Below are 72,089 nucleotides of genomic sequence, written 5' to 3' on the forward strand. Positions count from 1 at the left end.
TCCGACTACAAATGGCCCAACTGATTTATGGGCCGTCAACAGGCTAAAAGACACACCGGGCAGGAAATTATCCCAATATTTAAATGGGTTGCTAAAATGCCGAAAGATGTACATCGTGAAAATTGGCCCATCCACTGAATGGGCCGTTAACATGCCAAAATCTCATCGGGCCGATATTGAGCCCAAATATATAGCGGGCTGTTAACGGGCTCGAACTTACGATGGGATGCAATGGTGTCAAATCTTTAACGGGCCGAATTGGCACATCTCGTATGGGTCGTGGGCTTAAATGGACCTGACACAAGTATGCCTTATATGGGCCGGCCTGCTATTTTTTACTGGGCCGGCCTTTTTCACCGGAATGGGCCACTATTAGGTCGTGCCACGTGTCGACCTATCATAGGCGCCTCCTGTCCAATGAGTGGATGACATATGTCCCAACGGTGAGGCAACCTGTGTTTCCTTCGGCCAATGATGATTTTACACGTGGAAAATCCCCATTGGTCCGGGCTGTTAACGGGTTATCGGATCCAAAACCGGACCCGATAGCTTAACGGCATTCCGTTACGGTGCATGCCATGTGTCGGTCACCCTTGACGAAAGCACTTCTATGACGCACGATTTATCCTCATGGAAGTGGACACTTCCGTGATGATAATGTTGGTAATGTCATGGAACACTTCTACGACATCACATGTATGACTATCTTGATTTTGTCATAAATTTTTCATGGATGTACATGCATGACAGAAAACGTGACCTACTGTGACAAACACGTATCATCACGGGAGTGCATTTGTTTTGTAGTGCATGTTGATCGCATCTACTATACGACTCATGTTCGACCTTTCGGTCTCTTGTGTTCCAAGCCCATGTCTGTACATGTCAGGCTCGTCAAGTCAACCTAAGTGTTTCACATGTGTAAATCTGGCTTACACCCGTTGTATGGGAACGTTAGAATCTATCACACCCGATCATCACGTGGTGCTTCGAAACAATGGTCCTTTGCAATGGTGCACAGTTAGGAGAAACACTTCCTTGAAATTTTGTGAGGGATCATCTTATTTATGCTACCGTCGTTCTAACCAAATAAGATGCAAACATGATAAACATCACATGCAGATCATAAAGTGACATGATATGGCCAATATCATCTTGCGCCTTTTGATCTCCATCTTCGAGGCGTGGCATGATCACCTTCGTTACCGGCATGACACCATGATTTCCATCATCATGATCTCCATCATCGTGTCTTCATGAAGTTGTCTCGCGAACTATTACTTCTACTACTATGGCTAATAGTTAGCAATAAAGTAAAGTAATTACATGGTGTTTTTCATTGAGACGCAGGTCATACAATAAATTAAGACAACTCCTATGGCTCCTGCCGGTTGTCATACTCATCGACATGCAAGTCATGAATCCTATTACAAGAACATGATCAATCTCATACATCATATATATATATAATTCATCACATCCTTTTGGCCATATCACATCACATAGCATACCCTGCAAAAACAAGCTAGACGTCCTCTAATTGTTGTTGCATGTTTTACGTGGCTGCTATGGGTTTCTAGCAAGAACGTTTCTTACCTACGCAAAAGCCACAACGGTGATATGCCAATTGCCATTTACCCTTCATAAGGACCCTCTTCATCGAATCCGATCCGACTAAAGTGGGAGAGACAGACACCTGCTAGCCACCTTATGCATCAAGTGCATGTCTGTCGGTGGAACCAGTCTCACGTAAGCGTACGTGTAAGGTCGGTCTGGGCCGCTTCATCCCACAATGCCGCCGAATCAAGATAAGACTAGTTACGGTAAGCAAATCAAGCAAATCATCGCCCACAACTACTTTGTGTTCTACTCGTGCAAAGAATCTATGCATAGACCTAGCTCTGATAGCACTGTTGGGGAACGTAGCAATAATTCAAAAAAATCGTACGTGTCACCAAGATCAATCAAGGAGATGCTAGCAACGAGAGAGAGGGAGTGCATCTTCGTACCCTTGAAGATTGCTAAGCAGAAGCGTTACAAGAACGCGGTTGATGGAGTCGTACTCGCGGCGATTCAACTCGCGAAAGATCCGGTCCAAGCGCTGAACGAACGGCGCCTCCGCGTTCAACACACGTACAGCCCGGGGACGTCTCCTCCTTCTTGATCCAGAAAGGGGAGCGGAGAAGTTGAGGGAGAACTCCAGCAGCACGACAGCGTGGTGATGGAGGAGCTCGTGGTTCTCCGGCAAGGCTTCGCCAAGCACTATGGAGGAGGAGGAGAAGGTGTTGGAGGAGGGAGAGGGGCTGCACCAGGGGAAGGGTCATGGCTGCCCTCCCACTCCCTCACTATATATAGGGGGAAGGGGAGAGGGAGAGGCTCCCTAGGGTTTCCCCTAAGGGGCGGCGGCCAGGGCAGATTGGATCTCCCTAGGAAAACCCTAGGGATACTTGCCCCCCAAGCCAAGCAGGTGGAGGCTTGCCTCCCAAGCCAGGTGGAGGCGCCCCACCTCCCCAGGTAACGTGGGAAAAGGGTGGCGCACAACCCCTTAGCGGGCTGGTTTGCCCCCTCACATTGGCCCATGAGGCCCTGCAACACTTGTCGGGGCTCCCGAAACACCTTTCGGTCATCCTGGCCATAGCCTGGTACCCTCAGAACACTTCCGGACTCCAATACCCTTCGTCCAATATATTTCTCTTCACCTCCGGACCATTTCGGAGCTCCTCGTGACGTCCAGGATCTCATCCGGGACTCCGAACTACCTTCGGTAACCACATACTATTCCCGTTACAACTCTAGCGTCACTGTACCTTAAGTGTGTAGACCCTACGAGTTCGGGAACCATGCAGACATGACCGAGACACCTCTCCGGCCAATAACCAATAGCGGGATATGGATACCCATATTGGCTCCAACACGTTCCATGATGATCACCTCGGATGAACCACCATGTCGAGGATTCAATCAATCCCATATCCAATTCCCTTTATCTATCGGTATGTTACTTGCCCGAGATTCGATCGTCGGTATCCCCATACCTCGTTCAATCTCGTTACCGGCAATTCTCTTTACTCGTTCCGTAAACCATGATCTCGTGACCAACTCCTTAGTCACATTGAGCTCATTATGATGATGCATTACCGAGTGGGCCCAGAGATACCTCTCCATCATACGGAGTGACAAATCCCAGTCTCGATTCGTGCCAGCCCAACATACACTTTCGAAGATACCTGTAGTGCACCTTTATAGCCACCCAGTTATGTTGTGACGTTTAGTACACCCAAAGCATTCCTACGGTATCCGAGAGTTGCAAAATCTCATGGTCTAAGGAAATGATACTAGACATTAGAAAAGCTCTAGCAAACGAACTACACGATCTTGTGATATGCTTAGGATTGGGTCTTGTCCATCACATCATTCTCCTAATGATGTGATCCCATTATCAACGACATCCAATGTCCACGGTTAGGAAATCACAACCATCTATTGATCAACGAGCTAGTCAACTAGAGGCTTACTAGGGACATGTTGTGATCTATGTATTCACACATGTATTAGGGTTTCCAGTTAATACAATTATAGCATGAACAATAGAAAATTATCATGAACAAGGAAATATAATAATAACCAATATATTATTGCCTCTAGTGCATATTTCCAACATGCTCCTCTGCCGCATACCTTGCAATGACGGAGCCCGTCCAAGCCAGATCGCGTCCGCCCATGCCCAGCTCGTTGCGGCCTTTTCCAAAGAGATGGCGGACGCGGATGGCGAGATGCTTGCCGAGTATGGTGCGATGGATGCGATGAAGCCCCTTCCCCAGGAGACCGCCGGGCGCGAGCTGGACATGGAGGTGGCGGCGGAGATCGACGAGCACCAGCCATAGTAGTACACTATGTTTTGTTTAATTAAGAGCGCCGATCTTTAATTTGTTAGAGTAATGTTTAGGTTAGCTAGCTCTGTTTAATTGCTGAACTTGCTCGATTAAGAAGTGTGGGTGTGTTGTAGTCTCCTTTGTGTACCCAAATTATGCAATGACGTGGATGACCACTGTAACCATGGAAACTTGAACCAAAACTTTTGACGTTCAAACTCATCACACATGAGTTAAGCTATCTGAGTCGTTTGTGATGTCCACATATTGTACACAGATCTGAATAAGGGACCGTGTCTGATGACACTTTGTGCGCCATTTTTTGGCTGAAGCGATTCCAGATTTTCGGCTTCTGCGGAAATATCTACCTCCCCGCCCTGTCCCCCTTACCAAAAGCCACATTTCCCCTCTTTCCGCCTTCCCTTCCAAGTTGAAACCTTCACTCCTTGCTTGCAGCACCGCCTCCTCACCGGCGACCCTCCTTCACGCTGCTCGGCCTCCTCTATCCAGGCAGGTAATCCACACCCGACCCCCATCCTCCTCCTCCTTCCACATCCCACATGCCCCGACCGCCGGCGTGAGCGCGACACCTTCCACCCAAATCACCGACCCCTCCACCAAATAAGTGCTGGCCTAAGCCATGGTGCACGCAGTATAGCCAGGACCTCAAGCGGCATTTGGCAACGGAGAAGCCAATCGCGGCTGCACGCGCGGATGAGGTCGCGATGGCTGCCAATTTTCTAGCTACGCTGGTTAAGCATGCTCGGTTTACCCGTTGCTTGTGCTGCTCCTGCCTTTCCTTCACAAAATTTAGTGAATTGTGCTATCTAATTTCACCATGCAATCTGTTGCTCTAGTGTATATGTTCTATATGTCGTGCAGTGTGGTGCTCGCTTATTAACTATTTTTTTAATTAGTTGTCGTCTGCAGTTAACTGTTTGGTTCAATTCTGCAAATGTGATGTTCAATTCTTCAGGCTGCAATTTTGTATTGTCTTCCATGTGAGAAATAAATCGAAATTATCTTTACAAAATTGTGGGTGCATTATGTTATTGTATACCATGTGAGGAATAAATTGAATTTGGCTATAGTAAATACATGAGAAACAAATACAATTGCTACAATTGGTTGTAGTTAACTGTTTGGTTAACTCTCCGATCTTCTATTAGGAGTATGTTATATTGTGCAATGTGGTGTTCAGTTAATGTTTGGTTCATTTGTTGTGGTGTTTAGTTAACTACTTGGTTCAATGTTATATTGTGCAATGTGGTGCTCAGTTAATGTTTAGTTCATTTATTGTGGTGTTTAGTTAACTACTTGGTTCAATTCTGCAATGCGATGTCCAATTGTCGTGGGTAGAATTTTGTATTGTTGTGCATGTGAGGAATAAATCAAATTTGGCTGCACTTAATACATGAGAAACATATACAAGTGCTTATATTTCCTAGTTCTTAATCATGCTTGGTTTGGGTAAATGGGTTTTCCTTGTGGCTTCAATTAATCTGATGAATCTTGTTGGAAATATGCCCTAGAGGCAATAATAAATTAGTTATTATTATATTTAATTGTTCATAATAATCGTTTATAATCCATGCTAGAATTGTATTGATAGGAAACTCAGATACATGTGTGGATACATAGACAACACCATGTCCCTAGTAAGCCTCTAGTTGACTAGCTCGTTGATCAATAGATGGTTATGGTTTCCTGACCATGGACATTGGATGTCGTTGATAACGGGATCACATCATTAGGAGAATGATGTGATGGACAAGAGCCAATCCTAAGCCTAGCACAAGATCGTATAATTCGTATGCTAAAGCTTTTCTAATGTCAAGTATCATTTCCTTAGACCATGAGATTGTGCAACTCCCGGATACCGTAGAAATGCTTTGGGTGTACCAAATGCCACAACGTAACTGGGTGGCTATAAAGGTGCACTACGGGTATCTCCGAAAGTGTCTGTTGGATTGGGACGAATCGAGACTGGAATTTGTCACTCCGTGTAAACGGAGAGGTATCTCTGGGCCAACTCGGTAGGACATCATCATAATGTGCACAATGTGACCAAGGAGTTGATCACGGGATGATGTGTTACGGAACGAGTAAAGAGACTTGCCGGTAACGAGATTGAACAAGGTATCGGGATACCGACGATCGAATCTCGGGCAAGTCCTATACCGGTAGACAAAGGGAATTGTATACAGGATTGACTGAATCCTTCACATCACGGTTCATCCGATGAGATCATCGTGGAACATGTGGGAGCCAACATGGGTATCCAGATCCCGCTGTTGGTTATTGACGAGAGAGATGTCTCGGTCATGTCTGCATTATTCCCGAGCCCGTAGGGTCTACACACTTAAGGTTCGATGACACTAAGGGTTATAGGGATTATGTATATGCTGTACCGAATGTTGTTCGGAGTCCCGGATGAGATGCCGGACGTCACGAGGAGTTCCGGAATGGTCCGGAGGTAAAGAATTATATATAGGAAGTGCTATTTCGGCCATCGGGACAAGTTTCGGGGTCACCGTAATTGTACCGGGACCACCGGAAGGGTCCCGGCGGTCCACCGGGTGGGGCACCCTATCGCGGAGGGCCCCATGGGCTGAAGTGGGAAGGGATCCAGCCCAAAGTGGGCTGGGGCGCCATTTCCCCTAGGGCCCATGCGCCTAAAAGGGTGGGGGAAACCCTAAGGAAGAGTCCTAAGAGGGGAAGGCACCTCCTAGGTGCCTTGGGGAGGAGGGATTCCTCCCTTGGCCGCCGCCCCCTAGGAGATTGGATCTCCTAGGGCCGGCGCCCCCCTAGGCCCCCCTATATATAGTGGGGGAGATGGAGGACTTCTGACCTTGCTTTGGTGCCTCCCTCTCCCTCTCCAACACCTCCTCCTCCTCCATAGTGCTTGGCGAAGCCCTGCCGGAGTACTGCAGCTCCACCACCACCACGCCGTCGTGCTGCTGGCTTGGAGCCATCTTCCATCAACCTCTCCTCCCCCCTTGCTGGATCAAGAAGGAGGAGACGTCGCTGCTCCGTACGTGTGTTGAACGCGGAGGTGCCGTCCGTTCGGCGCTAGGATCATCGGTGATTTGGATCACGACGAGTACGACTCCATCAACCCCGTTCTCTTGAACGCTTCCGCGCGCGATCTACAAGGGTATGTAGATCCACTCCTCCCTCGTTGCTAGATGACTCCATAGATGATCTTGGTGACACGTAGGAAAATTTTGAATTTCTGCTACGTTCCCCAACAGTGGCATCATGAGCTAGGTCTATGCGTAGTTTCTATGCACGAGTAGAACACAAAGTAGTTGTGGGCGTTGATTTTGTTCAATATGCTTACCGTTACTAGTCCAATCTTGATTCGGTGGCATTGTGGGATGAAGCGGCCCGGACCGACCTTACACGTACTCTTACGTGAGACTGGTTCCACCGACTGACATGCACTAGTTGCATAAGGTGGCTAGCGGGTGTATGTCTCTCCCACTTTAGTCGGATCGGATTCGATGAAAAGGGTCCTTATGAAGGGTAAATAGCAATTGGCATATCACATTGTGGTTTTTCTGTAGGTAAGAAACGTTCTTGCTAGAAACCCATAGCAGCCACGTAAAACATGCAAACAACAATTAGAGGACGTCTAACTTGTTTTTGCAGGGTATGCTATGTGATGTGATATGGCCAAAAGGATGTGATGAATGATATATGTGATGTATGAGATTGATCATGTTCTTGTAATAGGAATCACGACTTGCATGTCGATGAGTATGACAACCGGCAGGAGCCATAGGAGTTGTCTTAATTTATTGTATGACCTGCGTCTCAATGAAAAACAGCCATGTAATTACTTTACTTTATTGCTAAAGCGTAGCCATAGTAGTAGAAGTAATAGATGACGAGACAACTTCAAGAAGACACGATGATGGAGATCATGATGATGGAGATCATGGTGTCATGCCGGTGACAAGATGATCATGGAGCCCCAAGATGGAGATCAAAGGAGCTATATGATATTGGCCATATCATGTCACTATTATTTGATTGCATGTGATGTTTATCATGTTTTTGCATCTTGTTTACTTAGAACGACGGTAGTAAATAAGATGATCCCTCATAATAATTTCAAGAAGGTGTTCCCCCTAACTGTGCGCCGTTGCGAAAGTTCGTTGTTTCGAAGCACCACGTGATGATCGGGTGTGATAGATTCTTACGTTCGAATACAACGGGTGTTGACGAGCCTAGCATGTACAGACATGGCCTCGGAACACATGCGAAACACTTAGGTTAACTTGATGAGCCTAGCATGTACAGACATGGCCTCGGAACACAAGAGACCGAAAGGTCGAGCATGAGTCGTATAGAAGATACGATCAACATGAAGATGTTCACCAATGTTGACTAGTCCGTCTCACGTGATGATCGGACACGGCCTAGTTGACTCGGATCATGTAATCACTTAGATGACTAGAGGGATGTCTATCTGAGTGGGAGTTCATAAGATGAACTTAATTATCCTGAACATAGTCAAAAGGTCTTCACAAATTATGTCATAGCTCGCGCTTCAGTTCTACGTTTTAGATATGTTCCTAGAGAAAATTTAGTTGAAAGTTGATAGTAGCAATTATGCGGACTAGGTCCGTAAACTGAGGATTGTCCTCATTGCTTCATAGAAGTCTTATGTCCTTAATGCACCGCTCAGTGTGCTGAACCTCAAACATCGTCTGTGGATGTTGCGAACATCTGACATACACATTTTGATAACTACGTGATAGTTCAGTTAAACGGTTTAGAATTGAGGCAACAAAGACGTTTTGAAACGTCAGGAAACATATGAGATGTTTCGAGGGCTGAAGTTGGTATTTCAGGCTCGTGCCCATGTCAAGAGGTATAAGACTGTTGGGTTTCGTAGTAATTTCAAAAAATTTCCTACGCACACGCAAGATCATGGTGATGCACGGCAACGAGAGGGGAGAGTGTTGTCTACGTACCCACGCAGACCGACTGCGGAAGCGTTGACACAACGTAGAGGAAGTAGTCGTACGTCTTCACGATCCGACCGATCCAAGCACCGTTACTCCGGCACCTCCGAGTTCTTAGCACACGTATAGCTCGATGACGATCCCCGGGCTCCGATCCAGCAAAGCGTCGGGGAGGAGTTCCGTCAGCACGACGGCGTGGTGACGATCTTGATGTTCTACCGACGCAGGGCTTCGCCTAAGCACTACAACGATATGACCGAGGTGGAATATGGTGGCAGGGGGCACCGCACACGGCTAAGGAACGATCACGTGGATCAACTTGTGTCTAGAGGTGCCCCCTGCCTCCGTATATAAAGGAGCCAAGGGGGAGGGGTCCGCCGGCCAGGAGGAGGGCGCAGGAGGAGTCCTACTCCTACCGGGAGTAGGACTCCCCCCCCAATCCTAGTTGGACTAGGATTCCCCGAGGGGGAAAGAGAGAGAGGGGGCCGGCCACCTCTCCTAGTCCTACTAGGACTAGGGGAGGGGGGAGGCGCGCGGCCATCTTGGGCTGCCCCTTTCTCCTTTCCACTAAAGCCCATGAAGGCCCATATGGCTCCCGGGGGATTCCGGTAACCTCCCGGTACTCCGGTAAAATCCCGATTTCACCCGCAACACTTCCGATGTCCAAATATAGGCTTCCAATATATCAATCTTTATGTCTCGACCATTTCGAGACTCCTCGTCATGTCCGTGATCACATCCGGGACTCCGAACAAACTTCGGTACATCAAAATGCATAAACTCATAATAACTGTCATCGTAACGTTAAGCGTGTGGACCCTACGGTTCGAGAATAATGTAGACATGACTGAGACACATCTCCAGTCAATAACCAATAGCAGGACTTGGATGCCCATATTGGCTCCTACATATTCAACGAAGAACTTTATCGGTCAGACCGCATAACAACATACGTTGTTCCCTTTGTCATCGGTATGTTACTTGCCCGAGATTCGATCGTCGGTATCCAATACCTAGTTCAATCTCGTTACCGGCAACTCTCTTTACTCGTTCCGTAATACATCATCCCGCAACTAACTCATTAGTTGCAATGCTTGCAAGGCTTATGTGATGTGCATTACCGAGAGGGCCCAGAGATACCTCTCCGACAATCGGAGTGACAAATCCTATTCTCGAAATACGCCAACCCAACATCTACCATTGGAGACACCTGTAGAGCTCCTTTATAATCACCCAGTTAGGTTGTGACGTTTGGTAGCACACAAAGTGTTCCTCCGGCAAACGGGAGTTGCATAATCTCATAGTCATAGGAACATGTATAAGTCATGAAGAAAGTAATAGCAACATACTAAACGATCGGGTGCTAAGCTAATGGAATGGGTCATGTCAATCAGATCATTCAACTAATGATGTGACCTCGTTAATCAAATAACAACACTTTGTTCATGGTTAGGAAACATAACCATCTTTGATTAACGAGCTAGTCAAGTAAAGGCATACTAGTGACACTAAGTTTGTCTATGTATTCACACATGTATTATGTTTCCGGTTAATACAATTCTAGCATGAATAATAAACATTTATCATGATATAAGGAAATAAATAATAACTTTATTATTGCCTCTAGGGCATATTTCCTTCAGTCTCCCACTTGCACTAGAGTCAATAATCTAGATTATAATGTAATGATTCTAACACCCATGGAGCCTTGGTGTTGATCATGTTTTGCTCATGGAAGAGGCTTAGTCAACGGGTCTGCAACATTCAGATCCGTATGTATCTTGCAAATCTCTATGTCTCCCACCTGGACTAGATCCCGGATGGAATTGAAGCGTCTCTTGATGTGCTTGGTCCTCTTGTGAAATCTGGATTCCTTTGCCAAGGCAATTGCACCAGTATTGTCACAAAAGATTTTCATTGGACCCGATGCACTAGGTATGACACCCAGATCGGATATGAACTCCTTCATCCAGACTCCTTCGTTCGCTGCTTCCGGAGCAGCTATGTATTCCGCTTCACATGTAGATCCTGCTACGATGCTTTGTTTAGATCTGCACCAACTGACAGCTCTACCGTTTAATGTAAACACGTATCCAGTTTGCGATTTAGAATCGTCCGGATCGGTGTCAAAGCTTGCATCAACGTAACCTTTTACGGTGAGCTCTTTGTCACCTCCATATACGAGAAACATATCCTTAGTCCTTTTCAGGTATTTCAGGATGTTCTTGACCGCTGTCCAGTGATCCACTCCTGGATTACTTTGGTACCTCCCTGCTAAACTTATAGCAAGGCACACATCAGGTCTGGTACACAACATTGCATACATGATAGAGCCTATGGCTGAAGCATAGGGAACATCTTTCATTTTCTCTCTATCTTCTGCAGTGGTCGGGCATTGAGTCTGACTCAACTTCACACCTTGTAACACAGGCAAGAACCCTTTCTTTGCTTGATCCATTTTGAACTTCTTTAAAATCTTGTCAAGGTATGTGCTTTGTGAAAGTCCAATTAAGCGTCTTGATCTATCTCTATAGATCTTTATGCCTAATATGTAAGCAGCTTCACCGAGGTCTTTCATTGAAAAACTCTTATTCAAGTATCCCTTTATGCTATCCAGAAATTCTATATCATTTCCAATCAGTAATATGTCATCCACATATAATACCAGAAATTCTACAGAGCTCCCACTCACTTTCTTGTAAATACAGGCTTCACCGAAAGTCTGTATAAAACCAAATGCTTTGATCATACTATCAAAGTGTTTATTCCAACTCCGAGAGGCTTGCACCAGTCCATAAATGGATTGCTGGAGTTTGCACACTTTGTTAGCTCCCTTTGGATTGAGAAAACCTTCTGGTTGCATCATATACAACTCTTCTTCCGGAAATCCATTCAGGAATGCAGTTTTGACATCCATCTGCCAAATTTCATAATCATAAAATGCGGCAATTGCTAACATGATTCGGACAGACTTAAGCATCGCTACAGGTGAGAAGGTCTCATCGTAGTCAACCCCTTGAACTTGCCGAAAACCTTTTGCGACAAGTCGAGCTTTGTAGACAGTAATATTACCGTCAGCGTCAGTCTTCTTCTTGAAGATCCATTTATTCTCAATTGCTTGCCGATCATCGGGCAAGTCAACCAAAGTCCATACTTTGTTCTCATACATGGATCCCATCTCGGATTTCATGGCTTCAAGCCACTTTGCGGAATCTGGGCTCACCATCGCTTCTTCATAGTTCGTAGGTTCATCATGATCTAGCAGCATGATTTCTAGAACAGGATTACCGTACCACTCTGGTGCGGATCTCACTCTGGTTGATCTACGAGGTTCAGTAGTATCTTGTTTTGAAGTTTCATGATCATCATCATTAGCTTCCTCACTAATTGGTATAGGTGTCACAGAAACAGTTTTCTGTGATGTACTACTTTCCAATAAGGGAGCAGGTACAGTTACCTCATCAAGTTCTACTTTCCTCCCACTCACTTCTTTCGAGAGAAACTCCTTCTCTAGAAAGGATCCATTCTTAGCAATGAATGTCTTGCCTTCGGATCTGTGATAGAAGGTGTACCCAACAGTCTCCTTTGGGTATCCTATGAAGACACATTTCTCCGATTTGGGTTCGAGTTTATCAGGTTGAAGCTTTTTCACATAAGCATCGCAGCCCCAAACTTTAAGAAACGACAACTTTGGTTTCTTGCCAAACCACAGTTCATAAGGCGTCGTCTCAACGGATTTTGATGGTGCCCTATTTAACATGAATGCGGCCGTCTCTAAAGCATAACCCCAAAACGATAGCGGTAAATCAGTAAGAGACATCATAGATCGCACCATATCTAGTAAAGTACGATTACGACGTTCGGAAACACCATTGCGTTGTGGTGTTCCGGGTGGCGTGAGTTGCAAAACTATTCCACAATTTTTCAAATGTACACCAAACTCGTAACTCGAATATTCTCCTCCACGATCAGATCGTAGAAACTTTATTTTCTTGTTACGATGATTTTCAACTTCACTCTGAAATTCTTTGAACTTCAAATGTTTCAGACTTATGTTTCATTAAGTAGATATACCCATATCTGCTTAAGTCATCTGTGAAGGTGAGAAAATAATGATATCCGCCACGAGCCTCAATATTCATCGGACCACATACATCTGTATGTATGATCTCCAACAAATCTGTTGCTCTCTCCATAGTACCGGAGAACGGTGTTTTAGTCATCTTGCCCAAGAGGCACGGTTCGCAAGTACCAAGTGATTCATAATCAAGTGGTTCCAAAAGTTCATCAGTATGGAGTTTCTTCATGCGCTTTATACCGATATGACCTAAACGGCAGTGCCATAAATAAGTTGCACTGTCATTATCAACTCTGCATCTTTTGGTTTCAACATTATGAATATGTGTGTTACTACTATCGAGATTCATCAAAAATAGACCACTCCTCAAAGGTGCACGACCATAAAAGATATTACTCATATAAATGGAACAACCATTATTCTCTGACTTAAATGAATAACCGTCTCGCATCAAACAAGATCCAGATATAATGTTCATGCTCAACACTGGCACCAAATAACAATTATTTAGGTCTAATATTAATCCCGAAGGTAGATGTAGAGGTAGCGTGCCGACCGCGATCACATCGACTTTGGAACCGTTTCCCACGCGCATCGTCACCTCGTCCTTCGCCAATGTTCTCTTAATCCGTAGTCCCTGTTTCGAGTTGCAAATATTAGCAACAGAACCAGTATCAAATACCCAGGTGCTACTGCGAGCTCTAGTAAGGTACACATCAATAACATGTATATCACATATACCTTTGTTCACCTTGCCATCCTTCTTATCCGCCAAATACTTGGGGCAGTTCCGCTTCCAGTGACCAGTCTGCTTGCAATAGAAGCACTCAGTTTCAGGCTTAGGTCCAGGTTTGGGTTTCTTCTCTTGAGTAGCAACTTGCTTGCCGTTCTTTTTGAAGTTCCCTTTCTTCTTCCCTTTGCCCTTTTTCTTGAAACTAGTGGTCTTGTTGACCATCAACACTTGATGCTCCTTCTTGATTTCTACCTCCGCACCTTTCAGCATCGCGAAGAGCTCGGGAATAGTCTTATTCATCCCTTGCATATTATAGTTCATCACGAAGCTCTTGTAGCTTGGTGGCAGTGATTGGAGAATTCTGTCAATGACGCAATCATCTGGAAGATAAACTCCCATCTGAATCAAGTGATTATTATACCCAGACATTTTGAGTATATGCTCACTGACAGAACTGTTCTCCTCCATCTTGCAGCTATAGAACTTATTGGAGACTTCATATCTCTCAATCCGGGCATTTGCTTGAAATATTAACTTCAACTCCTGGAACATCTCATATGCCCCATGACGTTCAAAATGTCGTTGAAGTCCCGATTCTAAGCCGTAAAGCATGGCACACTGAACTATCGAGTAGTCATCAGCTTTGCTCTGCCAGACGTTCATAACATCTGGTGTTGCTCCAGCAGCAGGCCTGGCACCCAGCGGTGCTTCCAGGACGTAATTCTTCTGAGCAGCAATGAGGATAATCCTCAAGTTACGGACCCAGTCCGTGTAATTTCTACCATCATCTTTCAACTTTGCTTTCTCAAGGAACGCATTAAAATTTAACGGAACAACAGCACGAGCCATCTATCTACGATCAACATAAACAAGCAAGAAACTATCAGGTACTAAGTTCATGATAATTTTAAGTTCAATTAATCAAATTACTTAAGAACTCCCACTTAGATTGACATCCCTCTAATCCTCTAAGTGATCACGTGATCCAAATCAACCAAACCATAACGGATCATCACGTGAGATGGAGTAGTTTTCAATGGTGAACATCATTTATGTTGATCATATCTACTATATGATTCACGCTCGACCTTTCGGTCTCCGTGTTCCGAGGCCATATCTGCATATGCTAGGCTCGTCAAGTTTAACCTGAGTATTCTGCGTGTGCAAAACTGGCTTGCACCCGTTGTAGATGGACGTAGAGCTTATCACACCCGATCATCACGTGGTGTCTGGGCACGACGAACTTTGGCAACGGTGCATACTCAGGGAGAACACTTCTTGATAATTTAGTGAGAGATCATCTTATAATGCTACCGTCAATCAAAGCAAGATAAGATGCATAAAAAGATAAACATCACATGCAATCAATATAAGTGATATGATATGGCCATCATCATCTTGTGCTTGTGATCTCCATCTCCGAAGCACCATCGTGATCACCATCGTCATCAGCGTGACACCTTGATCTCCATCGTAGCATCATTGTCGTCTCGCCAAGCTTGTGCTTCCACGACTATCACTACCGTTTAGTGATAAAGTAAAGCATTACATCGCGATTGCATTGCATACAATAAAGCGACAACCATATGGCTCCTGCCGGTTGCCGATAACTCGGTTACAAAACATGATCATCTCATACAATAAAATTCAGCATCATGCCTTGACCATATCACATCACAACATGCCCTGCAAAAACAAGTTAGACGTCCTCTACTTTGTTGTTGCAAGTTTTACGTGGCTGCTACGGGCTTAAGCAAGAACCAATCTCACCTACGCATCAAAACCACAATGATAGTTTGTCAAATAGACTCCGTTTTAACCTTCACAAGGACCGGGCATAGCCATACTTGGTTCAACTAAAGTTGGAGAGACAGTCGCCCGCAAGCCACCTATGTGCAAAGCACGTCGGGGAAACCGGTCTCGCGTAAGCGTACGCGTAATGTTGGTCCGGGTCGTCTCGTCCAACAATGCCGCCGAACCAAAGTATGACATGCTGGTAGGTAGTATGACTTATATCGCCCACAACTCACTTGTGTTCTACTCGTGCATATAACATCAACATATAAAACCTAGGCTCAGATGCCACTGTTGGGTTTCGTAGTAATTTCAAAAAAATTCCTACGCACACGCAAGATCATGGTGATGCACAGCAACGAGAGGGGAGAGTGTTGTCTACGTACCCATGCAGACCGACTACGGAAGCGTTGACACAACGTAGAGGAAGTAGTCGTACATCTTCACGATCCGACCGATCCAAGCACCGTTACTCCGGCACCTCCGAGTTCTTAGCACACGTACAGCTCGATGACGATCCCCAGGCTCTGATCCAGCAAAGCGTCGGGGAGGAGTTCCGTCAGCACGACGGCGTGGTGACGATCTTGATGTTCTACCGACGCAGGGCTTCGCCTAAGCACTACAACGATATGACCGAGGTGGAATATGGTGGCAGGGGGCACCGCACACGGCTAAGGAACGATCACGTGGATCAACTTGTGTCTAGAGGTGCCCCCTGCCTCCGTATATAAAGGAGCCAAGGGGGAGGGGTCCGCCGGCCAGGAGGAGGGCGCAGGAGGAGTCCTACTCCTACCGGGAGTAGGACTCCCCCCAATCCTAGTTGGACTAGGATTCCCCGAGGGGGAAAGAGAGAGAGGGGGCCGGCCACCTCTCCTAGTCCTAATAGGACTAGGGGAGGGGGGAGGCGCGCGGCCATCTTGGGCTGCCCCTTTCTCCTTTCCACTAAAGCCCATGAAGGCCCATATGGCTCCCGGGGGGTTCCCGTAACCTCCCGGTACTCCGGTAAAATCCCGATTTCACCCGGAACACTTTCGATGTCCAAATATAGGCTTCCAATATATCAATCTTTATGTCTCGACCATTTCGAGACTCCTCGTCATGTCCGTGATCACATCCGGGACTCCGAACTAACTTCGGTACATCAAAATGCATAAACTCATAATAACTGTCATCGTAACGTTAAGCGTGCGGACCCTACGGTTCGAGAATAATGTAGACATGACTGAGACACATCTCCGGTCAATAACCAATAGCGGGACCTGGATGCCCATATTGGCTCCTACATATTCAACGAAGATCTTTATCGGTCAGACCGCATAACAACATACGTTGTTCCCTTTGTCATCGGTATGTTACTTGCCCGAGATTCGATCGTCGGTATCCAATACCTAGTTAAATCTCGTTACCGGCAAGTCTCTTTACTCGTTCCGTAATACATCATCCCGCAACTAACTCATTAGTTGCAATGCTTGCAAGGCTTATGTGATGTGCATTACCGAGAGGGCCCAGAGATACCTCTCCGACAATCGGAGTGACAAATCCTATTCTCGAAATACGCCAACCCAACATCTACCATTGGAGACACCTGTAGAGCTCCTTTATAATCACCCAGTTACGTTGTGACGTTTGGTAGCACACAAAGTGTTCCTCCGGCAAACGGGAGTTGCATAATCTCATAGTCATAGGAACATGTATAAGTCATGAAGAAAGCAATAGCAACATACTAAACGATCGGGTGCTAAGCTAATGGAATGGGTCATGTCAATCAGATCATTCAACTAATGATGTGACCTCGTTAATCAAATAACAACCACTTTGTTCATGGTTAGGAAACATAACCATCTTTGATTAACGAGCTAGTCAAGTAGAGGCATACTAGTGACACTTTGTTTGTCTATGTATTCACACATGTATTATGTTTCCGGTTAATACAATTCTAGCATGAATAATAAACATTTATCATGATATAAGGAAATAAATAATAACTTTATTATTGCCTCTAGGGCATATTTCCTTCAGACACCGCCCCGGCCGTGCTCACTGCGGCCCAGGCTCGCCAGGCCGCGCGCCCCTGACGCCGCGCTCCGGCGCTCTCCTCCCTAACTTGTTCCGGCCAGCGCCCACGCAGCCCCTGGCCGCTAGAGCTCGTGCCCACCTCCCGCGACCCCGCTGCTGCCGCCGGCCGCCCCTGTCCCGCTGATCGCTGCCGCACCTCGTCACTGTTCGCTGTCGCTGCCACCGCCGCCCCGCGCGCCCACGGCTCCGGTCTCCTCCACCCCGCCTTGCCCGCTCGCCTCGCGCCTCCTGCTTTCCCGCGCCCCGCCTCACCTCCGATGCCGCCCGCCGGCGCCACGCCATCGTCGGCTTTCGTCCTCACCAGCCACCTCGCCGTGCGACTCCGGCCCGTAGCCGTGGCCGTCGCCCTCCCTGGGGCCTCGGGCACGAGCGCCCGCATCCGGCGCCCGCCCCGTTAACCGCCGCCTGAACCCACTATGGCCCCTGTGCCTATGGCACATGGGGCCCGCCCCCTGAGAACGTTTAATAATAATAATATTATTATTAAAAATTAAAAGAATTAATTAATTAAAATAAATAATATCAATAATTAATTAATTAATTAAAGAATTAATTAACTTAATTAATCTTGTTTAATTAAACTAAACAATTAATTAAACTAATTAATCATAATTAGGTTAACCAAATAACTAACTAAACTAATTAAACTGTTAGTTAATTAACTAATTAATCAGTCAATGACAGTGGGGCCCACCCCTAATTAATCCTGTTTAGTTTAGCTAAAACTGGATAATTAAAAAGTGTCACTGACAGGTGGGACCCACACGTCAGGTTGACCAGTCAACCTCTGTTGACTGCTGATGTCATGCTAACGTCATGATGACGTCAGCAAACACTATTCTGGATAATGTTGAATTTAAATAATTAAATAAATCCTAAAATATTTTAAATCTTTTAAAATCAATATAAAATAAACCGTAGCTCGGATCTAAAAACTTTATACATGAAAGTTGCTCAGAATGACGAGACGGACCCGAATACGCTACCCACATACATGTCGGATGCCTCTAACTATCTGAACATGGAACATTCCCCCTCCGGTCATCTGTCTGACACAGGTCCGGAACCGGGAAAACATTCCCCCCTTCACCTATATCGTGTAGCCATATGTTAGGTCACACTCGGCACATCTTATTGCCATGTTATGCTTTGTGGTGCTATGTTTGCTTTATATTTACCGTTTCTTCCCCCTCTTCTCTCCGGTAGACCCCGAGACCGATGCTACCCTCGTGATCGACCCAAGAGCCAAGGCCCGACAATGGAGGTACGGAGCTGCTGAAGCTCGTTGAGGGGGAGTCCTGGATTAGGGGGTGTCCGGATAGCCGGACTATACCTTCGGCCGGACTCCTGGACTATGAAGATACAAGATTGAAGACTTCGTCCCGTGTCCGGAAGGGACTTTCCTTGGCGTGGAAGGCAAGCTTGGCGATACGGATATGTAGATCTCCTACCATTGTAACCGACTCTGTGTAACCCTAGCCCTCTCCGGTGTCTATATAAACCAGAGGGTTTTAGTCCGTAGGACGAACAACAATCATACCATAGGCTAGCTTCTAGGGTTTAGCCTCCTTGATCTCGTGGTAGATCTACTCTTGTACTACCCATATCATCAATATTAATCAAGCAGGAGTACGGTTTTACCTCCATCGAGAGGGCCCGAACCTGGGTAAAAACATCGTGTCCCTTGTCTCCTGTTACCATCCGCCTAGACGCACAGTTCGGGACCCCCTACCCGAGATCCGCCGGTTTTGACACCGACATTGGTGCTTTCATTGAGAGTTCCTCTGTGTCGTCACTTTTAGGCCCTATGGCTTCTCCGATAATCAACAGCGATGCAATCCAGGGTGAGACCTTTCTCCCCAGCCAGATCTTCGTATTCGGCAGCTTTGCACCGCGGGCCAATTCGCTTGGTCATCTGGAGCAGATCGAAAGCTACGCCCCTGGCCATCAGGTCAGATTTGGAAGTTTGAGCTACACGGCCGACCTCCGCGGAGACTTGATCTTTGACGGATTCGAGCCACAGCCGAGCGCGCCGCACTGTCACGATGGGCATGATCTAGCTCTGCCGTCGAACAGTGCCCTGGAGGCCGCACCCGCATCAGCTCCGACCCTTAATTCGGAGCCAACTGCGCCAATCGAGGATGGGTGGTTGGACACCGCCTCGGGGGCTGCAATCTTTACGGCGATCGAGCCGAACACCAGCCCTATTCTCTACGAAGCCCGTGACTCCAAGGAGCCGAACTCCTCTCCAGAATCCGAGCCCTCCGCGCCCCTACCGATCGAACCCGATTGGGCGCCGATCATGGAGTTCACCGCCGCGGACATCTTTCAGCACTCGCCCTTCGACGATATTCTGAATTCACTAAAGTCTCTCTCTTTATCAGGAGAGCCCTGGCCAGACTGTGGTCAGCGAGGTTGGGAGGCGGATGATGAAGAAATTCAAAGCCCACCCACCACCCACTTCGTAACCACTGTCGATGATTTAACCGACATGCTCGACTTCGACTCCGAAGACATTGACGGTATGGACACCGATGCAGGAGACGATCAAGAACCAGTGCCTATAGGGCACTGGAAAGCCACCTCGTCGTATGATATATACATGGTGGACACCCCAAAAGAAGGCAATGGCGGTGGAACAGCGGAGGATGACCCCTCCAAGAAGCAGCCTAAGCGCCGGCGTCAGCGGCGCCGCTCTAAATCCCACCAAAGCAAAAACGGTGATTTCGGCACGGGAGATAATAACACCCCGGACAGTGCCGAAGACAACCACCTCCAGCAAGATTCAGCACAGGAGGATGGAGAAGCCAGCCCTCATGAGAGAGCGGCAGACAGAGAGGTCGAGGACGATAATTATATGCCTCCCTCCGAAGACGAGGCAAGCCTCGACGACAACGAATTTGTCGTGCCGGAGGATCCCGTCGAACAAGAGCGTTTCAAACGCAGGCTTATGGCCAGGCGAGCAGCCTTAAGAAAAAACAGCAAGAACTTAGAGCTGATCAAGATTTGCTAGCCGGCAGATGGACTGAAGTCCTTGCGGCCGAAGAGTATGAACTCGAACGCCCCTCCAAGAGCTACCCAAAGCGCAGGTTGCTACCCCGATTAGAGGAGGAAACACCTAAACCTACATCACCAGCGCATGATGCGGCCGACCGGCCACCCCGTGGCCACGACAGAGAGGCCTCTCGGCCCTCCACTCAAGCCGCACCCCGACGCCGCTCAAAAAATACCAAGGCACGGGAAAATGCGCCAGACCTGCGAGATACATTGGAGGACAAGGAAAGGCAAACAAGATCGATCTACGGATCGCGTGGGCGCCCCACGGCACGAGACGGTAATTGTCACTCCGGATACAGTAAATCCGGCCGGGCCGAACACAGTAGACAAAGCTCGTTTGAGTTGCGTCGTGATATAGCCCAATACAGAGGCGCCGCACACCCACTATGCTTCACAGATGAAGTAATGGATCATCAAATCCCCGAGGGTTTCAAACCCATGAACATCGAATCATACGATGGCACAACAGATCCTGCGGTATGGATCGAGGACTATCTCCTTCATATCCACATGGCCCACGGTGATGACCTACATGCCATCAAATACCTCCCACTCAAGCTTAAAGGACCAGCTCGGCATTGTCTTAACAGCTTGCTAGCAGAATCAATTGGTTGTTGGGAGGACCTGGAAACCGCATTCCTCGACAATTTCCAGGGCACTTATGTGCGACCACCAGACGCCGATGACCTTAGCCACATAATTCAGCAGCCAGAGGAATCGGCCAGACAATTCTGGACACGGTTCCTAACCAAGAAAAATCAAATCATCGACTGTCCGGACATAGAGTGTTGGAAATATGCCCTAGAGGCAATAATAAATTTGATTATTATTATATTTTCCTTGTTCATGATAATCGTTTATTATCCATGCTAGAATTGTATTGATAGGAAACTCAGATACATGTGTGGATACATAGACAACACCATGTCCCTAGTAAGCCTCTAGTTGACTAGCTCGTTGATCAATAGATGGTTACGGTTTCCTGACCATGGACATTGGATGTCGTTGATAACGGGATCACATCATTAGGAGAATGATGTGATGGACAAGACCCAATCCTAAGCCTAGCACAAGATCATGTAGTTCGTATGCTAAAGCTTTTCTAATGTCAAGTATCATTTCCTTAGACCATGAGATTGTGCAACTCCCGGATACCGTAGGAGTGCTTTGGGTGTGCCAAACGTCACAACGTAACTGGGTGGCTATAAAGGTACACTACAGGTATCTCCGAAAGTGTCTGTTGGGTTGGCACGAATCGAGACTGGGATTTGTCACTCCGTGTAAACGGAGAGGTATCTCTGGGCCCACTCGGTAGGACATCATCATAATGTGCACAATGTGATCAAGGAGTTGATCACGGGATGATGTGTTACAGAACGAGTAAAGAGACTTGCCGGTAACGAGATTGAACAAGGTATCGGGATACCGACGATCGAATCTCGGGCAAGTATCGTACCGATAGACAAAGGGAATTGTATACGGGATTGATTAGTCCTTGACATCATGGTTCATCCGATGAGATCATCGTGGAGCATGTGGGAGCCAACATGGGTATCCAGATCCCGCTGTTGGTTATTGACCGGAGAATCTCGGTCATGTCTGCATGGTTCCCGAACCCGTAGGGTCTACACACTTAAGGTTTTCGATGACGCTAGGGTTATAGGGAATAGATATACGTGGTTACCGAATGTTGTTCGGAGTCCCAGATGAGATCCCGGACACGAGGAGTTCCGGAATGGTCCGGAGGTAAAGATTTATATATGGGAAGTCCTGTTTTGGTCACCGGAAAAGTTTCGGGTTTATCGGTAACGTACCGGGACCACCGGGAGGGTCCCGGGGGTCCACCAAGTGGGGCCACAAGCCCCGGAGGGCTGCATGGGCCAAGTGTGGGAGGGGACCAGCCCCAGGTGGGCTGGTGCGCCCCCCCACAAGGGCCCAAGGCGCCTAAGGGGAGGAGGGGGGCAAACCCTAAGGGCAGATGGGCCTTAGGGCCCATGCCTGGTGCGCCTCCCTCTCCCCTCCACCTGGCCGCCACCCAGATGGGATCTGGGGGCTGCCGCCACCCCTAGGGAGGGAACCCTAGGTGGGGGCGCAGCCCCTCCCCTCCCCCTATATATACTTGAGGTTTGGGCTGCCCAAGACACACGAGTTCCTCTCCTTCTTGGCGCAGCCCTACCCCTCTCCCTCCTCGTCTCTTGCGGTGCTTGGCGAAGCCCTGCTGGAGTACCACGCTCCTCCACCACCACCACGCCGTTGTGCTGCTGCTGGATGGAGTCTTCCTCAACCTCTCCCTCTCTCCTTGCTGGATCAAGGCATGGGAGACGTCACCGGGCTGTACGTGTGTTGAACGCGGAGGTGCCGTCCGTTCGGCACTAGGATCTCCGGTGATTTGGATCACGACGAGTACGACTCCTTCAACCCTTCTCTTGAACGCTTCCGCTTAGCGATCTACAAGGGTATGTAGATGCACTCTCCTTCCCCTCGTTGCTGGTTTCTCCATAGATAGATCTTGGTGACACGTAGGAAAATTTTGAATTTCTGCTACGTTCCCCAACAGTGGCATCATGAGCTAGGTCTATGCGTAGTTTCTATGCACGAGTAGAACACAAAGTAGTTGTGGGCGTTGATTTTGTTCAATATGCTTACCGTTTACTATCCATCTTGATTCGGCGGCATTGTGGGATGAAGCGGCCCGGACCGACCTTACACGTACTCTTACGTGAGACTGGTTCCACCGACTGACATGCACTAGTTGCATAAGGTGGCTAGCGGGTGTCTGTCTCTCCCACTTTAGTCGGATCGGATTCGATGAAAAGGGTCCTTATGAAGGGTAAATAGCAATTGGCATATCACGTTGTGGTTTTTGCGTAGGTAAGAAACGTTCTTGCTAGAAACCCATAGCAGCCACGTAAAACATGCAAACAACAATTAGAGGACGTCTAACTTGTTTTTGCAGGGTATGCTATGTGATGTGATATGGCCAAAAGGATGTGATGAATGATATGATGATGTATGAGATTGATCATGTTCTTGTAATAGGAATCACGACTTGCATGTCGATGAGTATGACAACCGGCAGGAGCCATAGGAGTTGTCTTTATTTATTTATGACCTGCGTGTCATTGAAAACGCATGTAATTACTTTACTTTATTGCTAACCGGTTAGCCATAGTAGTAGAAGTAATAGTTGGCGAGACAACTTCATGGAAGACACGATGATGGAGATCATGATGATGGAGATCATGGTGTCATGCCGGTGACAATGATGATCATGGAGCCCGAAGATGGAGATCAAAAAGGAGCAAAATGATATTGGCCATATCATGTCACTATTTGATTGCATGTGATGTTTATCATGTTTTACATCTTATTTGCTTAGAACGACGGTAGTAAATAAGATGATCCCTCATAAAATTTCAAGAAAGTGTTCCCCCTAACTGTGCACCGTTGCGAGTTCGTTTCGAAGCACCACGTGATGATCGGGTGTGATAGATTCTAACGTTCACATACAACGGGTGTAAGACAGATTTACACAGCGAAACACTTAGGTTGACTTGACGAGCCTAGCATGTACAGACATGGCCTCGGAACACAAGAGACCGAAAGGTCGAGCATGAGTCGTATGGTAGATACGATCAACATGAAGATGTTCACCGATGATGACTAGTCCGTCTCACGTGATGATCGGACACGGCCTAGTTGACTCGGATCATGTAATCACTTAGATGACTAGAGGGATGTCTATCTGAGTGGGAGTTCATAAGATGAACTTAATTATCCTGAACATAGTCAAAAGGTCTTCGCAAATTATGTCGTAGCTCGCGCTTCAGTTCTACTGTTTAGATATGTTCCTAGAGAAAATTTAGTTGAAAGTTGATAGTAGCAATTATGCGGACTAGGTCCGTAAACTGAGGATTGTCCTCATTGCTTCATAGAAGGCTTATGTCCTTAATGCACCGCTCAGTGTGCTGAACCTCGAACGTCGTCTGTGGATGTTGCGAACATCTGACATACACATTTTGATAACTACGTGATAGTTCAGTTAAACGGTTTAGAGTTGAGGCACCGAAGACGTTTTGAAACGTCGCGAAACATATGAGATGTTTCGAGGGCTGAAATTGGGATTTCAGGCTCGTGCCCACGTCAAGAGGTATAAGACGCTCCGACGATTTTCTTAGCCTGCAAACTAAGGGAGAAAAGCTCAATTGTTGAGCTTGTGCTCAGATTGTCTGAGTACAACAATCGCTTGAATCGAGTGGGAGTTGATCTTCCAGATGAAATAGTGATGGTTCTCCGAAGTCATTACCACCAAGCTGCTTGAGCTTCGTGATGAACTATAATATATCAGGGACATATATGATGATCCTTGAGATATTCGCGATGTTTGACACCACAAAAGGTAGAAATCAAGTTGGAGCATCAATTGTTGATGGTTAGTAAAACCACTAGTTTCAAGAAGGGCAAGGGCAAGAAGGGATACTTCATGAAACGGCAAATCAGTTGCTGCTCTAGTGAAGAAACCCAAGGTTGAACCCAAACCCGAGACTAAGTGCTTCTGTAATAAGGGGAACAGCCACTCGAGCAGAATTACCCTAGATACTTGGTAGATGAGAAGGCTGGCAAAGTCGATAGAAGTATATTGGATATACATTGTGTTGATGTGTAGTTTACTAGTACTCCTAGTAGCACCAGGGTATTAGATACCGGTTCGGTTGCTAAGTGTTAGTAACTCGAAATAAAAGCTACGGAATAAACGGAGACTAGCTAAAGGTGAGCTGACGATATGTGTTGGAAGTGTTTCCAATGTTGATATGATCAAGCATCGTACGCTCCCTCTACCGTCGAGATTGGTGTTTGCGTTGAGCATAGACATGATTGGATTATGTCTATCGCAATACGGTTATTCATTTAAAGAGAATAATGGTTACTCTGTTTATTTGAATAATACCTTCAATGGTCTTACACCTGAAATGAATGGTTTATTGAATCTCGATCGTAGTGATACACATGTTCATGCCAAAAGATAGTAATGATAGTACCACCTACTTGTGGCACTTCCACGTAAGTCATATCGGTATAAAACGCATGAAGAGGCTCCATGTTGATGGATCTTTGGACTCACTCATTTTTTGAAAAGTTTGAGACATGCGAACCATGTCTATTGGTGTATATGCATGAAGAAACTCCATGCAAATGGACCGTTTGGACTCACTTGATTTTGAATCACTTGAGACATGCAAGTCATACCACATGGGCAAGATGACTGAAAGCCTCGTTTTCAGTAAAATGGAACTAGAAAGCAACTTGTTGGAAGTAATACATTTTGATGTGTGCAATCCAATGAGTGCTGAGGCATGTAGTGGATATCATTATGTTCTTACTTCACAGATGATTTGAGTAGATGTTGAGTATATTTGCTTGATGAATCATGAGTCTGAATTATTGAAAGGTTCAAGTAATTTCAGGGTGAAGTTGAAAGATCGTCGTGACAAGAGGATAAAAGATCTATGATATGATCATAGAGATGAACATCTGAATTACGAGTTTGGCACAGAATTAAGACATTGTGGAAATTGTTTCACAACTAATACGGCCTGGAACACCATAGTGTGATGGTGTGTCCGAACATCATAACTGCACCTTTGGATATGATGCATACCATGATGTCTCTTATCGAATTACCACGATAGTTTATGGGTTAGGCATTAGAGACAACCACATTCACTTTAAATAGGGCACCAGGTAATTTCGATGAGATGACAACGTATGAACTATGGTTTAGAGAAACCTAAGCTGTCATTTCTTAGAAGTTTGGGGCTGCGATGCTTATGTGAAAAAGTTTCAGGCTGATAAGCTCGAACCCAAAGCGAATAAATGCATCTTCATAGGACACCCAAAACAGTTGGGTATACCTCCTGTCTCAGATTCGAAAGCAATAAGGGATTGTTTCTAGAATCGGGTCCTTTCTCAAGGAAAAGTTTCTCTCAAAAGAATTGAGTGGGAGGATGGTGGAGACTTGATGACGTTATTGAACCGTCTCTTCAACTAGTGTGTGGCAGGGCACAGGAAGTTGTTCCTGTGGCACCTACACCAATTGAAGTGGAAGCTTATGATAGTGATCATGAAACTTCAGATCAAGTCACTACCAAACCTCGTGGGATGACAAGGATGCGTACTACTTCAGAGTGGTACGTGATCCTGTCTTGGAAGTCATGTTGCTAGACAACAATGAACCTACAAACCATGGAGAAGCGATGGTGGGCCCGGATTCCGATAAATGGCTCGAGGCCATAAAATCCGAGAGAGGATCCATGTATGAAAACAAAGTGTAGACTTTGGCAGAACGGCTCGATGGTCGTAAGGCTATTGAGTACAGATGGATTTTAAAAGGAAGACGGACAATGATGGTAAGTATCACCATTAAGAAAGCTCGACTTGTCGTTAAGATTTTTTCCGACAAGTTCAAGGAGTTGACTATGATGAGACTTTATCACTCATAGCGATGCTAAGAGTCTGTTGGAATTATATTAGCAATTACTGCATTATTTGTGAAATCTTGCAGATAGGATGCCAAAAACCATTGTTTCCTCGACGATTTTTGAGGAAAGGTTGTATGTGATACAACCGGAAGGTTTTGTTAATCCTGAAAGATGCTAATAAGTATGCAAAGCTCCAGCAATCCTTCTAAGGACTGGAGTAAGCATCTCGGAGTTGGAATGTATGCTTTGATAAGATGATCAAAGTTTTGGGTGTATACAAAGTTTATGAGAAACTAGTATTTCCAAAGAAGTGAGTGGGAGCACTATAGAATTTCTGATAAGTATATGTTGACATATGGTTGATCAGAAATGACATAGAATTTCTGGAAAGCATGTAGGGTTATTTGAAAGTATTTTTCAATGGAAAGCCTGGATTAAGCTACTTGAACATTGAGCATCAAGATCTATAAGGATAGATCAAAATTCTTAATGGTACTTTCAAATGAGCACATACCTTGACGTGATCTTGAAGGTGTTCAAGATGGATCAGTCAAAGAAGGAGTTCTTGCCTGAGTTGTAAGGTATGAAGTTAAGACTTAAAGCTCGACCACGGCAGAATAGAGAGAAAGGACGAAGGTCGTCCCCTATGCTTAAGACATAGGCCCTACAGTATGCTATGCTGTGTACCGCACCTGAAATGTGCCTTGCCATGAGTCAGTCAAGGGGGTACAAGAGTGATCCAAGAATGGATCACAAGACAGCGGTCAAAGTTATCCTTAGTAACTAGTGGACTAAGGAATTTTCTCGATTATGGAGGTGGTAAAAGAGTTCGTCGTAAAGGGTTACGCCGATGCAAACTTTGACACTAATCTAGATTATTCTGAGTAGTAAACTGGATTCGTATAGTAGAACAGTTATTTGGAATAGCTCCAAATGTAGCGTAGTAGTTGCATCTACAAGATGACATAGAAATTTGCGAAGTACATACGGGTCTGAAAGATTCAGACCCGTTGACTATAACATCTCTCACAAGCATAACATGTTCAAACCCAGAACTCCTTGAGTGTTAATCACATATCAATGTGAACTGGATTATTGACTCTAGTGCAAGTGGGAGACTGTTGGAAATATGCCCTAGAGGCAATAATAAATTAGTTATTATTATATTTCATTGTTCATAATAATCGTTTATTATCCATGCTAGAATTGTATTGATAGGAAACTCAGATACATGTGTGGATACATAGACAACACCATGTCCCTAGTAAGCCACTAGTTGACTAGCTCGTTGATCAGTAGATGGTTACGGTTTCCTGACCATGGACATTGGATGTCGTTGATAACGGGATCACATCATTAGGAGAATGATGTGATGGACAAGACCCAATCCTAAGCCTAGCACAAGATCATGTAGTTCGTATGCTAAAGCTTTTCTAATGTCAAGTATCATTTCCTTAGACCATGAGATTCTGCAACTCCCGGATACCGTAGGAGTGCTTTGGGTGTGCCAAACGTCACAACGTAACTGGGTGACTATAAAGGTGCACTACGGGTATCTCCGAAAGTGTCTGTTGGGTTGGCACGAATCGAGACTGGGATTTGTCACTCCGTGTAAACGGAGAGGTATCTCTGGGCCCACTCGGTAGGACATCATCATAATGTGCACAATGTGATCAAGGAGTTTATCATGGGATGATGTGTTACGAAACGAGTAAAGAGACTTGCCGGTAACGAGATTGAACAAGGTATCGGGATACCGATGATCGAATCTCGGGCAAGTATCGTACCGCTAGACAAAGGGAATTGTATACGGGATTGATTAAGTCCTTGACATCGTGGTTCATCCGATGATATCATCATGGAACATGTGGGAGCCAACATGGGTATCCAGATCCCGCTGTTGGTTATTGACCGGAGAGTCATCTCGGTCATGTCTGCATGGTTCCCGAACCCGTAGGGTCTACACACTTAAGGTTCGGTGACGCTAGGGTTATAGGGATATGTATATGCAGTAACCCGAATGTTGTTCGGAGTCTCGGATGAGATCCTGGACGTCAAGAGGAGTTCCGGAATGGTCCGGAGGTAAAGAATTATATATAGGAAGTGCTATTTCGGCCATCGGGACAAGTTTTGGGGTCACCGGTATTGTACCGGGACCACCGGAAGGGTCCCGGGGGTCCATCGGGTGGGGCCACCTATCCCGGAGGGCCCCATGGGCTGAAGTGGGAAGGGATCCAGCCCAAAGTGGGCTGAGGCGCCACTTTCCCCTAGGGCCCATGCGCCTAAGGGTGGGGGAAACCCTAAGGAAGAGTCCTAAGAGGGGAAGGCACCTCCTAGGTGCCTTGGGGAGGAGGGATTCCTCCCTTGGCCGCTGCCCCCCTAGGAGATTGGATCTCCTAGGGCCGGCGCCCCCCCTAGGCCCCCTATATATAGTGGGGGAGATGGAGGACTTCTGACCTTGGCCTTTGGGGCCTCCCTCTCCCTCTCCAACACCTCCTCCTCCTCCATAGTGCTTAGCGAAGCCCTGCCGGAGTACTGCAGCTTCACCACCACCACGCCGTCGTGCTGCTGCTGGAGCCATCTTCCATCAACCTCTCCTCCCCCCTTGCTGGATCAAGAAGGAGGAGACATCGCTGCTCCGTACGTGTGTTGAACGCGGAGGTGCCGTCCGTTCGGCGCTAGGATCATCGGTGATTTGGATCACGACGAGTACGACTCCATCAACCCCGTTCTCTTGAACGGTTCCGCGCGCAATCTACAAGGGTATGTAGATCCACTCCTCCCTCGTTGCTAGATGACTCCATAGATAGATCTTGGTGACACGTAGGAAAATTTTGAATTTCTTCTATGTTTCCCAACAAATCTGCAATGTGCTTATTTTTCATCAACATATTTTACTGATAGCATGCGAACTCTTGCTTAACCTGATGACTAACTACCTTATATGTGTTGTAGGGAAACAATGGGAAGCACCAAGGTTTACAATCAAGGTTAGCACGTTCACGGTCCGTTGTCTAATAGCACATTATTGTGCAATTGTAGGAACCATTCTAATATTTTGGTTTTAACAATTTGGTCTTGTACATGTAGGTCCTGCTGCTAGAGGTTTTGACCCACTGTTCGACCCTTTTTGCATATGGGGAAATGAGTTGTCCATGAATATCAATCCAATCAAGAAACTCAGAAAGATTTTTAGGATAAAGAAATTAGCGACAAAAAACAACAAGATCTTTGTCTGCACAATGAAGGAGACATCAGTTCGCTACAAGATGGTACTAACTATTATACCTTGCCTTTTTTTATACCTTTACCCCATTTCCAATATAGAGAAGATATTTATGCACATCCTTGTTTTCAGGCCTTTCCAAAATAGTTCACTGATGATTACCTCTCAAACCACCTATATGGTCAGGAGGCGAGGAAGGTTTTCATACAACACCCACGGTTCAATATTGCAGTGTTCCTGAAGAGGTCGAAGGACGGATGGTCAATCATCCACATGCACTGGCCTAAAGTTGCAAAGACCTTCAACATGAATGAAGCTCAATATTCGCCTTCTGCTTCAGCGGTTTTCTAGATGAGATGCATCTATCTATATACTATCAATGATGCTAATTTTGAAAGGTTCTACATGTTGCATGTGGAACTTGCTCCTGGTGCAGTTGTGTAATGGGGTAGTTGAGTGCTGAAGCTATATCATGTTGTACTCTGATGTATTTCAATTATGAAATTCTTCTTCCTTAATATGGAAATGCAATATATTGTGTGCTTAATATGAATGTCAATTAGATTAATAAATGGATTATTAATAATAGGGAAATTAGCCTGCTAATGGCGAATTAGCCTGCTAATTGGGTTTTGATATTGCAAACAATTGTTGAAAAAAATACCATGCGCGATGACCTCAGGCAATGCACACAGTTTCTAGGAATAAACCGTGTTGGATCAATGACCAATCACACACGACTTTCTCTTGAAAACTGTTTGCATTAGGCCACCTTGCGCAAACGTTTACCACATAAAAACTAGGTGTCATGGATAGCCTTTGCCGCACAGTTTCTTCTATGGACCGTGTGTGCTACATTCAATAACGCAAATGATTTAACAGGAAAAATTGTGTGCGATGTACTGTGAACAGAAACGTTTCCCTTTGAGCGACTGTGTGGGATGTGCATACGAACGGAAACGTTTAGCGGGGACTGACTGTGTGGGATGTACTTGCGACCGGAAACAATTTCTCTGTATAATTGTATTTTTAGCTCTAATGTACGTATTTCCGTATTTGAGTGCTCACCGGTCGCACATGACCTCATTTTGCTGAACGTGTGTGCCAGGAGGGCGTATCCCTGACGGTTTCTGGGTCGTGTGGGAAGGACACCCTATCGCCCACACTCACTTGGCGACGGTTCCAAATGCCGTTGCGGAAAGGGGTAAAAAACCGTTTGTTTAGGACCAACGCGCACGAGTGCGCTGCCATGGAAAAAGTTGGGAAAGGTGATGGGCCGTACTACAAAATCCACCGGACCAAAGGCCACGACCTTCAGGAGTGTTATCAGGTTGAGCAGCTTGTCAAGAGACATAGGGCAGAGTATGATAAGTGTGATAAGGAGAAAGGTCAAAATTCTACTGGCGGTAAGGGCCGAGGCGGTGAAGCAAATCGCCCCGGCAGACCCTTTCGGAACCAAGGAAAGCCCGTTAGGGGCCAGGAGAAGGAAAACCGTGATGATGCCGGTGATGGAGGGATGAAGAGGAAACTAGTGAGAAGGAATTTCAGAAGGCCACTGATGCCCTATGCATTGATGGAGGTGCATCTTTGCACACCTCTCATCGCCAACTCAAGCGATGGGCACGAGATGTCAATGTTGTGGAAGCAGCGCCAGAGGCCCGAAAGCCGCTCAAGTGGTCCCGCACGCCCATCATCTTTGATGAGGAGGATCACCCTTGCCGCACCACGGCGGTAGGGTGTTTGCCGTTGTTGGTCTCCCCAACAATTCGCAACCTAAAGGTCACAAAGATGTTAGTGGATGGCGGGGCCGGGTTGAATCTGATTTCCCCAGCAGCTATCAGCAAACTTCAGATAGGAGAAGAGGAGCTAGAGGCCACCGACACGTTTCAAGGAGTTAATTCCAGCAGGAGTCATCCTATGGGAAAGATTACGTTGCCGGTGACGTTTGGGGGAGAAGTGAACTATTGGACTAAGAAGATTGTGTTTGATGTGGTTGATCTCCCCTTGCCGTACAATGGGATTCTTGGATGACCAGCCCTGGCCAAGTTCATGGCAGCATTCCACTATGCTTACAACACCTTGAAAATGCTTGGGCCATTGGGAGTCCTCACTATTCCATCAGATGAGAAGGATGCAATTATCTGTGTGGACAAGATGTATCGGGATGCAGTTGCAGCGGAAGCGGAAAGCAGCAGTTCCCGCCAAGGAAAGCAAAGGAAAGAAGAGGGATTGTAGGACCTCCGGCAAGGAGTCCGGGAAGCGTGCCCCTCCGAGTGCACGGCACTCGTTGACGACGTGCCGGAGTGTTCCAACAGTAAGAGATCCAAGGTTGCTGCACCCCAAGTGAAGAAGGTCCCAGTAGGGCTGGCTGGCGTTGATGGTACCTTCACTATCAGCCCCAACCTTGATGACAAATAGGAAAGCGTGCTCGTTGCCTTCCTGTGGGAAAATATCGATGCGTTTGCTTGGTAACCATCTAATATCCCCGGCGTTCCCAGGGAGGTAATTGAGCACCGCCTTGCTGTCTGCCCACATGCCCGACTCGTCAAGCAGAAAGTACGGAAGCAGGCCTTGGAGAGGCAGCAGTTCATTGCCGAAGAGATTAATAAGTTAGAGGCAGCTGGTTTGGTCAGATGAGTACTGCATCCTACATGGTTAGCAAATCCAGTAGTGGTCCGGAAGGCTAACGGGAAGTGGAGGCTTTGCATTGATTTCACAGACCTCAACAAAGCTTGCTCGAAGGACCCATTTCCCTTGCCACGCATTGACCAGATCGTGGATTCTACTTTGAGATGTGATTTGCTCTCCTTTCTGGATGCATACTCAGGATATCATCAGATCTTCATGTCCAAGGAAGATGAAGAGAAGACATCATTCGTCACACCATGTGGTACTCACTGCTTTGTCCGCATGCCGTTCGGATTAAAGAGTGTTGGGTCCACTTTTGCAAGGGCAGTCCGGATTGGTTTCGAGCCACAATTGCACAAAAATATAGAAACCTATATGGATGACATTGTGGTCAAAACCAAGGATAAGGACACCCTTATCTAGGATTTGGAAGAGACATTTGCCAATCTGCGCAAGACCAACTTGAAGCTTAATCTGGAGAAGTGTGTATTGGGTGTTCCCTCCGGCAAGCTACTTGGGTTCTTCGTGTCCCATTAGGGGATCGAAGCCAACCCCGACAAGATCAAGGCCATTGAGCAGATCCAAGCGCCAAGGACAGTTAAGGATGTGAGGTGCTTGACGGGATGCGTTGCCGCGCTAAGCAGATTCATCTCCAAGTCTGCCAAGCGTGCCCTGCCGTTCCTCAAGGTTTTGAAGAAGGTGGGACCTATGAAGTGGACCCTAGAAGCAGATGCAGCTTTGAAGGAATTGAGAGCCTACCTACCATCTGTGCCTACCTTGGTTGCACTCAAACCCCAAGAACCATTGTTGCTATACTTGGCGGCAACCAACCAAGTGGTCAGTGCGGCTTTGGTAGCGCAGTGGGTGGTGGATGAGGCAGAAAGTGGCCAGATCACGGCAGAGTCAGGAAAGGATCAGGACAACAATGAGCACGGCAACAAGAGCAACCCCAAGGATGCGGAAAGGAAGAAAGTGGTGCAGCACCCAGTGTACTTCGTCAACTCCTTATTACAGGGGGATAGACCGAGGTACTATGGCGTGCAAAAGTTGATCTTTGGTCTCATTATGGCCTCAAGGAAACTGTGCCACTACTTCCAAGCCCATGATATTAGGGTTGTTACTCGTTTCCCGTTGCAAAGGATACTTAGAAACCCTGATGCAACTGGCAGAATACTGGAATGGGCTTTGGAGTTATCCAGCTTTGGTTTGAAGTTTGAGAGAACTTCAACTATTTAGAGCAGGGCATTGACAGAGTTTATTGCAGAATGGACGCCAGCCCCTGATAAGGAAAGGACAGAGACAACTCTCCACGGCTGTCGGTGTCAAAATCGACAGATCTCGGGTAGGGGGTCCCGAACTGTACGTCTAAGGATCAAAGGTAACAGGAGGCAGGGGACACGATATTTACCCAGGTTTGGGCCCTCTTGATGGAGGTAAACCCCTATGTCTTGCTTGATTGACTTTGATGAGTATAGGGGTTACAAGAGTTGATCTACCATGAGATCGTAATGGCTAAACCCTAGATGTCTAGCCTGTATGATTATGACTGCCCCTACGGACTAAAACCCTCCAGTTTATATAGACACTAGAGGGGGCTAGGGTTTGTACCGAGTTGGTTTACAGAGAAAGGAATCTTCCTATCTGAATGTCAAGCTTGCCTTCCACGCCAAGGAGAGTCACATCCGGACTCGAGGGAAAGCCCTCCATCTTGTATCCTCACGACCCACTAGTCCGGCCCATGTCACATAGCCCGGACGCCCGAGGACCCCATAATCCAGGACTCCCTCGGTAGCCCCTAAACCAGGCTTCAATGACGATGTGTCTTGCACGCAGATTATCTTCGGCATTGCAAGGCGGGTTCCTCCACCGAATACTCCAAAGCAGTTCGACCAAGAGAACTATATTTGTTGCTACCTCTTGAGCACTACGTTGGTTTTCCCTTGAAGAGGAAAGGGTGATGCAGCAAAGTAGCGTAAGTATTTCCCTCAGTTTTTGAGAACCAAGGTATCAATCCAGTAGGAGATCACGCTCAAGTCCCACACACCTACAAAAACAAATAAGAACCTCGTAACCAACGCGATAAAGGGGTTGTCAAGCCCTTCACGGTCACTTACGAGAGTGAGATCTGATAGATATGATAAGATAATATTTTTTTGTATTTTTATGATAAAGATGCAAAGTAAAATAAATGGCAAAGGAAATAACTAAGTATTGGAAGATTAATATGATGGAAGATAGATCCGGGGGCCATAGGTTTCACTAGTGGCTTCTCTCAAGAGCATAAGTATTACTGTGGGTAAACAAATTACTGTCGAGCAATTTATAGAATTGAGCATAGTTATGAAAATATATAGGTATGATCATGTATATAGGCATCACGTCCGAGACAAGTAGACCGAAACGATTCCGCATCTACTACTATTAGTCCACACATCGACCGCTATCCAGCATGCATCTAGAGTATTAAGTTCATAAGAACAGAGTAATGCTTTAAGGAAGATGACATGATGTAGAGGGATAAACTCATGCAATATGATATAAACCCCATCTTTTTATCCTCTATGGCAACAATACAATATGTGTCGGTTCCCTTTCTGTCACTGGGATCGAGCACCGCAAGATTGAACCCAAAGCTAAGCACTTCTCCCATTGCAAGAAAGATCAATCTAGTAGGCCAAACCAAACTGATAATTCGAAGAGACTTGCAAAGATAAACCAGTCATACATAAAAGAATTCAGAGGAGAATCAAATGTTATTCATAGATAATATGGATCATAAACCCACAATTCATCGGATCTCGACAAACACACCGCAAAATAAGATTACATCGAATAGATCTCCAAGAAGATCGAGGAGAACTTTGTACTGAGATCCAAAGAGAGAGAAGAAGCCATCTAGCTAATAACTATGGACCCGTAGGTCTGAAGTAAACTACTCACACATCACCGGAGAGTCCATGGAGTTGATGTAGAGGCCCTCCGTGATCAATGCCCCCTTCGGCGGAGCTTCGGAAAAGGCCCTGAGATGGGTTCTCTCGAGTACAGAAGGTTGCGGCGGTGGAATTAGTTTTTCGTGGTGCCCGTGGATGTTTGGGGGGTACGTGGATATATATATAGGAGGAAGAAGTACGTCGGTGGAGCAACGGAGGGCCCATGAGGGTGGAGGGCGCGCCTAGGGGGGTAGGCGCGCCTAGGGGGGTAGGCGTGCCCCCTGCCTCGTGCCTTCTTCCCTTGTTTCTTGACGGCCACTCCAAGTCTCCTGGATCACGTTTGTTGAGAAAATCACGTTCCCGAAGGTTTCATTCCGTTTGGACTCCCTTTGATATTCCTTTTCTTCGAAGCCCTAAAATAGGCAAAAAACAACAATTTGGGTTGGGCCTCTAGTTGGTAGGTTAGTCCCAAAAATGATACAAAAGTGTAAAATAAAGCCCATTAACATCCAAAAGAGATAATATAATAGCATGGATCAATCAAAAATTATAGATACGTTGGAGACGTATCAAGCATCCCCAAGCTTAATTCCTACTCGTCCTCGAGTAGGTAAATGATAAAAGAAGAATTTTTGATGTGGAATGCTTTCTAACATATTTCTCAATGTATTTTTTCTTTATTGTGGCATGAATGTTCATATCCTAAAGATTCAAGATAAAATTTTAATATTGATATAAAAACAATAACACTTCAAGCATACTAACTAAGCAATTATGTCTTTTCAAAATAACATGGCCAAAGAAAGTTATCCCTACAAAATCGGATAGTCTGGCTATGCTCTATCTTCACCACACAAAATATTTAAATCATGCACAACCCCGATGACAAGCCAAGCAATTGTTTCATACTTTTGATGTTCTCAAACTTTTTCAATCTGTACACAATATATGAGCGTGAGCCATGGATATAGCACCATGGTGGAATAGAATGGTGGTTGTGGAGAAGACAAAAAGGAGAAGATAGTCTCACATCAACTAGGCGTATCGATGGGCTATGGAGATGGCCATTAATAGATATCAATGTGAGTGAATAGGGATTGGCATGCAACGGATGCACTAGAGCTATAAGTATATGGAAGCTCAACAAAAGAAACTAAGTGGGTGTGCATCCAACTTGCTTGCTCACGAAGACCTAGGGCATTTTGAGGAAGCCCATCATTGGAATATACAAGCCAAGTTCTATAATGAAAAATCCCCACTAGTATATGAAAGTGATATCATTGGAGACTCTCTATATGAAGAACGTGATGCTACTTTGAAGCACAAGTGTGGAAAATGGATAGTAGCATTGTCCCTTCTCTCTTTTTCTCTCATTTTTTTCTTTGGGCCTTCTTTTTTTGGCCTCTCTTTTTTTTCGTCCGGAGTCTCATCCCGACTTGTGGGGGAATCATAGTCTCCATCATCCTTTCCTCACTTGGGACAATGCTCTAATAATGATGATCATCACATTTTATTTACTTACAACTCAATACTTAGAACAAAATATGACTCTATGTGAATGCCTCCGGCGGTTTACCAGGATGTGCAATGATGCATGAGTGACATGTATGAAAGAATTATGAACGGTGGCTTTGCCACAAATACGATGTCAACTACATGATCATGCAAGCAATATGGCAATGATGAAGCATGTCATAATAACGGAACGGTGGAAAGTTGCATGGCAATATATCTCGGAATGGCTATGGAAATGCCATAATAGGTAGGTATGGTGGCTGTTTTGAGGAAGGTATATGGTGAGTTTATGGTACCAGCGAAAGTTGCACGATACTAGAGAGGCTAGAAATGGTGGAAGGGTGAGAGTGCGTATAATCCATGGACTCAACATTAGTCATAAATAACTCACATACTTATTGCAAAATTCTATTAGTTATCGAAACAAAGTATTACGCGCATGCTCCTAGGGGGATAGATTGGTAGGAAAAGACCATCGCTCGTCCCCGACCGCCACTCATAAGGAAGACAATCAATAAATAAATCTTGCTCCGACTTCATCACATAACGGTTCACCATACGTGCATGCTACGGGAATCACAAACTTCAACACAAGTATTTCTCAAATTCACAACTACTCAACTAGCATGACTCTAATATCACCATCTCCATATCTCAAAACAATTATCAAGTATCAAACTTCTCATAGTATTCAATGCACTTATATGAAAGTTTTTATTATTTCCATGTTATTCTAAAGGACTCTCAAAATAATATAAGTGAAGCATGAGAGAACAATAGTTTCTATAAAAAAATCCGCCGCCGTGCTCTAAAAGATATAAGTGAAGCACTAGAGCGAAAACTATATAGCTCAAAAGATATAAGTGAAGCACATAAAGTATTCTAATAAATTTCAAATCGTGTGAGTCTCTCTCAAAAGGTGTGTACAGCAAGGATGATTGTGGTAAACTAAAAAGCAAAGACTCAAATCATACAAGACGCTCCAAGAAAAACACATATCATGTGGTGAATAAAAATATAGCTCCAAGTAAAGTTACCGATAGACGAAGACGAAAAAGGGGATGCCTTCCGGGGCATCCCCAAGCTTAGGCTTTTTGGTGTCCTTGAATTTTATCTCGGGGTGCCATGGGAATCCCCAAGCTTAGGCTCTTGACAATCTTTGTTCCATAATCCATCAAATCTTTACCCAAAACTTGAAAACTTCACAACACAAAACTCAAAATAGAAAATCTCGTGAGCTCCGTTAGCGAAAGAAAACAAAACACCACTTCAAGGTACTGTAATGAACTCATTATTTCTTTATATTGGTGTTAAACCTACTGTATTCCAACTTCTCTATGGTTTATAAACTCTTTTACTAGCCATAGATTCATCAAAATAAGCAAACAACACAAGAAAAACAGAATCTGTCAAAAACAGAACAGTCTGTAGTAATCTGCAGATAACGCAAGTTCTGGAACCCCAAAAATTCTAAAATAAATTTCTGGACCTGAGGAATTTCTCTATTAATAATCTTCAAAAATAATTAACTAAATATCACCTTCCAAATAAAAATGGCAGCAATTCTCGTGAGCGCTAAAGTTTCTGTTTTTTACAGCAAGATCAAAAAGACTTTCCCCAAGTCTTCTCAACGGTTCTACTTGGCACAAACACTAATTAAACACAAAAAACACAACCAAAACAGAGGCTAGATAAATTATTTATTACTAAACAGGAGAAAAAGCAAGGAATAAAAATAAAATTGGGTTGCCTCCCAACAAGCGCTATCGTTTAACGCCCCTAGCTAGGCGTAAAAGCGAAGATAGATCTAGGTATTGCCATCTTTGGTAGGCAATACATAAGTGGCTCTCATAATAGATTCATATGGTAATTTGATTTTATTTCTAGGGAAGTGTTCCATGCCTTTCCTTAAAGGAAATTGGAATCTAATATTCCTTTCCTTCATATCAATAATTGCACCAATCGTTCTAAGGAAAGGTCTACCAAGAATAATAGGACATGAAGGATTGCAATCTATATCAAGAACAATGAAATCTATGGGCACATAGTTCCTATTTGCAACAATAATAACATCATTAATTCTTCACATAGGTTTATTAATAGTGGAATCCGCAAGGTGCAAGTTTAAAGAACAATCGTCAAAATCACGGAAACCTAGCAAATCACACAAAGTTTTTGGAATCGTGGAAACACTAGCACCCAAATCACACAAGGCATAGCACTCATGATCTTTAATTTTAATTTTTATTGTAGGTTCCCACTCATCATATAGTTTTATAGGGATAGAAACTTCCAACTCAAGTTTTTCTTCATAAGATTCCATCAAAGCATCATCGATATGTTTAGTAAAAGCTTTATTTTGACTATAAGCATGAGGAGAATTTAGCACGGATTGCAACAAGGAAATACAATCTATCAATGAGAAATTATCATAATTAAATTCCTTGAAATCCAATATGGTGGGTTCATTGATATTTAAAGTTTTAACCTCTTTAATCCCACTTTTAACAATTTTAGCATCAAGATCTAAAGACTCCGAATTTTTGGAATGCCTTCTAGGTAAAGGTGGCTCATCTTCAGCCCCATTATTATCAAGAATCATATTGAAAAACAAATATTTAATAGGAGATACATCAATAACTTTTATATCTTCATCTATATTATCATGAAAACTAGAAGAACACGCTTTCACAAAGCAATCTTTCTTAGCATGCATCCTAGCGGTTCTTTCTTTGCACTCATCAATGGAAATTATCATGGCTTTGAGAGACTCATTGATATCATGCTTAGGTGGAATAGATCTAAGTTTCAAAGAATCAACATCAAGAGAAATTCTATCAACATTCCTAGCCAACTCTTCAATCTTAAGCAATTTTTCTTCAATCAAAGCATTGAAACTCTTTTGCGAAGTAATAAATTATTTAATGTTAGATTCAAAATCAGAGGGCATCTTATTATAATTTCCATAAGAATTGTTGTAGGAATTACCATAATTATTAGAGGAATTACTAGGAAACGGCCTAGAATTAAAATTACCTCTATACGCGTTATTACCAAAATTGTTCCTACCAAAAAAATTCACATCCATAGATTCATTATTATTCTCAATCAAAGTAGACAAAGGCATATCATTAGGATCAGTAGGAGCACTCTTATTAGCAAACAATTTCATAAGTCCATCCATCTTTCCACTCAAAACATTAATTTCTTCTATCGCATGCACTTTTTTATTAGTAGATCTTTCGGTGTGCCATTGAGAATAATTAACCATAATATTATCTAGGAGTTTAGTAGCTTCTCCTAAAGTGATTTCCATAAAAGTGCCTCCCGCGGCCGAATCTAAAAGATTTCTAGAAGCAAAATTCAATCCAGCATAAAAGTTTTGTATAATCATCCAAAGATTCAAACCATGTGTAGGGCAATTACGTATCATTAATTTCATCCTCTCCCAAGATTGTGCAACATGTTCATGATCAAGTTGCTTAAAATTCATAATATCGTTTCTAAGAGAGATGATCTTAGCGGGAGGAAAATACTTAGAGATAAAAGCATCTTTGCACTTATTCCATGAATCAATACTATTTTTAGGCAAAGATGAAAACCAAGCTTTAGCTCGATCTCTAAGGGAGAAAGGAAATAGCTTAAATTTAACAATATCATTATCCACATCTTTATTCTTTTTCATATCACACAAATCAACAAAGTTGTTTAGATGGCTAGCGGCATCTTCACTAGGAAGGCCAGAAAACAGATCTTTCATGACAAGATTCAGCAAAGCAGTATTAATTTCACAAGATTCAGCATCGGTAAGAGGAGCAATCGGAGTGCTAAGAAAATCATTGTTGTTGGTATTGGCAAAGTCACACAATTTAGTATTATCTTGAGCCATCGTGACAAGCAAGCAATCCAACACACAAGCAAACAAGAAGCAAGTGAAAAAGAGGCGAATAGAAAAAGAGAAGAGGAACAGAGAGAGAGGGTGAATAAAACGGCAAGGGTGAAGTGGGGGAGAGGAAAACTAGAGGAAAATGACAAATAATGTAGTGCGAGGGATAAGAGTTTGTGATGGGTACTTGGTATGTCTTGACTTGACTTGGCGCGAATCTCCCAGGCAACGGCGCCATAAATCTTTCTTGCTACCTCTTGAGCACTGCATTGGTTTTCCCTTGAAGAGGAAAGGGTGATGCAGCGAAGTGGCATAAGTATTTCCCTCAGTTTTTGAGAACCAAGGTATCAATCTAGTAGGAGATCACACTCAAGTCCCACGCACCTACACAAACAAATAAGAACCTTGCAACCAACGCGATAAAGGGGTTGTCAAGCCCTTCACGGTCACTTACGAGAGTGAAATCTGCTAGATATGATAAGATACTATTTTTTGTATTTTTATGATAAAGATGAAAAGTAAAATAAATGGCAAAGTAAATAACTAAGTATTGGAAGATTAATATGATGGAAGATAGACCCGGGGGCCATAGGTTTCACTAGTGGCTTCTCTCAAGAGCATAAGTATTACCGTGGGTAAACGAATTACTGTCGAGCAATTGATAGAATTGAGCATAGTTATGAGAATATCTAGGTATGATCATGTATATAGGCATCATGTCCGAGACAAGGAGACCGAAACGATTCTGCATCTACTACTATTACTCCACACATCGACCGCTATCCAACATGCATCTAGAGTATTAAGTTCACAAGAACAGAGTAATGCTTTAAGGAAGATGACATGATCTAGAGGGATAAACTCATGCCATATGATATAAACCCCATCTTTCTATCCTCGATGGAAACAATACAATACATGTCGGTTCCCTTTCTGTCACTGGGATCGAGCACCGCAAGATTGAACCCAAAGCTAAGCACTTCTCCCATTGCAAGAAAGATCAATCTAGTAGGCCAAACCAAACAGATAATTCGAAGAGACTTGCAAATATAAACCAATCATACGTAAAATAATCCAGAGGAGAATCAAATATTATTCATAGATAATCTGGATCATAAACCCACAATTCATCGGATCTCGACAAACACACCGCAAAAGAAGATTACATCGAATAGATCTCCAAGAAGATCGAGAAGAACTTTGTATTGAGATCCAAAGAGAGAGAAGAAGCCATCTAGCTAATAACTATGGACCCATAGGTCTGAAGTAAACTACTAACACATCATCAGAGAGGCCATGGAGTTGATGTAGAGGCCCTTCGTGATCAATGCCCCCTCTGGCGGAGCTCCGGAAAAGGCCCCGAGATGGGATCTCTCGAGTACAGAAGTTTGCGGAAGTGGAATCAGGTTTTCATGGTGCTCGTGGATGTTTGGGGGTACGTGGATATATAGAGGAAGAAGTACGTCAGTGGAGCAACGGAGGGCCCACGAGGGTGGAGGGCGCGCCCAGGGGGGTAGGCGCGCCCCCTGCCTCGTGCCTTCCTCCCTTGTTTCTTGACGACCACTCCAAGTCTCCTAGATCACGTTTGTTGAGAAAATCACGTCCCCGAAGGTTTCATTCCGTTTGGACTCCGTTTGATATTCCTTTTCTTCGAAACCCTAAAATAGGCAAAAAAAACAGCAATTTGGGTTGAGCCTCCGGTTAGTAGGTTAGTCCCAAAAATGATATAAAAGTGTAAAATAAAGCCCATTAACATCCAAAATAGATAATATAATAGCATGGAGCAATCAAAAATTATAGATACATTGGAGACGTATCCTCCGTCTCCGTACAATAGTCACAACCCTGAAGCACGAGGGCAAAATACTTTAAGCAAAAATAAGTTATGTCTTCTGACAACTTTTTCGGTGAGGTCTTGTGTTCTGGCCTTATTATTATTTCGAATCGTTTTTTCGACCTCCCGTTTCGCGTTTCGAGACGCAACTTCCAATGACACGTCTCATTGAAGCAGAGATCATGCCCCCTTATTGTGGGATTTTCATCAATGATGGTTTGGGTAATCCAACCACGCCATCCGCTCGATCCCTTGGGAATAGGCAAATTTTAAGGCTCGTGCGGGGTCGCTTGACATTCATTGCCTTTATAAAGGGATAAGGACCCCTCTTTTACCCCGCGCCTTTTCCTTCATTAGCCTTCCCATCTTTGAGCTTTAGCGCCCAAGTCCCAATCCTTCTCCATTGCCACCACGCACTCCGACCATGTCTAGATCCAGTTCTCAAGGCAAGTGAGTGGCCTCTTCTGTGACGAAGAAGGATATCCAGGGACTCCGGGAGGCGAGGTACTTAACCGCGAAAATTGCACACAGGCTTCCGACAAAGGGGCAAATCATCCCTACTCTAGAGCCTGGCGAAAGGGTCGTGTTCATCCCCCACTTCCTCCGCGGGTTAGGGATTCCCCTTCACCCCTTTGTTCACGGCCTCATGTTATACTACGGGCTAGATTTTCATGATCTAGCCTTGAACTCCTTCCTCCATATCTCGGCGTTCATCGTCATGTGCGAGGCATTTTTCCGCAACCCTCCGCACTTCGGCCTGTGGCTCGAGACCTTCAACATGAAGCCGAAGGTGGTCGACGGGGAGCACATGGATTGCGGTGGAGCCATGGTGAGCAAGCTTCCTCACGCCATTTAGCCTAAAGAGGATTTTGTGGATAGCGTCAAGACATGGCAGCAGGAGTGGTTCTATATCACCAAACCCCGTGGCACCAAGTGGGCAACCACTCCTACATTTAGATCCTGACCCCCCTGCGACTCGCTTCATGGACCAACAAGGGTCCAGACTGGGGATCGACCGATGTGGTTTTGATGCTGCAAAAGCGCATCAAAAGTATCATAGAGAAGAACACCCGCCTCACTGACGTGATTCACGTGATGCTCATCTGCCGAACCCTTCCCTGCCAGCGATGGCCTCTCCGTTTGTGGGAGTTTAATCCGGAAGGGACGCGAACTCTACGACAATTCTTCGGTACGACACACAAAGAGACCTAGAAATTGGTCTTTAAATCTCAAAAGTCGTGGCCGGAGACGTCCGAAGACGTTGGTCTTGACGGCAACCATCCGGCGCCCCGGTAAGGGCTAAGCTTCCGCCTATAGCTTGGTTTGTTAATCCAGGGGATACACTATCCATTCCATCCTTTAAATAGGTCTGGACAAAGAAGGAGGAGCGGATCAGGTGTCCGGCCCCCCTTCTCGAAGGCTCAGCCGATTCCCTCCTAATGAGATTGTTGGTCCCGGCGCCATACCAGGTGCCGGTAAAGAAGGACAAGAAGAAGAAGAACAAGGAGGCCGAAAGTGGCCTCCACCATGAAGGTACCTCGGACGCTATGTCCGGAGGGACCAAGGCTCTCTCCTCTCACGAGGGAGACGAAAACGAGGACGAGGAGGAGGAAGAAGATAACCCTCTTCTCAAAGGGAAAAAGAGGGCGGCCTCCGCTGACCCGGAGGCGAGGGCATCCAAAAGGGGAAAGTTATCCCTTTTGGATGACTCGGATTCGGACACCGAGGATATCCCCAAGCCCCGCCCCCGGACCAAGCCCCTTGCCGAATCGTAAGTACCTGAGGATGCTTTACATACATCCGATCCTTTATGAATTGTGAGAATAACATTAAATCATGTGTTTCAGTCCGGCCCGCGGTCTCCCTCAACAATCCTCCTCGTCAGGGGATTTGCCGCTGGAGATGATGGAGAGCGAGACGCCTCCACCAGTTTCCTCGCCCCCTAGGGCAGATGACATCGAGGTGTCATCATAGAGAATTTCTCTAGATCGCCAAGAGGTGCAGGGGACCATCAATACGGCACCGGAGGGTAATACCTCGGCCGTTGATGACACAGGGGACGCGACCCCCGTGAAGACCAGGGATGGGGGCCCTGGATTGTTCGGCCCCAAGCCGAATACCGCTCCGGAGTCGAGTGAGCGGCCCCCTTCAAGGGAGGGGGAGTGCCTATTCATGCGGTGACCTCCATGAATCTGGAGGCGCCGAACATGCTGAGGGATGGACTGCGAAGTGCGTCCGTCTCGGAGGAGCACCGTACCTTGATAGGTACGGTGGCTAAGAAGATTCAGTCCGCTAAAAGAGGGCTGCATGAAGCCTTTACGAGCCTGCTAACAAGCTTCGAGGTATGCGATGTAATGTCTTTAGCCACTTTCCTAATGGAAAATATGCCTATATATGGATAGTAGCCCCTGAGACTCTGGTCGGCCTAGGAAGAAGGGTGAACAGAGGATCTATATATATCTGCAGGAAATAACATACTTATTTGGCTCGAAAAACATGCTTCACTATTAGCGGCAACCGCCCAGGCCGCGGAGGTTTCCGAACTGAAATGGCAACTGAAGCAGGCCGATGAGGACATCGTCCTTATTAACAAGCGGCTCAACGAGGCACAAGGTATGCTGCGAACGTCCAATTTGTGCCTATATGAATGTGCGAATGCCAAGTTGAAACTTGGACTTTGTTATGTGTGAATTGTATATGGTGCTCCTAAGGTCGAGACCCTCAGGGGTGAACTTGCCCGGGCCAAGGAGCATGCGAGAGTGAGCAATGCAGCTGCTGATAAAGTGGCTGCAGATTCACACGCTGAACAGGCCACCCGGTACCAGGTCGAGGAGCTGGTATCTGTAGTAGAGAAAGAGCTCAAGGACGCCACCCACAACTTCAAGTCCCTCGAGGAGGAGAATAAAGACAAGGCGACTGAGCTCGCCAAGGCCCTTCAAGAGGCCAAAGAGGCGCGGTTCGAATCTAGGGCGGCTTGCGAGGAGATCGGGCAGGCCAGACAGATAGCGGCTCGTAAGCCCTTTCTTTTACATACAGAGTTTGGCAATCAGAGATGTGCCTTGCTTAATCGACTGTGGAGTTCTCTAGACGCTTTTGCAGATCTTCCGAGGAGTTCCGCCGATGTCGCGCTATTCTTCCAATCTCAGGAGGGACATGCGACGGAGAAGCTGTTTTGGTCACAGTTCGCGGCGCGGGAGCGCCCATCGTTGTTGAACGACCAAATGGCGCAATGGGCCGAGCTGCATAAGATGTCCGGAGCGGCCATGAAGGACATCATAGTTCATCTATGGCCAGCCGAACCTATTCCGAGCAGCTATTTCGGCATGGCATGGTGACTCGTCGATGCAGTGCCCCGAGTCGACGCAATCAAGCGGTCGGTGTGCATAGAAGGTGCACAGATGGCCTTCGCCCGCGTCAAGATACATAGGGCGAAGATGAAGGCTGCCGAAGTGGCTGTCGAGGGCCCTCTCGGAGGCAAGAACCACCACACGCCGGAGCGCTATTTAGAGGACGTCCTAGAGGGTGCCTGCTTGATAGAGGGTCAATGCTCAAAGGACATATATTCGAATAAATGTACCCGAGTTGTCCAGACTTTTTATTATATATGAAGGCTTTGTAATATATTTGTGCCTTTGTCTAAAAGCTCTTTCCTCCTATGCGGCCATTTTTGTATTCCTGAGAGTTCTCCAGTCGATGGCTTTGGCCCCCATGTAGATACTATGAGGGTGTTCAGAATAGCACATGATCACAGTTAACCCAATATCTTGGTCCATGAAGGAGGTGTCAGTGCGGCAAACCGGGCAATCGGACTATGTGGCTTTACCACTCTCACTTAGCCATAGGAGTTTGACGATGGGGCTAGAAGATAGCCCCTGGTATGTACGCGGCTATCCAGATACGTATGCGTTACATATGTGACCAGAAAAACAGTCCTTCGTGTAATACGGAAACAATCGTTAAAGATTTCAACACTACAAAAAATACACTTCCGTGATGATACATGTTTGTCACAGTAGGTCACGTTTTCTATCATGCATGTACATCCATGACAAATTTATGACAGAATCAAGATAGTCATACTTGTGCTGTCGTAGAAGTGTCCATGACATTACCAAAATTATCATCACGGAAGTGTCCACTTCCATGACAATAAATCGCGCATCACAGAAGTGCTTTCGTCAAGGGTGACCGACACGTGGCATCCACTATAACGGAACGCCGTTAAGCTATCGGGTCCGGTTTTGGATCCGATAACCCGTAAACAGCCCCCACCAATGGGGATTTTCCATGTGTAAAATCATCATTGGCTGGAGGGAACACGTGTCGGCTCGCCGCTGGGACAGATGTCATCCACTCATTGGACCCAAAGCGCCTATGATACATCGACATGTGGCACGGCCCAACAGAGGCCCATTCCTGTGAAAAGGCAGGCCCATTTGACTTGGTCAAAAGGTGGCGGGCCGGCCCACAACAAGCTTGTTAACGGCCTTTTCGCATATAGCCCATTTACAGCCCGCTAACCCAGGGCCCGTTTACGGCCTATCCGAATTAGGCCCAGTAGCATCATCTGGGCCGTCCAGTATAATTCCAGCCCGTTTTAACTTCCGGTCCATGTGTGGCCCATGACGTCTTTCGGCCCGTATGAGGCCCTTAGTAACCCTCGGCCATTAACAGCCCGTGGTAAAACTGGCCCGTAATGAACAGTGTATCACTTTATACCCATTAACGGCCCATTATACCGTTGTGCTGTTTCCAGCCCATGTTATGTTTCAGCCTTCTCAGGGCCCATTTATTCTTGGGCTCATTTCCAGCATTCATTTACTTTCGGCCCATAACTGTCATTTTCTGCTTGTGGGCCAAATTCAGCCCATGGTTACAGTCGGCCCGTTAATACGTTGGGCCGTTTTCATTGCGTCATCAAATATGGACGATTAACGACTGTAACATCCCAAATTTTCAATTTGGAATGTTATACATTAGGTCACCATGCATATCATATTTTATTTTGCTTTTGGTTTTGATCCTAGAAAATCCTAAGAAACTCAAGGACCCACGGAGAGAGTTGGGGATTTCGTTATTTACATGTTTGAGTTTTCTCAAATTATGTAAACAGGATCATTTGATTTTATTTATTTTATCATCAGTTATTTCTATTACAAAAATATGAGAGAGAGAATAAAATGACTTTCCCAAAATATAGAAATATTGAGAATTTAATAAAAAAATCAAATAAGTTTTATTTCGGAGTTTTTCGGTATTTTTATTTGAATTTAGGAAAAATGCGCGTTTTTCAAAGGGGTAGTTTGGGCCCAGATAAATGTTCACTTTATCGGGCTTGATCTTAGGAACCCGGCAAAATTTATTTCGTAATTTTTGGAGTCCGTTTAGTATTTCTTTTTATTTTTCTTCCGAGCGGATTTATAAAAAAAACGCGTAACCGACTTCGGGCCGTAACCGGCCAGGAGACCGCCGGCCGGGCCTTTAAATAGCACTCGAGGCCGGCCCGAGAGGAGAGCAACCGCCAGCCCCGCCCGAAACCCTAACCCTAATCCGCCGCCGCCGACGCTGCCGCCGACTCGCCGGAGCGCGCCGCCCGAGGTTCGCCGCTGCCGCCTCGTTTTCCGTGCAGTTAAAAAAAATTCTGTTCATCGTTTGTCTTTTTCGTAGGATTTTCCGCGGTTATTTTCTGATCGCGATTTCTGATCCGATTTTCGTTTTAGTATAACTTTTCGCTCGTTTATCGGAATCAGGCGATTCAAGCGCCTGGAGTTTCGTCTCGAAACCCTCTTTCCGAATAATCAACTTAAACATGTTTTTTCTACTGTAAAATTTTCCCTAGATCCAGATTACTAGAACGAAGTTGTTTTCTTTCGCCGTTTGATTTCTTTTGCTTCGTTCGATTTGATTCTTTTTGCCAACCAGGGTTCTTAAGTTTGAACTTTCTAGTTAGATCTGCTATTTGAGTTTTACCTATGCATTAGATGAGTACTTATTGTATGCTTGTTGTTTGTCTGCGATAGAATACCCGGAGTGCGCCGCCTGTTACGTTGAATCTCTAGGTTACGCAGATCATCAGCAAGGCAAGTAACACTTTGATCATACCTTTTTCTACAACCCAGTTTTATTGCATTAGATCAATCCTCACACATTGCATGACTAGGATCTAATTAAATTGTGGGATGGGAAGTAGATGAGGTAGTACCTATTACCTGTTTATTATCAAACCTTTGGGAGTTACTTCTACGTTTGCTTATTATGCCATGCTATGCTAGTAGACGTGGATTGGGTGAGTGATATCCATGACAGATGTGAGATTGATAATTAATGGTTTATTTAAGGTGGCAACCTAACACACATCTGGGTGGATTGAGGCACCTGGGGTTACCAGGACTTGCCTGTTTTCTTGGACCGCCACCCAGGCTCAAAGGGATCATGAGATTTTTCACACTAGAAACTTCCGTGTGTAGCCACAAGCCATTATGGGCTCTGGCATAGTTGACTAAGTTGTGCGAACTCTTACAGTGGTAGACTAGCAGATGTAGGGGATGTAGGTGGTACGGTCTACCCGATCGTAAGGTGCTAGCGCTTCTGAAAGACTATGTCTCGGTCATCCGTCTTCTCAAACACCATGTAGTGCGAGAAACCAAACGGAGGCGGTCGAGTCTTGTGGGGAAAAGTGCGCAAACCTCTGCAGAGTGTATAAACTAATCATGGTTAGCCGTGTCCCCGGTTATAGACATCTTGAGTATCTAGTACCTGGATTATCATGTGAATCTCAACATGTTACTCTAAATTAATTTTGATGGGTTCTAATGATGTTACTTAATTGGGATTGAGAATGCTGTCAACCATTCTCAATGTTTAACAACCACCATGATAGTAATTAAATTTATTCCTTTGAAGTAGGGAAAAATTGGCTTTACGCAAAAACTGTAACCATAGAGCTTTCCACCAGCCAAATATGCATATAGTATAGCTGTTGCATTCCATTAAGGAGATACACAATGGAACGGTCGTATAAGGTACACGACTGGGCAAAAGCCCGACGTTGCAATTACAACATCTGAAAAGTCTGCTACTAATTCCTCAAAAATCCAGCACCAAGATATGAGTCACTACGGCAGCCTCAACTACCTGAGTGAATAGAAGGTTCGGAAGGCGACAATAGCAGTGATCTACCGGAACTCGGTATAAATAACATTATTCAAGAGAAAACTCTGTGAGCTACATTATTCACACACTAACGATGAGACGATATTTAGGAGGCTCATGACACACCACAGTCGTAATGACTAGGTCCCTACTGTGGCCTCGTGTCTCTAGTCTGATATTTGAGGTCTGGTCGCTACAGAGATGGTATCAGAGCACACGCTGACGGTAGGACACGACCACTAAGCTAAGGACCTAGATCACTACTCACTCTCTTCTCTTCTGACTTCTCATCTTTTCTACTCTTTAGGATGGCGGATGCAAGGAACAAGTTCACACAACCAGATGAAGATACACCCTTTGGACGCCACTTGAAGGAAGTCACTAGATACCTGAACATAGGAATACCAAGCTTCACGGGAACCTACAGCGCCACTTTACCTGAAGAAGAGCGCTGGGTGATACAAGTTCAAGTTCCAGGAAGGACGTTCATGCCAGTCACTGAGCCCATAGAGTTTTCTTTTGATGCACCAACTTGGAGTCTAGGAAAGAGCATGGCAGCTCACATCGCCATGGGACGCATTGGAGAAGTCTACCGCAAGGATCTTAAGGATACTATCTACTAGATTTGTGGGCGCCGAGATGAACACTGGGAGATGATCAGCACCAGGAAAGATAGATCAATTGCAGCTTTTATTCAGGAGTTAAACCAGCACATTCGACGACAGGGGAATTAGATGTGCGCCGACATGATAGATCTGAAGAAGGCTAAGACTAGAATCAAGGAACTGGAGGAAGAACTCAAGGCTACACGTGAAGATTATGAGGAAGAAATTGAAGTATTGGTGGATAAGAATGCCGACCTAACAAAGAAGATTGGCATATTTATGGGAGGCCCGACCCCAGTAGATGAAGACGAGGAACCCAAGGAGATTAGCCCGGAAGACTACATCGTCATCGGCGGCACCGACTCGGAACAAGATAGTAGCGATGATGACTATGTGGATGAAGCAGGAGCGGACATCATAGAGTCTACAACCGTAGAATATTTCTAGTAGACCACCTCATCAGTAGTAGTAGTCCACCATGTAAATATAGTAGTCCGAGCACTCTTGCGATAGTTAGATCGATTGTATGCCTTGTTTGTTTGATTGAAGTGAATTGTGTGCTTTTGCCTCATGTGCATATGGGTAGTGTTTTTCCTTTAGACCCCCTCTATTCTTATATCTCATCTTTTGTAAACCGTCAGATGCCTCTGAGACGTGACCCCGGATTTGCCTTTCTGCCGGAGCTCACCCAGTTGATCCAGCAACAGAACACCTTGATGCAGTTGCTAGTTCAGAATCAAAATCAGGGGAACAACAACAACCCACCACCACCACCACCTGTTGACCACTTAGCCCGTTTTCTTAGGCTAAATCCGCCGGTGTTTTCCAGTAGCACCGAGCCGATTGTAGCAGATGATTGGCTCCGCAAGATAGCTAGGGAGTTGACTACCGCAGGATGCACAGATGTGGAGAAGGTTAAGTTTGCCGCACATCAGTTAGAAGGACCCGCAGCATCTTGGTGGGAGAATTTCACAGCCACCTTCCCAGTCGACACTGTCACATGGGACCAGTTTCAGCAAGCTTTTCGTACTGCCCATGTTTCAGCAGGAGCAATGGCCATGAAGAAGCGTGAGTTTCGTAACTTGCGCCAAGGAGGACGGACAGTTGGCCAGTATGTGGAGGAGTTTAGTAAGCTAGCACGTTATGCCCCAGATGACGTTGCTACGGATGTAGCTAAGCAGGAGAAATTCCTGGAAGGATTGAATGATGAGTTGAGCATGCAGTTGATGGTAGCCACCTTCAACAACTACAAGGAGTTGGTAGATCGTGCCCTTATGATTGAAGGGAAGCAGCAGCAAATTGAGAACCGCAAGAGGAAGTATGGACAAGGAAAGTATAATTCAGGAGCTCAGCAGAAGCCACGTTTTACCCCTAGGCCAGGAGGACATTTTCAACATACCCATGGAGTAGGTAGCTCACACAATCACAATGGCACCAAGAATGGTAATGGGAATGGAGGAAGCAACGGACAGAACCGCAACACCCCATCAACCCCAGCCAAGAAGGACTTGAGCCACATCACTTGCTATAAGTGTTTGAAGCCAGGACATTTTGCAAATGAATGTCCTGAAGGCCAAAATGGCAATGGAAGTTCTGGAAAGAAGCCGAACCCTTTCAACAGGGTACAGGTGAACCACGGTAGCGTGGAGGAGGTTGAAGCTCAGCCCGATGCAGTAATAGGTAAGTTTTTGGTTAAGTCATTTACTGCACTCGTTCCTTTAGATACTGGTGCATCTCATTCATACATCTCAAGGGGATTTGTGGATAAGTATAACCTACCAACCCAAGCCCTTAGGTCACCCATGTTAGTAACCTCGCCAGGAGCAGAGTATGTGGCAAGTTTATGGTGTGATCGGTTACCATTAAGGATTGGTAACTATGTTTTTCGCTCAGACCTAATAGTGTTGTAATCTCAAGGATTGGATGTGATATTAGGCATGGATTGGTTATCAAAGTATAAAGGGAATATTGAGTGTGCTAGTAAGTCAATTTTGCTTACCACACCAGAAGGGAGAAGGATCAAGTATGTATCCCGGCATCTACCAAAAAGGACACAAGTGAATTGCCTAACAGGAGTTGTGCAGGAGGAAGTACAAGTGGTAAAGGATTTTCCTGATGTATTTCCCGAAGAGTTGCCAGGCATGCCACGGGATAGAGACATTGAGTTTTTGATTGAGCTATTGCCAGGCACTGGGCCAATATCGAAGAGACCATATAGGATGCCAGCAAAAGATTTGGTGGAAATTAAGAAGCAGATTAAGGAGTTACAGGATAAGGGATATATTCGCCCAAGTTCTTCGCCTTGGGGATCACCAGTACTTCTGGTGGAAAAGAAGGATGGATCGTTAAGGATGGTTGTTGACTATCGAGGATTGAACGAAGTAACGATCAAGAACAAGTACCCACTACCAATGATCAAAGATTTGTTTGATCGATTACAAGGAGCTAAAGTGTTTTCCAAGATCGATTTGCGATCAGGATACCACCAGTTGAAGATTCAAGAACAGGATATACCTAAGACAGCATTCACCACAAGATATGGACTATATGAGTATACCGTTATGTCATTTGGACTGACTAACGCGCCTGCCTATTTTATGAACATGATGAACAAAGTGTTTATGGAGTTTTTGGATAAGTTCGTCGTAGTGTTCATTGATGATATCCTGGTTTATTCGAAGAATGAAGAGGAGCATAAGGAGCATTTGCGTTTGGTACTTGGAAAGCTCAGAGAACACCAATTATATGCCAAGTTCAGCAAATGTGAGTTTTGGTTGAAGGAAGTAGGATTCCTCGGACACGTTATATCCGGAGAAGGTATAGCAGTAGATCCCGCTAAAGTTGAAACCGTGACCAAGTGGGAAGCACCAACAACAGTTGGAGAGATCAGGAGTTTTCTTGGACTCGCAGGATACTACCGGAAATTTATTGAGAATTTCTCAAAGATTGCAAAGCCTATGACGGAGTTGCTGAAGAAGGATACTAAGTTCAAATGGACTGAGGAGTGTGAGGCTAGTTTCCAGGAGTTGAGGAAACGTTTGGTGACCTCACCAGTATTGATTTTGCCAGATCAAACCAAGGATTATGAGGTGTATTGCGACGCTTCACGTCGAGGACTTGGAGCAGTGCTTATGCAGGAAGGGAGAGTTGTTTCATATGCTTCACGACAACTGAAGCCTCACGAATTGAATTATGCTACGCATGATTTGGAGTTAGCAGCCGTAGTGCATGCATTGAAGACATGGAGACATTTCCTCATTGGAAATCATTGTGAGGTGTACACGGATCATAAGAGTTTGAAGTACATTTTCACGCAGAAGGAGTTGAACCTCAGACAAAGGAGATGGTTGGAGCTTATCAAGGATTATGATATGAAATTGCATTATCATCCCAGGAAGGCTAATGTAGTAGCTGATGCATTAAGCCGCAAGAGCCATGTCAATACACTAATGACGGGAGAAATACCCAAGGAGTTAGCAGAACATCTTCGTGAACTATGTGTGGAAATAGTTCCGAGAGGCTATGTAGCAGCACTAGAGATTCAGTTAACTTTGATGGATAGAATCAGAGAAGCTCAGAAAACTGACAAAGAGATTGCCGCTATAAAGGAGAAACTGAGCAAAGGAAAAGCTAAAGGATTTCATGAGGATGAGCACGACACCCTATGGTTTGAAGACCGCGTTTATGTACCCAATGACCCGGAGATCAGAAAGTTGATTCTGCAAGAGGCCCATGACTCACCGTATTCGATTCACCCAGGAAATACCAAGATGTATTTGGATTTGAAGGATATTTTCTGGTGGACCAGAATGAAAAAGGATATTGCGGAGTATGTAGCAGTTTGTGATGTATGTCAGAGAGTAAAGGCAGAGCATCAGAAGCCAGCAGGATTGTTGCAACCATTGCCGATACCCGAATGGAAGTGGGATAAGTTAGGCATGGATTTTATCACGAGATTGCCAAGGACTCGTTCAGGCTATGACTCGATTTGGGTTGTAGTCGATCGATTGACGAAGGTAGCTCATTTCATTCCAGCAAAGACCACTTACACCAGTGCTAAGTTGGCAAAGATATACATGACCAGGATCGTTTGTCTGCATGGAGTTCCGAGGAGTATTGTATCAGATAGAGGAACCCAGTTTACCTCAAAGTTCTGGAAGCAGTTGCATGAGACTTTGGGTACTAGGCTAGAATTTAGTACAGCTTTTCACCCGTAGACAGATGGACAGACCGAGAGAGTCAATCAGATTTTGGAAGATATGCTGAGAGCTTGTGCGCTAGATTATGGATCTAGTTGGGACGATAATTTGCCATATGCAGAGTTCTCTTACAATAATAGCTATCAGACCAGTTTGAAGATGGCCCCTTTCGAAGCTTTGTACGGAAGGAGGTGCAGGACACCGTTGTCATGGGACGAACTTGGAGACCGCCAGTTGTTTGGACCAGATCTGATTAAAGAGTCTGAACAGAAGGTGAGGTTGATACGCGATAGGCTCAAGGTAGCCCAGTCCAGGCAGAAGAGCTACGCAGATTCTAAACGCAAGGAAACAGTTTACGAAGTTGGAGACAGAGTTTATCTTCGAGTATCCCCACTTCGAGGGATTAAGCGTTTTGGAGTTAAGGGGAAGTTAGCGCCACGATTTGTAGGACCATATCGAGTTTTGGAGCGTATGGGAGAAGTGGCCTACAAGTTGGAATTGCCAGAAGGATTGGCCGGAGTACATGATGTGTTCCACGTTTCTCAGTTGAAGAAGTGTCACACGGAGATGGCTGACATACCTTTGAGAGACACAGTGCCATTAGAAGCAATTCAGTTGGATAACAATTTGACCTATGAGGAGAAACCAGTCAAGATTCTCGAGTTTGCCAGTCGAGTCACTCGTAGCAAGGTTATCAAGTTATGCAAAGTTCAGTGGAGCCACCACACGGAGGATGAAGCCACCTGGGAGCGAGAGGAAGATTTGCTCAAAGACCACCCTCACCTATTTTCTAGCCAACCCGAATCTCGAGGGCGAGATTCATCTTAAGGGGGATAGGTTTGTAACATCCCAAATTTTCAATTTGGAATGTTATACATTAGGTCACCATGCATATCATATTTTATTTTGCTTTTGGTTTTGATCCTAGAAAATCCTAAGCAACTCAAGGACCCACGGAGAGAGTTGGGGATTTCATTATTTACATGTTTGAGTTTTCTCAAATTATGTAAATAGGATCATTTGATTTTATTTATTTTATCATCAATTATTTCTATTACAAAAATATGAGAGAGGGAATAAAATGACTTTCCCAAAATATAGAAATATTGAGGATTTAATAAAAAAATCAAATAAGTTTTATTTCGGAGTTTTTCGGTATTTTTATTTGAATTTAGGAAAAATGCGTGTTTTTCAAAGTGGTAGTTTGGGCCCAGATAAATGTTCACTTTATCGGGCTTGATTTTAGGAACCCGGCAAAATTTATTTTGTGATTTTTGGAGTCCGTTTAGTATTTCTTTTTATTTTTCTTCCGAGCGGATTTATAAAAAAAACGCGTAACCGACTTCGGGCCGTAACCGGCCAGGAGACCGCCGGCCGGGCCTTTAAATAGCACTCGAGGCCGGCCCGAGAGGAGAGCAACCGCCAGCCCCGCCCGAAACCCTAACCCTAATCCGCCGCCGCCGACGCCGCCGCCGACTCGCCGGAGCGCGCCGCCCGAGGTTCGCCGCCGCCGCCTCGTTTTCCGTGCAGTTAAAAAAAAATCTGTTCATCGTTTGTCTTTTTCGTCGGATTTGCTGCGGTCATTTTCTGATCGCGATTTCTGATCCGATTTTCGTTTTAGTATAACTTTTCGCTCGTTTATCGGAATCAGGCGATTCAAGCGCCTGGAGTTTCGTCTCGAAACCCTCTTTCCGAATAATCAACTTAAACATGTTTTTTCTACTGTAAAATTTGCCCTAGATCCAGATTACTAGAACGAAGTTGTTTTCTTTCGCTGTTTGATTTCTTTTGCTTCGTTCGATTTGATTCTTTTTGCCAACCAGGGTTCTTAAGTTGAACTTTCTGGTTAGATCTGCTATTTGAGTTTTACCTATGCATTAGATGAGTACTTATTGTATGCTTGTTGTTTGTCTGCGATAGAATACCCGGAGTGCGCCGCCTGTTACGTTGAATCTCTAGGTTACGCAGATCATCAGCAAGGCAAGTAACACTTTGATCATACCTTTTTCTACAACCCAGTTTTATTGCATTAGATCAATCCTCACACATTGCATGACTAGGATCTAATTAAATTGTGGGATGGGAAGTAGATGAGGTAGTACCTATTACCTGTTTATTATCAAACCTTTGGGAGTTACTTCTACGTTTGCTTATTATGCCATGCTATGCTAGTAGACGTGGATTGGGTGAGTGATATCCATGACAGATGTGAGATTGATAATTAATGGTTTATTTAAGGTGGCAACCTAACACACATCTGGGTGGATTGAGGCACCTGGGGTTACCAGGACATGCCTGTTTTCTTGGACCGCCACCCAGGCTCAAAGGGATCATGAGATTTTTCACACTAGAAACTTCCGTGTGCAGCCACAAGCCATTATGGGCTCTGGCATAGTTGACTAAGTTGTGCGAACTCTTACAGTGGTAGACTAGCAGATGTAGGGGATGTAGGTGGTACGGTCTACCCGATCGTAAGGTGCTAGCGCTTCTGAAAGACTATGTCTCGGTCATCCGTCTTCTCAAACACCATGTAGTGCGAGAAACCAAACGGAGGCGGTCGAGTCTTGTGGGGAAAAGTGCGCAAACCTCTGCAGAGTGTATAAACTAATCATGGTTAGCCGTGTCCCCGGTTATAGACATCTTGAGTATCTAGTACCTGGATTATCATGTGAATCTCAACATGTTACTCTAAATTAATTTTGATGGGTTCTAATGATGTTACTTAATTGGGATTGAGAATGCTGTCAACCATTCTCAATGTTTAACAACCACCATGATAGTAATTAAATTTATTCCTTTGAAGTAGGGAAAAATTGGCTTTACGCAAAAACTGTAACCATAGAGCTTTCCACCAGCCAAATATGCATATAGTATAGCTGTTGCATTCCATTATCCTCTATGTGTTACCTTGCCAGCATATTCCATGTGCTGACCCGTTTTCGGGCTGCAACGTTAATGTTGCAGACTTTTCAGACGATGATTAAGGAGTTTTTAGGTCGTGGTTCTATACTCAGTGATGCCGTCGGAGTTGATGGACTCACTTATCTTCCAAGCCTTCCGCTGTTATCGTCACTAGATGGCCTTGAGCCATATTTATTGTAATAAGTTCTCTTTTGAGACACTCGATGTAATAAGTGTGTGATTGCTACTCTGCTATAAATCCTCCGAGTACTGTGTGGTGTCAGCATTACTGATCCAGGGATGACACCGGAGCACAGAGATCAGACTGTTTGAGGTCTGGTCGCTACAATGACGGCCCGTTATGGTCGGCCATGAACGGACGATTTCAACTCTAGCCCATTTACGGCCATAATGTGGTCTGTTATTGGCCCATTTTTGGCCAACCGATCATACGGCCCGTAGAAGGCCCATTGATGATACGGCCCGTACAAGGCCCATTGTGTCTACGGCCCGTATAAGGACCATTGTTTCTATGCCTCGTAGAAGGCCCATTGTTTCTACGACCCTTAGAAGACCCATTGTTTCTACGGCCCATAGGAGGCCCATGTTAACTATAGTAAATATGTAGCCCATGGTTAATGTGGCCTAGTTTTCAAAAATAGGCTATTGCGGCCACTAGCAAACCACGGAAAAAGAACTACACTGACTACAAGAAAACAAATAAACAAGACAATAAGGAAATAAATAGGCAAGCAACTTACGCTAGGCTATCACGGCTATTACACATATTACATCCACTGGGCATCAAAGTTTGCCACCAGTGCAAATATAGGGAACAAAGCAGCATATAAACACTGCAACAAAACAAGTCCAGAACTGAAACCACTTCTGAAGAGCTCAAGAAACAATATCCTGGGTACCCATAATGCTGGCAAGATGCTTAGCAAGCTTATTAACTTTCTCTTGTTTGGCGCTTAAATCCTCCAGCACTTGCTGTTGCACCAGAAAGTATGCATCTGAATTCTGCAGGGACTTCCTCAGTCCTTCGGCTTCCTGTCACATAACATCTGATCGATGTCTTTCAACTTGAAGTTGAGACTCAAGAAGCCGAACTGATTCAGGCAGCGAGTTCGAAGAGCTGGTGCCAGCAGTAGTAGCCAGTAACTCGAACACTACGTCAAGACAGGACTTTGGGGTTGTCTCAGTGTCTTCAATATAGTTTTTATCAGCTTTCTTGGAGATCAATAGGGATGTCTCACTATCTTGAACCTTATCTGCATTACTTCCTGTACCATTGCATAATGGGGTACTCTTCTCCAATATTTTATCCGCATTCTAAAACAAAAACAAACAAACACATCATAGGTTTACAATGTAGTATATGAAACTCGTTTTGGTAAACCAGTTCAGTAGTAAGGTGGACAGGATAACAGCATGAAACAAACATATATCTATGTAGTATGGTCACTTTATGGTCTATATCATTCTAGTTTATGTTGCCAAATCAAGATAGATATAGTTTGAATCATATCTATTTAAGACAAAGCAGCTTAGACCGAATATAAGTGTGGGAAACTACACAGCAATAACAACACTTTGTAAGCTGCATGGCATGAGAATATAATTATTTATTCAATTGAAACTGAAATCAACATAGAGCAAGTTACAACAACAAACGCGTTAAAGAAACAGGTTTAAAACATACCTGTTGCGCCATTGGAGTTTCAATTGCATCCTTCAAATTTGAAATTAGTTGGTATGAGTAAATAAAGTGATGCAAGAGTAAAGTAGTATGAACCATAGCTACGGAACCTGACCTGAGAACAATTCTTCTTCTGCTTTAAGCGTTGACTTGGGGTTCGGAGTGGTGGTCCTCGTGATTTGGGCACTGCAGTTGCCTTACTAAATGCTTGTGTTTGGGTGCTCTGTGGTGGAGACGGTGTTGTGTCAATGGGAACTGGGTTACTATCTGCTGGGGTTGGGGATAGAAGGGGTGTAGCTGGTTCTCTGTCCAACCTAGTAGGGGTACAATCTGTGTGAGTCTGGGTTATGTGTGGTGGGGCTGGTTCTTGAGCAAGTACAACCGTGGTTCTATCTCCATTGACAGGTAGCACGATCTTTTCTGAAGACCGTGTTTTTACTCCCACAGATACCGCCATCACCCCTCCAATTGAAATGGCTGATAAACAAGAAAAGTAATTGAATATACAGACATTGAAAGATAGACAGGTGCAATGGATAGTAGGGAAGAAAACAGGGCATGAAATAATTCACATTTATGTTGTCTAACCAAACAGAATAGCATGACATAATTTCACATATATGATGGCTAATTAAGCAGGATAGCATGACACAATTTCACATGTATGATGGCTAACTAAATAGGATAGAATGACATACTTCAAAATATGAGGACTATGTAAACAGGATGACATGATATAACTATACGATGTGTCTATTAAAGTGGTTGGCATGCCATAAAGCACAAACATGCCATTGATGGAAACATGATGGCATGATATAATTCGAATATATGATTTATATACTAAGGAAGTGAGCAGAGGGCAATCGCATATATGATGTGTCAACTAAGGAGATGGCATTCAATATCATGTATATGATGTAAAAACTAAGCATTGCAATACAACATATGCATGATATGAGTAATATAACCCTGCCAAGTTTGAGCATACACCTCAGGGGGATAATAGGACTGATCATCTGCCTCTGAATCCTCCTCTGAAGAGCTATCTGTAACCAGCATTGTCTGCTCTGAAGACCTTGTTTTCACTCCAGATTTCTCCATCACCAATTCAAATGGCTGATGCACAGGAAGAGCAGTTGAATATACAAACATTGTCGACAAAAGCAATGAGAATTACAAAAAAGGACGACATGATATAATTCACATATATGACACTTGGCTAAACAGCATGGCATTGCATAATTCACATATATAATGCCTTGCAACAAGATAGCATTGCATAATTCACATATATAATGTCTTGCAACAAGATGGCATTGCATAATTCACATATATGGTAATTGGACACTGAACAGGTGGCATTCACACAAAGCATGTCTAAACTAAGCAAATGACATAGCAATGCAAGATACCATACGCACGATATGAGCATCATAACCCTGCCAAGTTAGAGCATGCACCTCGGGGGGAAATAGGACTGGTCATCTGTCTCTGAATCCTCCCCTAAGGAGCTATCTGTAACCAGCAAGACATGCGCTTTGTCAGATAGCATTGTCTGCTTTGAAGACCTTGTTTCCACTCCAGATTTTTCCATGACCGTGCCGAATGGCTGATGCACAGGAAGAGTAATTGAATGTACTAAAATTGTTGAAAAATTTAACACGTAATAAAAAAATGATGTCATGATATAATTCACATATAAGATGACTGGCTAACCAGGGTGGCATTGCAAACTTCACATATATGAAGCATGGCTAAACAAGATGGCATTGCATGATTCACATATACAATAAAGAAACTAAACAGATGGCATTGACACAAAGCATGTCTTAACTAAGCAGATGACATCTTTGACATATACAGTAAGCAACGCAAGGCACCATATGCATGATATTACCAACATCAGCATGCCAAGTTAGAGCGAAGACCTCACAGGGTAAATAGGAGTGGTCTTCTGCTTCTGAATCCCCCTCAGAACAGTTATCTTCCTCTTGATTACGATCCAAAATGGGTGGAGGGGGCTGCCTTTGCACCCACCATGGAGCGACGTCTGCATGAAATTTTATTGCCACGCAAGGCTCGTCTCTTTTGCTCTACATGTTCGGTTCCATTGTGTACAATAACTGACATGCATTGGAATAAAACATAGTGAGATTATGTAAGGAGTGCATGCACAAATCCAGAGTGATGGTAGCAAACTGTGGATAGACCCAAAACAAATGATAGCAGGTAGATAATAGTTTTAGTTAAAAATGCAGATAATGGCTCCTTTAATGTTTGTTTGCACCCAACATGAAACTAATAGTAGACACCCGAGATTAACCAGATAGTAGACAGATAGTACTGATTGCTGCCCCAATATGTACCCCACAACCATTTAAAAACTCAAGTTTCAGCATAAGTTTGGACCCGAGTCAGAGTCTAATAGGTGAACACGACGATAAAGTAGCATGTCATCATATTAAGCGATGCATAACATAAGCAGAAACGGAAGAGTGTGACCTCTCTTGCGGACCCGTGTAGTCCTCAAGATCATCTGCTCAGTTGATGATGGTAATGCAGTTGTCGTGGCTGCCGGCGGCGGGGAAGAAGATCTGAGGCGGCGAAAGACAGTCTAGAGAGCGGATCCCTGCTGTGGTGAACCCTTCCGTCGTTGGAGCAGCTGAGCTGGGGTGGAACACAACACCACAGGAGCAGAACAAACCACACAAGGTTTTCTTTGACACATATCTGTAACAGAAGTAATTGTGTAAGGGCTTGTTTGAATTTGAGGATTCTAACAATGCAGGGATAGGAAATAGACAGGAATAGGATAGGAATGCACGTGCAAAACAGAGAATTTAAAAACACAGGATTTCTGCCATTCTGGGTGTTTGGTTCACAAGAATTGGAAGATCACAGGATGCAAACAAGGATGTTGGGATTAAGTCAAACCACAAGAAGTGTACAACCTCTTTGGCGAAGCCATGTCGATCTCAGCGTGATTGAGTTGGCTGGTGAGGATGCTTCGGCTGACTTGGCTGTTGGAGGAGGGGAAGAAGATCTTAGGCATCTAGAGATGGAGCCCGAGGTACTGATCCGCTGTGATGGAGGGTTTCGTCGTTGGAGCACCTCCGGTGAGTTGTACGACGCTGAGGCTGAAGCAGGACAAGAGAGACAACGTTAACCTGAGTGGAATTCTAATAGCATCTCCAATAGATGACGTAAAATACATAACCACAAAGTGCTAGATGTATACATCAGCCGCTCATCTTTGACTAAACTGTCGAAACTGAATTTAATTGTTGAAACTTAACTTAACTGCCAAAACTGAATTTTGCTATCGAAACTGAATTTTACTGTCGAAACTGAACGCACTAGAGGTGAGGCTACAAGTCAGTTGACTGACTTTTTCATCTCTGGTCAGTCGATTTTGCAGCCGTTGGATACGAAATCAAGGGTCTGTAGTTCATCTTCAACCTCCACCCCCTGAGCCACCAGCCACCACCGGCCAAACAGCCGCCCCCCGCCGCCCGCAGCTGATGGTGCGCCGCCCCGCTTGTCCCGAAAACACTCCCCACCACCGGTCCGTCGCTGCCCCGGCCATCCCTGTAGCCCCCCCCCCCTGCCAAGCTTTTTCTCCGGCGATCCCCACGCCACCGCCCCACCACCACTGGCGACCACCGCCCCCACCCTGAACCCTAAGATAGGTAGTGGGGTACCTCTCCGGAGAGCCCTCCTCCCCACTGCGGTTGGTTCTTCCTTAACTCCGGCGAGCCCCCCCACCCCCAGAAAATCGACTGACCCAAAAGTTGATTTAGTCGATTGAAGTATAGTTAAATCGGAGCAGCATCGCAAGTAAGAGCAAGAGTGAGAGCAGTAGTGCGAGCAAGAGCAAGAGAGAGAGCAGCAGCGCGAGCAAGAGCAAGAGCGAGAGCAACAGCGCGAGCAAGAGCAAGAGTAGACCAGGCAGGGGACCGAGAGCAAGAGCACAGCAGCAGCACGAGCGAGAGCTAAAGCAGCAGCAGCTCCTACTGATGTGGACGTCGCCACCGTGCGAGCGACGCCGTGGAGGAATTGGCTGGCGATGCCGACGTGGATGGAGCCGCGCCGTGTCGGCTCGGGACAGAGCGCCGGCAGCACCATGAGATCGAATCAAGAAGAAAATGCGACGATTAGTGTACAACCTCTTTGGGGGCACCGATTAGGCCGCAGCTTCATCCGAGGAAACGGTGCTCTTCCGATGGTGCAGGTGAAGACAGTGGTGTGGGAATGGAGGTGGCGCGAAAGAGGAGGGGAACATCGGGGCAGCTCCTTGGAGGTGGAGGACGGGGTGGCTGAACCGGCGGGATGACCAGATCGACGACGGATCCTCATCTGGTACGATGGATGAGGGACGTCGAGGTGTTGCTGTGGACGACATCGTCGGGGAAGAGGCTTCGGCTGGGTGGCGGACGGAGGAGGGTGTGGGGCTTCGCGGGTTTTGCCGGCCTCGGTGTACGAATGGGTGGGCGGATGGGATGGGAGTGGGGAACCATGGCTTAGGGACGCGCTTGTCCGAAATGTGGGGTAATTATGAAAGTACCCCCACCGATTTGAGGCGGTTCTTTCGTTCAGGAGTATCACGGGCATTTCGCGTGTCGAGATTTCACAGGAAGTGGGAGTTTTCGCGCCCGTTGTAATTTTGGAATAGCAAGGCACAGGTTGAGATGGAGGGAGTTGCCGGAGCACAGCGAGACAAAGATATATCTTAAATATTTCGGGCTAACAAGGCGCGGGTTGAAGAGGCGTGAGTTTCGCAGCACGATAGACAGAGACCCTAGCTTGAAATTTTGGCATAACAAGGCGCGGCTTGAAATTTTGGGAGAACAAGCTTAACATGTACCCAAAAAAATGACAATTTAGACTAGTATGATATACTATGTACAATGTGTTTAACACGCACAACACGCACACAGACACCATTTATACTAGTAAGGTATGCGTGCATTGCAAGGCAATCTATTTTAAGATTCATGGAATTGTGCGTTGTAAGGCATAAAGTAAAAACAAATCATGTAGAAAAACATTTGGGCAATTATGATACAGAAGATTCTAGAACAAAGACGAAGTGCTTGTGTTTTGAGGTTTGTGCATTATGCTTAAGTTCAGCCATAGAGTCTTCTAGATTGTACATGTGGCAATATCTTGTGGAATCTAGATGATATCTAACAGCCAGTAGTGCTCAAATTTGCCAGCTCTGCACCATTGGATTGGCCTCATCCAACGACCATCTTTCAAAGTTAAAGTTATCCGCACACTATATAAAAAATATAATATACAATATATATAGGGGTATAGATATAGATATGTGATGCGAAAGCCACCCATCATCTCCAATTAGAATAGTTTGTCCATGCACGGATGCAATGTGGCCAAACGATGTCTACCATCGGTATCTCAAATTCAAACCAATCTGACCTTGTTCAATGTGTATACATTGCAACATGCTCGTTTCCAAACCGCACCGCGCAGATCTCCGTTATATTCATGCATGCATGGGTTTCAAACATCATGATCTCTTATTCAAATATTTGAATTCAACTTTACATTGATTATGACCTCACCTAGTCTTTTACACCTAGACATTGGTCTTCTCTTTATAATTGTACCACTAACTTTCTCTCGTGCATGCATGCACACACACTACCAGTCGGCAATATCCATCGCACACATGCAATCTTTTTCTTCAGGTCGGTCTCCCATGAAGGCACACACACACACATCCCCCTCTCCATCATATCGGGCATTCTTTATCTCTGACGTGCATGCGCAACGATCGATGTTCCTCTATGTGTGTGTGTATATAGCTAGGTCTTTCATAGTTTTACACATAAACCGATCAATCTATATATCTAGTGAGGTCTCACCCTCTTTCCCACGTCCACATCGATCAATCTATACCTCTCTATATAGGATTACATATATAGCTAATACACCCACATTAATTATATATCCAACGCCCCCCTCTCATCATCCATGCCTTCCGCTTCATCTCTCAGACACGCGCACAATGGCCAAGACAAGGGGCAGCAAGGGCCCTGCCCCCCTAACATCACTATATATCAAGGCTAATATGAATGTGATCATTAGACAATTGTTGGTAAAAATGGTTTAAGTTGATGAATTGTCCCTCCTCGTAAAGGATTAGCAATGCTTGGCCCCCTAGCTCATGGAACATTTTTCATGGCTCCGCCACTGCGCGCAATAGCACACGTTCTCGCCCCCTCTCTCTAAATATCGATCTCGCAGTTGTGCACTCCTTCATAGTCTCCCTCCACTCGGCCCCTCGCCCTCGCACCATCTTCTAGCCCCCCACCGGATTTTGCCACATGTACAATCTAGTAGACTCCATGGTTGAATTTAAGCATAATGCACAAATCTCAAAACAATAGTGGTTCTCCTTTGTTCTAGAACCTGCCGTATCGTAACTGCCCAAACTTTTTTTCTAGTTGAATTTCCATTCTTTGTTTGTACTTTATGCTTTACAACACACAATTCCATGAATCGTAAAATAGATTAAGGGCTTTTTGATTCAAAGGATTCTCGAAGGAATTTTGGAGGATTATAATCCTTAGGAATTTTTCCTATCTTGGTTGTTTGATTCGTAGGATTGTAAACCATAGGAAATTTTCCATATGATTCATTTGCACTATATTTCATTGGAAACATCCCATCCACTCAAACCTCTTTGAAAGAATTCTGTGGTTTTTCTATGCACAATCAAACACTCGTAACATCCTATAGGATTCAAGACGACATTCCACTCTAATCCCATGTTCTTTCTATTCCCGCTTTTTGGAAATCCTATGAATCAAAGAGGCCCTAGGTTTTTTATAAAAACTAATTGATTTTGAATGAGATGAACTATAAGAATTAAACAAAGGTCTACATCAAGCATATATGACTGAGAGCTTACATGCTATAGTGTGGTATTTATTCGTAATTTGGTTGCAAAATCTGATGCGTGCAATGCACGTGTACCCTACTAGTACTTCGAGTATGTGCAAAACACAATGGCACGCTACATAGTGTCTCTCTTATAGTTCATGAAGCCACGTGGGCATGTGGCACATGTGGAGGCATTGTCGCGACATCCTTGTGTGGATTGATCACAGTGATGTGCTGCTGGTTCCAGAAGAATGTACTCATCCTCCCTGAGCCGCACTGGCGGTACAAGCACGAAGCGAAGATGTGCACGCACGCCATGCACGCACACGCGGGTACACGGGTGGATGCAATTTTGTACCAAGATCCACCCATGTGATAATTTGACGCGTGTAAAGTCCTTCACTTCATTGATGGTCAATTAATATAGCGCATGCAAATTGAGTGGACGTGAGGGCAGAAGAAAGACATTACTACTCCACTGCGCGCATGCGAGTAGTTAAATCATGGGTTGCTAGTAGTACTTTCATTGGTTCCCTTTGTATTTTGTGCCAATTTTTGACAATAACATAATATTTACGCATCTGAGCAGGGTTGTCTACTTGAAATTTATGTTCCACTAAACTCATAGGGAGCCGTTTCGGGCCTCAAAACAAAAAACCATCAATTAATCTTTACCTTGTTCCCATCACATTCGAAAGTACTAGTGCTACAATTAAGTGCAAGCCTGCTCACACCTACCACTACGTACCAAACCTAAACGTGTTCCCACTATGCAGGTTTTAGTACTAGTTGTAGTACTTAGGTTATAAAAAGGGGAACTACCTAACCGAAAATGACTACACATTCCTCCTCAACTCCTCATCCACAAGAAACAATCAAGCCATAGCTAGCGTGAGTTCTGGGTCGAGAGATTTCCACCAGGGAGAGGTGAGCATGGAAGAGGAAGCACGAGAGAAGTCCCGCCTCGCCGCGAAAGCAGCCGACATGTCCAGCCGTGCAGCAGTAACAGCACAGAGGTCCCGTCGTGCCGCCAAAGTAGCACGGAGGTCCTGCCGCGCCGTCGATGTAGCAGACTAGTCCGGCCATGCCGCGGAAGCAGCACAGATGTCCCGCCGCAGCGGCCTGGGAAAATTTCTCGTGGGCAGGCGAGGACTCTTACAGGCGCATGCATGCGATCGTCCATAGCCAAATGGATCAGATCTCCGGCTGGGCGAGGATGCAGGACGAGGCTACCGGTGTCATCCGGCAACTCGGGGGGGGGGGGGCAATGCGACGCTCCGGGGCGAGCGTGACCAGCTGAGGGCGAAGATCGCCGAAAGGGGGAAGCAGGAGGAGGAGACCGCTGTTGTGTTGTAGAGGACGGGCGACATCATCAAGAAACTTATGGACGAGAATGCCATGCTCCGCATCGAGCGCAACAGGCTGGTGGAGGAATCCATGTATGCTGCCAAGCAGCGTATTAAGGACATGAAACTGATGAAAGAGATCATCGCCCGCCGCGAGAACTAGTCTCCGCGACCTGCAGCGTATAAAGAAAGTAGAGATCAGCGAGTCAGATCGTTGTATGCGTCTTCCTTCTTCTTTTGCCCTTGTGTATTTCGGGCATAGCCGCATGTGGCTTCTTTAGTTATCTTCCTAATTATGTAAGACAATTATTATCCACTCTCGTCGTCCTTATATATATTCATCAGCCTTGCTATAAGTCGCAGTAGATGCTATATAGGTCCATCGGATCTTACATCAAGATCCGTGCCAAATTTTCTTTTTAGATTTTCTTTTTTCTCTCTTAAATCTCAGTCGAGTGAGACACTGCCACGCCATTAAACAGAGGCTCGGGCGCCATTAATGGTACCTTGGGAGAGAGGTGGACGACAGATGGAGGTCAAAGCGCTCTCCTCCTGATAAGCACGCGCAGGGGTCTGATCGCACGCCTCCCGTACTCAAATAGCTACCCTGCACGGCGCCTCCTAGCTAATAAAAAAGGGAACGCGTGGCGGCACGTAAATGGTAAATAGAACGCCCATGGTTTCAATAATACTTGTGTTTCCGATTGTAAGATGACAGCGTTTGTTCCAAAATGACTTTGTTGATTGTTAATGTGTGCGCCTTCGCAAATCGGACAACAAAATTACCACAGCATGCTGGTGCCATGTCATGGCACCAAGCCAAGTTTCAGGATTTTCATGTGTGTTTCAGATTTACAGGAATTAAAAAACCAAGTTTCTCAACGTTTCCAGCCGAGCCATGATGCCCAGATGTTTGAATTTCATTCACATTTCTCGCATGGGACCTAGAAATTTACTCGAGGACACACATGTGATTTTTCAACTAGCTTTGGTGCACTAGAGCATGTGCTTGTATTTAAAATTTGAATTATGCACACAAAGGTGACACGTTCCCTCTCAGAACCACGAGCCTTCTTGAGAGAAGCTCCGGTTTGCAAGAAACTTACACCAAAACTTGTTCCTATTCTGCATTTTTTTACCACAACATGGTAGTACCATGACATGACACCATGCCAAGTTTTATGATTTTCAGGCGTGTTTTGGATTTACAAGAATTTTAAAAACAAGGTTCTCAATGTTCTTGGCCGAACCACGATGCCCAGATGTTTGAATTTCATTCCCATTTCTTGCATGGGACCTAGAAATTCACCCGAGGATGCACATGTGATTTTTCAGTCAACTTTGGTGCACGGGAGCATGTGCTTGTAGTTCAAATTTTAATTATGCACATTAAATGACCAGAAACTCAATTAATGTATAAAAAGGCCAAACGAACCCGGAATAATTCCAAATTTTAACAGGGCACTCACAACGTATATTGTTTCGCACACAAAGGAATAAAGAAATAAAGAAATTATCCCTATTTAATTCTTGGTTTGTTATTATTTATGCCACTAGTTGTGTATCACTACTCAGTTTTGCCATTAGAAGTTACAACTACTCAAATAATGCCATCGATCCGTGAGATGCCTGCTCAAAAATGCAATTAGATATCTAAAAAATGCCATCGCTAAGTTAGATGTTTGCTCAGAAATGCCATTAGACATTGTTATTTTCACGTCAAACCCCGTTGACCATGTTACATGACAAAAATAAGCCGATTCTCACAATGTAAGTTAATGGTGTCCAGCAGAACACACCCCTCAAATAAAACTAAGCTCCCTGGAATTCTTTGACAAAACTAAGCACCCTGAAATTCTTTGACAACTAAACTGTTGGCTATATGATGTTGGCCATATATATTGTACGTATATATTGTCAAGAAACGAGTGGTAGTACTATACCAACTAAAAGATGAAATGTACGAAATATAACAAGAAGAAACATAACATAGTTTTGCTACTGGGGGCTCAGCACAACACACCCCTCAAATAAAACTAAGCACACCAGAAATTAAACTAAGCAACTAATTCGGTAGACACTGCATTAGAACCACCATGAGCAATGACACTGCCACCTTACTCGGAGTCCTCATCCATGTCCTCGACTTTGTCCTTGTCCCTCTTCCTCTTGGGCGATACTTCTTTGCTTGAACCGCACACTTGGCTCTTGCTCTTCATCCAACCCTTGTAGATATTTAAACAACGGTAGCCATCCATTGCAGCATAGTGGATGTGGTCCATATCTAGTACATTCCACTGCCATGCATGACGATGAAACGTGTACGGAGGTTTCTCTAGTTTACCGTACGAAGGATGAACCATGGCTCCTGCCAGGGTCAGCATTGAAGGCTGATCAAGGGAGGGCACCAGCCCTTCCTTCTGGAGGTCGAAGGGGTCGCCTACAACGAGGCCTATCCGACCCAGGATTTCCTTGTCGTTCCTAAAGTCTACAGTAACGAATTTGACTCGGCCGCCCTTGAGGAACTCCTTAAATTCCTCGCACTCAACATCGGCATGGCATATGTGGTAGACCAAGCATAAGTCATGCATGCAAACCTGGATCATGGCGGGCTTCTTCTTCTCTGCCTCCTTTAGTTTCTTCTCGCTTCCCCAGACTGTGGTGTACTCAACATCTAGCCCAGCGACCCACTCGTCATTTGAGTTTTCAAACATGCGTTTGAAGTGAGCAAGGCATTCTTTCATCGTTGCGAAAGAACGGGTGTAGATGACGTCGAACTCATCGCCGGTGATGGTTCTATATTTGTACTCACCACCGATCATGGAGATTTGGGACCCCATGGATTTGGGAGGAGGGTTAGGATTAGTGGAACTGCCATAATGTGAAAGGACGGGACGACTAGGAGCTATTTATCGATTGTAAAAATGTCGAGTGGGGGCGCGTGCGAATGGCAGGGTAGTGGCTTGCCTGGTGGATAAATGGATTCATGCACAGTACTATGGGGGCCCAATTAGATGTCATGTCTACTCGACGCCCAATTCAATGGCTTTCGATGTCATGTCAAGCATCGGGAAAATTACAGGTGATACGAAGCTTTCCATTCTCCCATGATACGGGCTTCTGAGAGCCCTTGGATCTGAGATCGAACGATTGCATGGTGTGATTCTAGACCTATGGGTGAATACCCTATCCTGGAGGGTTATTCTACAAATTTTCAGCAACTTAGCATGCGACCGTTCGATCTCAGATCCAAGGGCTGCCAGCAGCCCGTATCATTGTCGCTCCTACCATGACCGTCGTCTCGCTCGCGCGGTCGCGCCCTTGGAGATTTAACACGGTGCGTTAGGCTATCTGATGTTGGCATGTCATACATAGTCATCACTTAGTCACTCATACAACAAGGTTATCTATAAGGTTGGCTATAAGAGTATTTTTTGTTTACTTCTCTCTCTCTTTCTTCGTAGTATTTATTGCATTTGTCAAGGAGTGACCTCTTCCAATGAAATGGTGCTTAGATGAGGTGCTATGGGCATTAAATGGCTTAGCAACTCAAGTCCCCAAGGCATAGGTGCTTAGTTTTTTATTGCTAAGTTTGCTTCATCTAGGTACATGCGCTTAGCACCTTTTCTTCCTGGGGTCACCAAACTAGTCTCTCTCTTCTTAATTAACTTGCCACATCAGACTTTATGCCTATGTGGCAGGCTTAGCACCTGTAGGATCAAGTACAATGGTGGGCTATAAGCCCGCTTTACATGGATTTTTGCATATGTGGGGGAAAGAGGCAAGGAAAAAGTGGAGGAGTGGGCTCTCAAGCAAGAGCCAGCCTCTACATGGTGGAGCATCGGGAGAGGCACCTATGTGGAGGTGGTCAGGAATCGGGAGACTCAAGCCATTCGTAGCGCCGCAATTAAAATGATAATGGCAAGTCAAATCATCGGGCCCCACCTGTCTAGCAGTAACTCACTATCAAATCACATAGCCCTACGTTTGCAGCCGCCTACTCCCTCATCTTCTCGCGTCTCTAACGAACCGACTAGGCGGAACTGCCCCGCCTACCATGCAGGAAAGCCCCGCCCTCGACTTTTAAATAGTACAGTATACTAATTTTGTATCCATGGATTGCGTCATGGAGCAAAGCCTCAAGAAAACGGCGCTACATATGTATGGAGTATACAGCACGCCCGTCGC

Source organism: Triticum urartu, chromosome 4, assembly GCF_003073215.2.
Source record: "Triticum urartu cultivar G1812 chromosome 4, Tu2.1, whole genome shotgun sequence".
NCBI classification, from domain to species: domain Eukaryota; kingdom Viridiplantae; phylum Streptophyta; class Magnoliopsida; order Poales; family Poaceae; genus Triticum; species Triticum urartu.